The following is a 72089-nucleotide window of genomic DNA, read 5'->3' on the forward strand; positions in this document are numbered from 1 at the left end:
GGTCAGAAAGTCAGGAATTGAATTAGTTTCTCCTTTAATATATTCAATGTCAAAGTCAAAAACACTTAAAATAGCCTGCCATCGAGCAAAACTCTGTTTGGAAACAAGATTTTGAACATCTTTCTGTAAAACTTCTTTAGCACTTTTACAATCAACTCTAATTAAAAACTTTTGATTAAAAAGATCATTTTGGAATTTTGAAATACATAGTATGATAGATAAAATCTCTTTCTTAATAGTGCTGTAATTCTGCTGGGTAGCTGACCAAGAGCCAAAATGAAATCTAACAATTTGTTCTTTAGCATCATTTTTTGCTACCTGTTTTAGGATTCCACCATATCCTATGTCAGAAGCATCTGTCTCAACAATTTTAAAAGTATTAGGAGAGGGAATAACAATACAAGGAAGTTGCTTAACATATTTTTTAATCTGTCTGACTATCATAGTATGTTTGTCTATCCAAGGTGGAGGATTCTTTTCTAATCTTTTATACAAGGGTCTGCATATTTTTCTTAATCCTTGAAAATAATCTGAAACATAATTTAAACTGCCAAGAAATCTCTGTAATTGATTTTTATCTTTTATCTCATCTGGGAATTTATCTGCAAATTGAATAGCTCTGTCAACAGGGCTTAAAGTTCCCTTATAAATATTATGGCCTAAAAATCGAATTTTATCTTGAAAAAGACTTATTTTAGAGGCTGAAACAACTAAACCATTTTGTTTGATTACTCTAACAAATATATTCAAATGTTTCCAATGGTCATCTATTGTTTTAGAAAAGATTAGAACATCATCTATATAAACAATGGAAAAATCTGTGAAAGGTGTAAATATGTCATTCATTATATTTTGAAATTCACTGGGTGCATTTTTCAAACCAAAAGGCATAACATTCCATTCATAATGACCAAAAGGAACTGTAAAAGCAGTTTTATATCTATCTGTCTCATCTATCTGTACTGCCAAAATCCACTTTTCATGTCAAATTTAGAAAATATAGTTGCTTCATGAAGTCTGTCAAGAAGATCTTTGTTATTGGGAATAGGATATCTTATCCACTGTAATGCTTTATTTAAAGGTTTATAATTTATAACTAATCTTGGAACTCCTCGCTCCAATTCTGCCTATTTATTAACATAAAAAGCAGCACAACTCCAAGGAGACTTGCTCTTTCTGATTAATCCTTTAGTTAAAAGATCTTCAATTTCTTTCTTACAATGTTCTAATAATTCATTATTCATTTGTATTGGCCTAGCTTTAGTAGGTATCTGTCTTTCATTAAAATCTTTCTCATAAGGTAACTGTACTATATGTCGATGCCTGTGCCAAAAGGCAGTAGGTAGACTAGAACAAATTTCTGTCTCAATCTGTTGTCTAAATAAATTTATTTTAATATTTAGTATGGGATCAGTTAATTGATCAGTTATTCTTTTATATTTTATTTCTGTCTTTAAAGATTCCAAATGTCTATTCTTTCTGTCAATTCTTTCTCTATCAATTTCCTTTACTATGGTATTAAGTGAATAAATATCTTTTGGAATTGGTGGTAAAATAAATTTAAAAAGTATATCTTTCCCTAGCACATTAGTTTTAATACCTTCTTCTGTCGTTAAAAAGGGGTAAAGTAAAGTCATAAAGGGGTTTCCTAGAATGATTTTAGAAGAAAGGTCTTTAATTAAAACAAAAACTGTTTCAAAGCAAACTCCATCATTACATATGTGAACACTAGGTATTTTATAATTAATTATTAATTTTTCTCCATTAGCTTGAGCTAGTCTTTCAGATGATTTTTCATAATACTTTAAAGGTATTAATCCTTCTTGTATACAGTTCATGTCAGCACCTGAATCTATCAAAGCAATTTCTGTCAAAGAAAACTCTTTATTAATTACCAAAGTAATTTCTGTATGCCATTTTTGGAAAATCACTCTGTCAATTAAACTTAAGAAATTCTGTCTATTGTCATCATTATCAAATTTTCTGTATGTGGGATTAGAAAATTCTTTTAAGTTTATCAATTCTGCAATATTTTGCTCATTTATGTCTGTGGAGTTTTCTTCCTTAATTTCTTTAATTTCCTTTTTTACGATTTTCGCTTCTGTCATTAAGTCTTGTAGATTTATTTGTTTCATTTTCATTTTTATCTTTTCTTTCTTGTCTTTTTCTTCCTCTCTATAATCCGCAACATGGTGTCCATATTTTTTACATTTATGACAAATAGTATTACTAACATGTCTGTCAGTTTTCTCATTATCTGATAACTCAGTAGTATTTAAAACTGTTATATCTCTATTTCTGTCTGTCTATAAGGGTGTATTTAAAATTTTCATTTTTTTAGTTAATTCTGTCAAACTATCATTTTGGGTTTCTATTATAGATCTTTCAATTAATTTTAGTCTTTCATCTACCATTTCTTTTAAACTATTACACTTTTTGTCTTTTACTTCCACTTTTACTACACTATCATTATTCCTACCTTTGTGGACTTTGACTTTTTCTCTTTCATGTCTCATCTTTTCTTCTATTTCTATCTTCCTACGTAGAGATTCTTTACTACTATTTGTTTTTGGTTTTTGCATGTCCTTTACTTTCCCTACACCTTTACTATTTTGTCTTTCATGTAATTCTTTCAAACTATCATCATAATTTCTAGGACTATCATCTTTCTTTAGATTGTCTATTTGTTTTCCTATATCTAATCCTTTACGTAGAGTTCCATCTTTTAATTCACAATTCTGTCTTTCAAACATTTCTTTCGTTCTGTCTTGTACTATAGTATTAGTCTTTTCATCTTTTAACTTCTGACTTAGAGATTCTTTAAGGGAGTTATTTTCTTTACTGTTTTGTCTTTCTATGTTTTCTATCATTTCTTTTACTATGCCTTTCCTTATCTTACTTCTTTCTTTATCTTCATTTATTATATCTCTGACACTTTCTATAGTACTTCTATCTTTTATACGTGTTGCTTTTTCCTTAATAGGGCTAATTTCTGTATCAGCTCTTCTGTCAGTTGTTTTTAACATCTGTAAATTCTTAGTACTATTTATATACCAATTATCTGTCATGGTTTCTGTAAAAGATGATCTATGATGGGGTCCAAATTCTATATCTTTTTCAAAATGTGAATTTAAAGCTTTCATTCTTTCATAGAGGTCCAAAAAGCTATCATTTTTCTTTTCAACTTTAGCAAATCTGTCAATATTTTCCAAGGATTCCAATTTTCTATTAATTCTATCTAAAAAACTATTATTATGGTTATTAATCTGTCGGTTGATTTTATCTTCTGTTAAATTATTCCAATTATTTGTGTTACTATTATAATTATAATCATCAATTTCACTGTCAGAATCATAATCCATATCACTATTTGACCAATTATCATCTATATCTTTCATGCTATAACCTTCATCATAAACTATATCATCATAGTCCATATTTCAAATTAGTGTGTGCCTAGCCTAAGTGTGAACAAGCAAACAGATGATGAGCTGATAAATGTATTTATTCTCTTTCTAAGCAATTAATAATTACTGGCGGAACTATTACTAACCACTGGTATCCTTGCTATCGGGACCACCTCCTCGGGAAACTCCATTGCGGGACCACCCAAACAACGCCTGTCCGTCGGCTACAACAAAGGGGCTGACCAACGCGAAACTATGGTTTGCCAACGAGTCTCTAGGCTGACCAACGCTAACAAGGAGCAAGTAGTGGCTATGTAGTATTATAAGTTCCTAGTAAGTTCTTAATTGCAAAGAAATAAAACTCATACACCTACCATCCATGGCTCTGATACCATTGACTACCCAGGAGAGAGCACAGCAGTAATATAGAAGCATAAACAATGATAAAATAGTTGATAAGGAAGAAAATAGCAAAATAGATATAGTCAAAAATAGATTAAAACAGGATTGACTACCCAGGAGAGAGCACAGCAGTAATATAGAAGCATAAACAATGATAAAATAGTTGATAAGGAAGAAAATAGCAAAATAGATATAGTCAAAAATAGATTAAAACAGGGTATGGAATATGAAAACTGAAACAAATAAAATCTTACTTGAAAATACTTCTGTCTTTGATTAAAACTGAAAACTTCTGTCTTTCTTACAAGCTTTGAAAATAAACACTGTTTGAAGAGTTACAAGATTACAAAGTAAAATCTGTAAAGGGTTATAAGATTGTCTGTCTAGAAAGGTAAGGTTACAAGATTATCTGTCTGAAGGGAAGGTTACAAGATTACAAAAAGAAAGTAAAGTACAAAAGTCTTTCGGAGAGGGAAAGGGAAAGCTAAAAGTCTTTCTAAGGATTGGACCTTGGAATGGAAAATTGAACTTAAAATTTGGACCTAAATTCTGGACCTCTGTTCTGGACCTATCTTCTGTCTTCGGAGTCTGTCCTTTTATAGATGAAGTGAACAATGGTAAGTCTTCAAAAGTAACCTGAGTTAAGTAAAGTGAACTCAAGTTAATCTGTCGATAGAATCTTGAACAATAAAAGTCTATCTGGCAATCTGTCTGGGTACAGAAGACAGGTCCAGAACAGAGGTCCAGAATTTAGGTCCAAATTTTAAGTTCAAGTTTCCATTCCAAGGTCCAATCCTCAGAAAGACTTTTAGCTTTTCCTTTCCCTCTCCGAAAGACTTTTGTACTTTACTTTCTTTTTGTAATCTTGTAACCTTCCCTTCAGACAGATAATCTTGTAACCTTACCTTTCCAGACAGACAATCTTGTAACCCTTTACAGATTTTACTTTGTAATCTTGTAACTCTTCAAACAGTGTTTATTTTTAAAGCTTGTAAGAAAGACAGAAGTTTTCAGTTTTAATCAAAGATAGAAGTATTTTCAAGTAAGATTTTATTTGTTTCAGTTTTCATATTCCATACCCTGTTTTAATCTATTTTTGACTATATCTATTTTGCTATTTTCTTCCTTATCAACTAGTTTATCATTGTTTATGCTTCTATATTACTGATGTGCTCTCTCCTGGGTAAACAATAAAGAGACAAAACAACTAACCCAATTAAACGCCCTTCAAAGTTCAAACAGGCTTACCACCACGTATCTTTGGTGTGGTAGTCACTCGACGAGTATAAATGTCTATGGGGGTGTGGGGGGTAAGAGCTGGAGTTCAAATTTGTAGGAGAGAGATTCACACATATATATATATATATATATTTAAATTAGGCTAGAGTAGAAATTCTTTCTTGTTTTAAATTTTAAAAAAAATAAAAAAAATAAAAAAAGGAAAAAGAAAGGAAAGAAGAAGAAGAAAAAGGGAGTTCAAACAGGCTTTTAAAGGGCCGAAGGAGCTAGCTAGCAAGAGAAATCATTTGCTAAAGGCCATTTACAAATCGATTTAAGCCCAAATACAGATGTAGGCCCATTTTTTAATTACAAGTGATTTTTCTTAGCCACATGTATATTACGTCATAATTTATTTTGTTTACCTGTTGGACTTGGATGCTTACATTATTATAGATACTTAATTAGAGATTTTATAAAGCATTGTAATAGAATAGAAAAGATCAATAGAAGGGAAAGAAATGGAAAAATTAATTAGATATTTATCTTTCTCTTATTTGAATCTTTGAAAGGAAGTGAATAGAATAGAAAATAATTTTGTTCAAGAGTTGAATGGAAAATAATGAAAAAAAAAAAAAAACATTTTTTATAACAACATTATTGTTATTTCATTTCTAGCTTGTTATTATTTGGCTCAATATTGACTATCGAGTACCACCAAGTCCAGAAAGATCATATTTTACTGCATTAAGTTGAATAGTCAAACACAAAAATGAATTGAAATTGAGAGTGTGGAAAAAGGAAATGCATTCAATTTTTCAAGTTAATATAATTCATAGCACCGGTAAAGTAATTTGGCAATTATACAAAAATGCCAAGTACACTGATTCAATTCAATGGGAAACACATGGGATAGTTGAGGAATCATTTCAATTCAAGTGTCAACATTGGAGAAATTTATAGCAATGACAATAGTCACAATACGAATTCAGTGTACCAATTAATATGGCATCAAATACAGTAACAACTCACGCAGGCAAACTTATTAATGTTGCTCCCTCACTATACTCATCACTTTTATGACTGGATTTGATTCACGAGCTTAGACCTGCTGAGATGAATTTATTAAAGGGAAATGCTATTGACAAGTTGTTATTAAATTTGGTTAGGAGAAAAATATCTCTGGCCAATGACAAGTTGTTAACTTGTTATTTGTTACCGTTGTTATTGGTGGGTAAAAAAGTAACTTTAGTATTAGCATTTTTTTTTTTTTTAAATATTGATCTCAAATTAGAATCAATAACATTTCACTATTTAAGATTTGTCATGGAATTGTTGTAAAAATATTATGGACGTAGATTACTCAGTAAATATTCCATAACACTAGTATCTGTATGAATTCTAGGGCCTAGGCCTAATAATGGTTTCAACATGACTAAATCAGCAGTGAACCAATTAAGCAGTATAGGCATTTTGCACTAGGGCAAGAATGACGAGAGAGAGAGAGCTTCCATCTGAAAAAATGTCCCATTTATTGGCAAAGGCAACAGCTAAAAGAGCACGAATAAATGAGATACAAGAAACCAGAGCAAAAGTCTCTTCATAATCAATTACATACTCCTGTGTAAAACCTTTTGCAACAAGACAAGCCTTATAGCGCTTAATGGACCCATCAGAGCAAGTCTTAATCTTGTAAATTCACTTACAACCAACCACAGACTGTCCAAGAGGGAGAGTAACTAAATCCCAAGTATGGTTTTTGGATAATACATCAAGTTCCTCTTTCATTGCAAACTGCCATAAGGGGTCAGTGGAGGCCTCACAATAGGTTAGTGGAGGTCTCACAATAGCAGTGTAACAATGATAGTCAAGTAAATGTACAGGAATGAATCTTACCTGAGTTGAGTGACGAGGTGGAATGTCTTGTGAAAGATCTTCAAGTGGAGTAGGAGCAGGGGACCCAAGCTCAAAGTTGGGTAGTTCGTCATCGACCTATTCATCTTCCACTTATTCATTTGAGGGTGATCTAGGAAAAGCATCAAAAATATATGATGGTTGGATAGAGAAGTCCAAAGGAGTATCAAGAGAATTTGTAGAAGGAACATGTGACTATTCTGGAAAGATTTCTAACACAGAGGAGGTAGTCAGGGAAGAACGGAAGTGAGAGAGTTCAACAGATAAGTGATGTTCCCAAAAGACAACATTACGGGAAACATGAAGACGATGAGAGACAGGATCATAACACCGATACCCCTTTTAAGTTTCGCCATAGCCAAAGGAAACAAAAAAGTCTAGATCGAGGCTCAAGTTTATTGTGCTTATGAGATTGAAAAAGAACGAAACAAGCAGAATTGAAGGAGCGTAGGTGATGATAGTTAGGGGGTGACCCAAAAAGGCGCTCATATAGAGTTTGATTATGGATGACAGTGCTTGGAATGCGATTAATAGCATGAACAGCATGAAGAGCAGCTTTACTCCAAAATGGGGCAAGAACTTTGGCAGAAAGAAGAAGTACAAACAATGTCAAGAATATGACGAAATTTTTGTTCATCTCGACCATTTTGCTAAGAGGTACCTAGACAAGTTAGGTGACGTATAATGCCATAGGAATGCAACAGAGTTTGAAAAGTATATTGAGTATATTTAAGATCATTATCATATCAAAAAATTTTGATACGTTTGGAAAATTGTGTTTCAACCATTTTTGCAAAGTTATTGTAAATTGGAAATAATTCAGAGCGAGATTTCATAGGAAAAATCCAACCATAATGAGAATAATCATCAATAAAAATAACAAAATATTGAGATCCATCAATATTAGTAATAGAAGAAGGCCCCAAACATCAGAATGAATGAACTAAAAAATACTATTAGAGATAGATTCACTATCATTGAAAGACAAAGCTGGCTGTTTTGCTTATTGGCATGAAGTACAATCAAAATTGTTTTTGGACACAGAACCTAACAGGCCCCTAGAAGCTAACTATTGTACTCGAGAAGAGGGTGCATGACCAAGACGAGAATGCCAAAATGTGAGAGAAGGTAAGGAAGAAACTGTAGCGACTGCAGCAGCAACAAAAACAGGAGCAAGTAGTGGAAGATGATGGTTGTCCACAGGAAACATATGCCCAACTCTAGGACCGGTCCCAAGCTCCTGCCCTGTCCTTGAATCTTGCACAATACACCCAAAATAGTAAAAAATAAGGCAATATCCTAGTTCAACTAATTGTCCCATAGAGCATAAATTATAGGATAGGTCAGGTACATGGAAGACCCCAGCAACTGAGAGGTTGGAGGTTGAAACAAAACCTAAACTATTGCCATGCATGGTGGAACCATCGGCTATATGAATATTAAGAGGATATGGTGTCAGTTCAACTTTGGAGAATTAGGACAAGTGATGTGTCATGTGATTGCAACAGGTAGAATAAAAAAGCCAAGAGTGGGACTTACCGGGTAAAACTGAGAGAGTAGTGGAAAGAGATGTATTACCATCCATACGAATAGTCTGAGCTATGATGTCATATAGTTCAGTGGAGGAGAGGTTGATAATGGATCTAAAAAACTGGGACTTAGCTAAAACGAAAGACATTGGCGAAGTAGACTCAATATTAGCAATAGTAGCAATAGATTTGTTGCGACAGTAACAAGTCTCAATAGTGTGACCAGGACACTTGCAATAGTTGCAGAACATTTTGTTGGACTGCTTGCAACAATTGCCAGAGCTAGAGGCCTCAAACCCTGATTGCGAAGGTTGCTCTGTGGAGGGAGCAGAAGGAGCAGTAGCCAAAACATTAAGCTTATTTTGGGCTAAAAGGGTTACAAGACAAGCTTCTTCTCCAACCAACTCATTTATAGCAGTATCAAGAGAGGGAGGAGGACTGCGATTAAGAAGCTAACCTCGGATGGGCTCATAGTCATTGTTAAGTGACATCAAGAATTCATAGAGACGAAATTCATTTCGAACGGTAGCATATTGCTGAGCATCCTTCAAGCATACCCAAGTTGGATCAGAAAGGTCAATTTGGTCCCAAATGAAGCAAAGTTGATCATAGTAGTCATTGATAGATTTCCCTGGTTCTTGCTTGAGCTAATGCAACTCAACCACTAACTAATATTTCATGGATCTTTGAGAAGTGGAGTATCTTTTGGCCAACATATCCCATGCAGATTTTGCATCATCAAAGCTACTCAACAGATTGGAGATAGAGGAAATGGAGGTGTTCCGGATCCAAGTGAGAATCATGTGGTTGTGACTATCCCATTCAACCATGCAACTGATGAAGGCAGTATCTCCTTCAGCTGCCCCCTTGATAGGAATAGTGATTGTACTAGCACAATATTGCTAGAGCATGCGACGCTTAAGAAAACTGCGCATAGCTTGAGACCAAGATAAGTAATTCTCATTCCCTTCCAATATAGCATTGATGGTGCGAGGAAGAAAAATATCATTTTTATCCATTTAGAAGCAAAATATGCAAAAATAGATTGCAAAAATGAAATCTACGCGAAAAACTGGATAAGGAGCACCTAGACAGCAAAAAAGTCAACAGTCAAACTCACTGTCAAAGTCAACGGTCAATGGTGATGATGTCAACAAGATCATGTAAGTGCTAACTAATGCTGATGTGGCAAATGACATCAACTAGGGCTGACGTGGCAATGATGACGTCACAAGTGACGTCAGCTTGGACTAGAAGACGGCGCGTGAGGCACGTGGTTGAGATGTTGATTCTTTGGGCGGCGCATGAGGGCGCGTGAAGGTTCTGATGGTTGTGAGATTTCCACAGTTGAGTAGATCGGGGCAAGACAATTATAGTGATACTTGCAGAAAGTTAATCGGAGCAAGATTCACAGCGGAGACAACAACGACAGTGGTCTTTATGGTGTGTTGACAAGAGCTATTGTGACGGCGGAAGCGATGAGAGTGGAGTAACACCAAGAGAGACAAGATTGCTAAGAGAAAGGTTAGAGCAGTGGCTCTGATACCATGTTAGAAATACTGAATGAATATTATTGTATTTCTCAAGTAATAAAATATACATGAGTGTTTTTATATAGGAGGCAGAGTGTGTAGTATAAATATATGTGCTCTACAAGTAAACAAGGTGGGCCTAAAGTCCACAACCCATTACACGTTAACAAGTTGAATAGTTAATCACAAAAATGAAATGAAATTGAGAGTGTGGAAAAAGGAAATGCATGCAATTTTTCAAGTTAATATAATTCATAGCACCGGTAAAGTAATTGGGCAATTATACAAAAATGCCTAGTACACTGATTCAATTCAATGAGAAACACATGGGATAGTTGAGGAATCATTTCAATTCAAGTGTCAACATTGGAGAAATTTATAGCAATGACAATAGTCACAATACGAATTCAGTATACCAATTCATATGGCATCAAATACAGTAACAACTCACGGAGGCAAACTTATTAAGGTTGCTCCCTCACCATACTCATCACTTTTATGACTGGATTTGATTCACGAGCTTAGACTTCATCACTTTTATGACTGGATTTGATTCACGAGCTTAGCCTTGGTGAGATGAATTTATTAAAGGGAAATGCTAACGGATGCCTTAGGGCAATAGTTAACAATCTATTTAAAGAAAGATTTTATGAAAAAAAAAAAAATTTTAATGTTTTGACAGTTTTTTTTCATTTTCCATAAAAGTGGTTTCAAAACTCTTCTAAAATAGATTGTTACCCATTGCCCTAAGGACACTCATTAGCATGACCCTTTATTTTTATTTTTTATTTATTTTCATATAAAATAGAATTTCTACTCTAATTTAATGTAAGTGTATATGTGTGTGAAACTCCCTCTTGGAGACTTGAACCCCGGCCTTTGCCCCCAACACCCCACACTCTACAAATACTTATACTTGTGGAATGACCATCATACCAAGAGTACGCGGTGGTAGCATGACCCTTTATTAAATTTGGTTAGGAGAAAAATATCTTTGACCAATGATAGGTTGTTATTTGTTACTGTTGTTATTGGTGGGTAAATAAGTAACTTTAGTATTAGCATTTGTTTTAATATTGATCTCAAATTAGAATCAGTAACATTTTACTATCTAAGATTTGCCGTGAAACTCTTGTAAAAATATTATGGACGTAATATTGCCCAATAAATATTCCATTACACTATCTGTATGAATGCTAGGGCCTAGGCCTAATAATGGTTTCAAGTTTCAACATGACTTTCAGCAGTGAACCAATTAAGCAGCACAGTCATTTTGCACTAGGGCAAGAATGACGCGAGAGAAAGAGACATTTGGATCTTCCACCGTCACGGGTTAAAAATAAGAGATTCACTAAAACTTTGATTGGATCCTCAATTTATTTTCCAGCCCATGTTGGTGAAGATCTCTACCAAAAACCATAGACTATATGTCTTTTCTCTTTAGAGTCAATAATACTTAAACTTAAAGTATTGAATATTGATTTTACTTGTGCAAGTCCAACCGGCCATTTTTGTAGGTTTTGCCGACCAATAAAGAGAATGCCTCTTGATTTGAATATTCAATAATTCACACCACTCCTCTTTCTATACCATACCATCTGCGGACAAAGAAAGAATACTCTCTTGTGCATTCCCATTAAAGTTACTTTTGTAAAATTAATATACATGCTTAAAAAAATTATTTCTCCTGCCCTTTTCTTTAATAACAAAGATCATATTCAAAATCTTCTCCACACACACACACAAAAACTATTTAAACTTGGTTCATTTTCTTATTCACAAATCTATGCTAATAATTAATAACTAATTATAGTTGAAAATATTCTATTTGAGTTAATTAGATAGAATGGTTTTTGTTTATAAACTTATAAGAATTAGATACATTAACTTTGTATTGTTACAAATTAAATATAATCTTTATTACATGAAGGACTATTTATATTATCAATAAAAGTTACAATAGTATTTAATATAGAATGAACTTATTTTTAAACTTATATAATTTAATTTCACATTTATATAAGTATATTTTTATACATATAATATGATATATAAAATATCAAGTCTCGTATTTATGAATTTGTTCATGAAAACAATATTATGTTTGAGTTTCACTCGTTTAATAATCGAGTATAAATAAAAGCTTGAGCTTAACTCATTTTACTAAATAAACAAACATAAACAAGCGTTTTTTGAATTAACCCAAGTTGTTCAAAAGAGCTCAATTCATTTATAACCTTAATTAGATCGATTATATTTACTTTTTAAAGCCTTAGTAAAGGATAATTTTGTCATCGTAGACAAAACATAAAAGTATTTGAAAATAATCTTGATGTATTATATATCAAAAGGGTATGTACAATTCACATCCAGACAAATTGTGAGCATCTTCCCCCCATGCACGCTGGTAATTATTTAGTACTATGAGAACAATGATTCCTCAGCTTAGATAATAGTGGATCCCGCTTAGGTCAAGTTGAGTCGATTTCGGGTTCAAACCAAAACTTGACCATGATCTCAACCGCTTGGTCTTCCACGTGTGGCTGTTGGCTGTTGGTTCGGTTGAATCAGAATTCAATCCGTGAAAACTGACACTCAACCCGAATTCATCGGTTCTTGAAGACCTTCAATTCACGGTGAAACCACACTATTCATGTGAAGTGAGAAAATATTACTCTTGAAATATTGAATAATGTTGTGTTCCTTTCCTTTATCCAAAAAAAAAAAAAAATCTGAAAATTGGTCATGCTAAAAAACAATATTAAGATATGTAAGGCAGAACATAACAAGCTCATAGCGGACTTCTCAATAGACAGAAAATGACGTCAAAGAGTAGGAGTCAAAGTTGAACACTTTAAATTTTCATTTTGTATTTTGAATTTGCAATGGGAGTTACAGCAATTTACGCAGCAAATGATGAGAGTATGAATTGGTATTATGTACATATTGTATGAAAGAACGGGTACTTTTGTTCTGAAGAGTAAAGGGGAAAATTTTTAGAAAGAAGAATCATGGCTGTTGTTAAGGAGTAACACAAATAATAAGTTGTGTTACTCAAACAATGCATGTGGTGACTGGTCATCCTCATTGCAGGCAGACCAAGAGTTTCCAAAGCCTACGGGCTCTTCTAAAAATCTTACTGACCTTTCGGGCAATTACAGATGGAAGTGAGAATGCAGGAGGTGGAATGGGTGGAGGACAGTTTTCTTTTGGCAGAGCAATTTCTGAAGTGCAAGGAGATGCTCCATTACTACTATGACCATTGCAACACTTTCGAAGATAGAAGCTTCTGCTACCAACATCCCCAATTAATTCGGATTTATCCAAACCTATTCAATAAAAACAAAGATAAACCGTTCAGCATAAGCGCAATTGGAAGCAAACAGAGTGTCCCTCTTTAATCTATTCAGTTATTTCTTATTTTCAAACTCACTGGTATCTTTGTACAATTAAAGTGTGACCACTGACTAGGCTGCAAGACTAAATATCACAATCAGATATTAATTGGAAAACAACCTGCTAAGAACGTTTATTGGTCACTTTACGGCCACCAACTTCTTAGAATGGGCCATTCAGAAGGGAGTCAGGAAGTAGTGGTACTCTCTCCAAAGCCAAATCATAATTTTTAAAAGTTTCCATATGTATCATATGGATGTTTAGAACCCCATCTTATGGTAAAATTTTCATCAGAATAGGCTTCAGATTACACTATTAAATTATTCAATTTCAATGGTTGAATAATAGTCCTCTGTATTTCGAATGTGACGGCTTAAATGCAATTAGCCCCCAATACGCAATCAACATTTTTCAAAGTTTAAAGCCAAACAAGACAATATAAAAATCTGGCAACTATCTCGTTAATGAACAAAGTGATGCTTTGGACATACTCTACTTAGAGGGGAAAACTTCAGAATATTTAAAAACATTTTCTTTCTACAAGAAAACAGATCAGCAAATTGGTCAAATTTATAACAGAAACACACTCATTTAGTTAAACTTAGCTTTCTTTGGCGGTGGGGAAAAAAAGAATCTTACATGAAATCATAAGATTTGAAACCTAACATTGTGCAAATGCAACTAAACTGAGCAAGTAGACTTAAAATCATAAATTTTACTTACTTTTAAGACTGAAATAGCAGTTATGCAATTCAAATGAGGATGGTGCACCCTGATCAAGCTTAGGAGTTCGCCCTTCTTTGCTATATTTGTCTACGACAACCTTTATGGTCTCCTCCACAGAGGCCCCTAACTTAACCATGGTCCGAACTGGTCCTGGACTACCTTCAACTGTCACATTAACCACCACCTTTGCATCTTTCTTGTATCCCTGCATTGCCCAAGTTTACACTATTTAGAAAAGCACAATGTTACTTTGGAGTCCTATAGTTTATGACCAGTAAGGCAGTGACAAATTAACAATTATAAACCACCAATGATGAAATTCAGAAAGTCTATGATTATTCCAGATTGAAATGGTAGAATTTATTAGTGGTTTAAACAGTTCAATGGACAAGCCAAAAGGGGGGACGTATTAATGATTAATACAACAACTCAATGAATTATGGACTCACCAAAGGGGGAGGTGTGTTAATGGTTAATACTTAATACAATTCAATGTAATGGGTTCTAGTTAGCTCAGGTAAAGTCTTTAATGGTTTTACAAGAAATCTGGGGTTCAGAGCTATTATCAGATGCAGACGCCATAATTTGAAACTCTCTAAAAAAAAAAAAAATACAATTCAATGTATAAACCAAATGTGGTGAATGTTGATTTATTAATGGCTTAAACAACTCAATGAACAAGAAAAGCTCCTCAAATTATTTATTTTTCATTTAGATTTAGTATTCTTTTTATTTTTTTATATAAGATTTGCTCAATTAAAAGGTTGTCCTTTTAATTTTCTTCCCCCTTTTGGCGGACTCAAGAGGCACAAATGAAATTCAAACATAGGATCATAATCAATGCAAACAACAATAAATTATATATTTTTTTATTAAAAAAAAAAAAAAAAAACCAGGTAATAAAAATTTTCCCATAAAAAAACCTTATAACTCACACGCTAATCTTTGAAACCAATCAAAACCCATTAACATCTACAACTCTAAAACTAACAAAACCAAGTTTTGTCACAAATTTCTTTGTTTTTGGTGGCCGGGTCCAATAAGAAAGATCAAATTTGAGTCTTTGTTTACCTCGTGACTCCGAGGAGAGAAACCCGGCAAGGAAGACGACGAGGCAAAAACGTCGTAACATGTCTGAGGACGGAAAAGAACACCATCCTCAGACCTCAAACTCCGATCATCGTCGCTGTAGCTGCTAACAGAAGCACTACTCCAAAGCATCGGGTCCGAAAAGCAACGTTTCAAGATCCCAATAGGCTTCGAAGGTGCCTGCTGCCTCGCCGATCTCCGAGGCGGTGGGGTCCTCCGACGCGGCGACGGAGAAGGGTTCGGCGGCATGCTCTTCCGGCCTCGAGTCGCCGCAGACCGCCGCCGTATACTTCTTTCAGGCATATATAAAAAACGAAAGAAAGAAGTAGTAGTGGGTTTGTGGATTTGGTTTTGGAGGGACTTTGAAGGACTGTGAAGAAGAAGGAAAGAGGGAGAAGGGTAGTTGGTAGTTTTTACTTTTGCGTGGGAATAAGGGTTTAATAATAAAGTGCGCTCTGTTTTTCTCTTTTTTTGAAGTTAACGGCTCAAGCTTTTTATATTCTTTCTTCGTCACACTCACACTATTTTTTTTTTTTTTTGATGAGTCACACTCACACCATTGTACAAACTTGGAGACATTTTTTTTTTTTTTTAGCAAGTTTATATGCCACTTGACTTTCTAGGAACATGTGCTTTTATAATTTTGAAGTCTTGTAAATATCATTTTGTTTCCAAATAAAAATATTCTCTAATCTATAAACATCTATGATCCAAAAAAAAAAAAAAAAGTTTTATTTTTTAAATTTTAATAATAACACAAGAGTCTATTATTAGTTTAACTAATCTCAAACTCATGAGATGCCTGCGAAAATGTAAAATTATTATTTTTATTAAAATATTATATAAAATTTGTAGGTTAAACAATGTATGTGTTATTTAAAAGTATTTTATATTTTTATAAGTTTTATGTAATAGAGTATATAATTTTGCATTCAACAACAATACATGCAGAGTGATATAAACATATATATATATATATATATGAAAAAATTAATTTAATAAAATGATTTATATTACATAATTAGAATATTGTTTTAAATGGAAAAGATGTTATTAAAAATACTTTTTTTAATATACTATAATTGGTTGATTAATTTGAATATATTCAAGAATATTAAAAAAAAAAAAAAAAAGTATACTCCCATTTAATGGAACACATGTAACATATTACATTAAATTTAAATTATTATATGTTTCTAAAATATTTTTTTAAATAGTTTAAATTATGGGTCATGTTAATGGATACCTTTTAGGGCAATTATTAATAAACCATTTTAAGAAAGTTTTTATAACACTTTTATGAAAAATTGAAAAAGTTGTCAAAACATTATTTGTTTTTTTTTCTTTTTCTATAAATTTTTTCCTAAAATGCATATATTTCTAAATTATTAGGGCATTCGTTAATTTTTTCTTTAGGACATTCGTTATTAGGGTATTCATTAATTTTTTCCTTAAATTATTATATAAGTTTAAAATTGTAGCATTTTTTTTTCCAAATATAAGTATAATGTATATATTATTGAAATTTTAAGGTAAACTTGTGAATATTTATTATTTTTACTACTTTTTTAGGGCCTATATTTCTATTTTGCTTGTATTTTTTAGCCTAAAACTAAAGAGCCTAAAAAGTAAATAAAATAAAATTTCATATTTTTCAACCCAAAATTAAGTAAAAAAAATTAATTTTTGAGCCAAAAACTGAAAATGCAATCTAAAAAAAAATCAATTTAATTCCCAATTGGTCCAAAATAGACCGAAATTTGACCAAAATTGACTGAATTAGACTAAAGTGGACCAAATAAACTGAAATAGACTAAAATAGACCGAATGGACTGATGTAGACCGAAATGCTATGTTGTTGTGGTTGAAATGGAGAACCATAGTTTGAATCATCTCTCTCCCACTAGTAACAATTTAAAAAAAAAAAAAAAAAAACAAAAATTAAAGAGAATGAAGAATGCTATATTTTATATTCCATTTGTTTGTGACAATGTTTTCTAAATAGTGATTCATTCCTAGACATCATCTAAAAAGTGATTCATTCCTAGAAAATTGGCTTATTTTTTCCATCATATCAAACATAAAATAAATAAATAAACTAGCCTTATCAATTATATAAGCCAAATAAGCCTTTAGTGGACATTTTTATCAAGAAGTTCTTCTTCTTCCATCCTTTTTTTTTTTTTTTAATTTTATAAATGATTGTTATTTGGAACTAGATTTTTGTTAAAATTGGGCCACTTATTAGGAACTTAAAAAAATTGTAGTAGTATCCCTTAAAAAAAGAAAAAAAGAAAAAAAGACTACAAATAGAATATGCAAATTTTATAAATTTAGGTCACTCAAAATCATTATTTTTATGAAAATTAAATAATACGCGAAAATTCTTTAGCGGTTCTAAACTTCTAATATACAATTTTATTTTAAGCATGTGGATAAAAAAAAATTTTATCAAATCCAAAATAAACTTCCTATTTAGTTTGAGTAATAAAATATTGTCTAAGGACTTTTAGACTTTGTCAACCCTGTTTCAGCAATGCACTTTTCAGATTATGTGTTTCATATGCTTTATTTTCGTAATTTTTCTAACTACTCTCCTTCGGTTTATTGTTCCTTTTTTTCATTCTTATTTTCTAGTATTTAATTTGTCAATCTTTGCAATAACAAAAAATGCAAAGTGACATGAGATGTTAATTGAATTTTTTTTTTTTTTTGAGTTTTTTGAGATATTTTTGGAATGATAATTTCATAAAATGGTTCTTAGCTGGTGTATTGTTTACAGCTTTGTTATTTGTGAGCAAATTAATTGTTATATATCTAAAAAAAAAGGTTGAATTAAGTTCTTCGTCTGTAAAGTTAATTTAGTTTTCTCTAACAAAACATTGAGATTTTTGCTCACCTTTTTAAGTAAAATAGAAAACTGATGTAGAACACAATTTAATATTTCCTTTTTGTAATTATTTAACTTTAGTATTTTTATGTAAGTTTTGTTATTTTAGGTTTAGGTGATTTATTTCCCTGTTTTAGGTGTTTTAAATTTTTTTTAGTCAAATTAGGGTTTAATATGCTTTCGTAACTGCCTTAGGGTTTGCTAACCGCCTTAGGGTTTCTAGCCATCCTAAATTTTCTTTTTACTATTTAAATGCATTGTAGTCTTCAAAAGCAATTCAGTTTTTAGATTAATAAAAATTCAGACTTTGTCTATTGTTCTTCTTTGGTGGATTCCAATTTATCACCTTATGAATTTAAGGAACCCCTCGTTGATTCGAGGTTTACTACCAGAAGCTAATAGTTTAGTTTCTGTTCCATCAAGAGAGCATCGTGGGTGCTTTCTTCAAGCTTTTGCGACTTCAGTTGGTATCAGAGCCTTGACATTCTCTAGTCTGATGGCTAATCGGCAAGATGGTAACCACCACAATAATGACGGTGGTAACGACATCAACAACCCAGTCCTCACTAGGGTTGAGTTCCTTGAGTTTCATAAAGAGGCTTGTGATGAGAATCAACAATTTTATGAAAAGAGTCAGCAAATTACAAGCAAAATCAAGCAAATGATTGCTACTCTTCTTGCTAGGAAATCATCTCACAACAATAATGATCAATATATTCAACGACGCACTCCTAACTACAAGAAAATTCCATTCTTTGATGGAGATATGTGTAAGTTGGATTTTATTGACTGGCTTCTTGATTTGGAAGAGTATTTTAATTTTTGGAAGATTTGTGATGGAGAAAAGGTGTGGCTTGCATCTAATAAATTGAACGATGAAGCAAAGGAATGGTGGGAAGATATTCAAATCGATAGTAAGCATCCAATCTGCTCTTAGCAAAGAATGAAAAGGTTATTAATTATTTTATGGTTTCCTAATGACTATTATGATATATTAGATTATGCAAGTGCTGATTATAAATTTGTATAGTCATATGAAAAGCAATATGTTCAAAACATGGAAAGTCAACCACAAAACCAAAATTATCACAGTCAAGCCCATGTGTCAAGTAAAGTAAAGGGTTTGAGGGTTGAGAAGAAGCAGCCTATTTCTAAAGAAAAGTTTGAAGTGGTTAAAAAAGATCAAGACTTGCAACAAGTTATTGAATTGAAGATTGAAGATACCACTTGCCAAAAACTTGATGAAGAGGTCAAAGAAAAGAAGGTTGAGCTGATTGTCGATAATGACAGAAATTAAGAAATGGTAATTGTTGAGAATATTGTAGAAGATCCAATTGAGGTTAAATATGAGGATAAGTCCACAACTCACAATCCTTAGGTTTCGGTTGATTTGTTGAAGATGACTACACAGTATGTTGATTTTGTTGAAGTAGAAAATTTTAATTTTATTATCAATCCTTTGTTGATTGATGTTGCAAATAAATTGAAGGTAGATGAGAATAAATTTTATGCTGCACTTTATGAAGAATTCAAGTTTCAAAACCGGATCAAGTCATTAAAGCATTTAAAGTATTTGTTTATTTGGAGCGGAAGATTTTAGATTTCGACCATCAACTCAAGGACGAGTTTGTTTCAAGTGGAGGGGTTTGATGTAGAACACGGTTTAATATTTAATTTTTGTAATTATTTAGCTTTGGTATTTTTATTTAATTTTTGTTATTTTGGGTTTAGGTGATTTATTTCCTTATTTTAGGTGTTTTAAATGTTTTTTTTTTAGTCAAATTAGGGTCTTATATGCTTTCGTAGCCACTTCAGGATGTTTGCTAACCGCCTTAAATTTTCTTTTTACTATTTAAACACATTGTAGCCTCCAAAAGCAATTTAGTTTTCAGATTAATAAAAATTCAGACTTTGTCTATTGTTCTTATCTGGTGGATTCCAGTTTATCACCTTGTAGATTCAAGGAACCCTTCGTGGATTCGAGATTTACTCCCAAAAGCTAATAGTTTAGTTTCTGTTCCATCAGGATAATATCGTGTGTGCTTTCTTCAGGCTTTCGCAACATAAAAAACACATATATAATTACATGTTTGTGTGATTTGAGTTTTATATAATTTTATTTTTGTCGTAGAGATCTGCACCTCAATAATTTCTGACTTTGTCCTGGATAACAGATGAATTCATGTAATAAACACTTTATGTATTGCGAATAAAATGGATTATGCGTGTGATACGTGACATGATGATTATGTAATTGTTTTGTGAGCAATAATTTGGTAACAATTTTTTTAAAAACATTTTATAAGTTTTACCAAACCTTTGGGGCAACAGAGAAGGGAAGGTAAGGAAGAAAATGGAACCGCACTTTATGCTGCTGCTTACCCAATTCGAATTAGAGATGTGCATATTCAACCACTAAGATTGTATCATCATGTCTTTAATGATTTGCTTTTTATTTTCTTTTTTACTTATGAACAAAGTTTTTTAAATTACAACATTTGATGGTTACATTTGAAACGTTTTTGATGACCATCACTAATTAAATTGCATTATCTTTGTTTTTTACCCCGTAGGGATTGACCCCCCCAACCGGCCAATTCATTGTGGCCACTAAAGACTTGGAGGAGCTATTATAAATTTCTGGGTAAAGTTTTTATCTACATCTTGATAAAGGAATGAAAGTGACTTCATTTTCATTTTTCAACATAAATGGCGTAATAAGTAATAACTATTGAAATATTGTGCTTGACTTAGTGTAATCTATATATATATATATATAATAGGTGAAACGGAGAAAAACTCAAATTAAAATTTCAAATTAGAGTTCTAATTTTGCATCATGTGTCTTAAATTAATATTCTTAGAGGGTTTCATTTCTTAATTTTAGAATCAAATGTGGAACCACATTATAAATATTCATCCAAATGAGTTATTAAGTACAAAAACCAAAGAGTTTAGAACAAATAAATCATAAAAAAAAAAAAAGTGCTTCATAATAATAAATAAATAAATAAACATGCACAATTTACATTTTATACCTAATAATATCTTTACAAAATTTTTTAAAGAGTTAACAAAATATAAAAATGACTATCACTAGTATTTAAATTATATATATATGAATTATATTATGTATTTTATTGTATACTTTTAAAGATATTCATGCATATGCATGAAATTACAAACTAGTAAGTAATAACTAATAAGTAATATAGTGTAACAAGTAATAACTAATGAAAAATGAAAGCGACTTCATTTTCATTTTTCATGTTAAATATGCATATACCGTTGGGTAAAGGTCAATACACAAAATTTGAGTCTGAGATTGACGTCTTGTGACTTTAGGATGAAGCAATTAAGCAATCTATTTAATTCAACAGGCTTTGCCTTCTGCATTTTTTAATGGTGAATAACAAATACATTTGTTTATATTATGATGAATTGATGATAATTTAAAATGCACAATATTTCAATACATTTGTTTTTTACCCCGTAGGGATTGACCCCCCCCAACCGGCCAATTCATTGTGGCCACTAAAGACTTGGAGGAGCTATTATAAATTTCTGGGTAAAGTTTTTATCTACATCTTGCCAATTCATTGTGGCCACTAAAGACTTGGCGGAGCTATTATAAATTTCTGGGTAAAGTTTTTATCTACATCTTGATAAAAGAATGAAAGTGACTTCATTTTCATTTTTCAACATAAATGGCGTAATAAGTGATAACTATTGAAATATTGTGCTTGACTTAGTGTAATCTATATATATATATATATATATATATAATAGGTAAAATGGAGAGAACCTCAAATTAGAATTTCAAATTAGAGTTCTAATTTTGCATCATGTGTCTTAAATTAATATTTTTAGAGAGTTTTATTTCTTAATTTTAGAATCAAATGTGGAACCACATTATAAATATTCATCCAAATGAGTTATTAAGTACAAAAACCAAAGAGTTTAGAACAAATAAATCATAAAAAAAAAGTGCTTAATAATAATAAATAAATAAATAAACATAGACAATTTACATTTTATATCTAATAATATCTTTACAAAAATTTTTAAAGAGTTAATAAAATATAAAAATGACTATCAATAGTATTTAAATTATATATATAGGAATTGTAGGGCCTCGTTTTGGGGCCCAGGCCCAACAGGTAGGTGGTTCTGGCCCAAGGAGCCCTAAACAATGAATTTGTAGAGAACGGGTTGCAGAACTAGGCCCTAACGAAGTAAGTGTTAATTAACTTTGGGCCACACAACAATTGAACATAAGAATATCTCCTTCATGTCCACTGGATATTCGGTCCAAGGAGACGTATGGGTGCACCTCTGTTCCTGATCAAAGGCTATGGTCTTTCTCTCTTTCTTCTGCACTTCCTTCCTCTTTTTTCCGATCCCCTTCTTCATGGGAATTCCCTTCTCTTATATAGCCCCCTTGAAGTCATCAGAACCTTACACTTGTTGATCATCTGGACCTTCACTTGAGTGCCCGTCCCATCGGACATCTCTCCTATCTTTCTGTGAGTTATAGTGGCCAAGGTAACACTGTTCGCCTGTCCTCTCCACATTAATGCGACCAGAAAAGTAGCTGCTCTGCATTTAATGTGGCAGCTGCAGTCTCTCCCTTGACATCCTATACTCTCTTCCCTCTCTCGGGCTTGTGGGACTCATCCCTGCTACTAATACTCGTTGGAGTGATTCTTTATTGCTAGTAGGATGCTTGTTTGAGCCATACTAGGCACGTTCGAGAAGACATTCCTCCTCGGATCGCCTTTTAAATAAGTTTGGGCCCATAAGAATTAGGCCGAGAGCCCTTTTGGCGCCCACACTTTCTCCTTGGGCGTGGTTGAATTCTATATGGGGCTCAAGGCCCATTGTTTGATCTGGGGATTTTACCCCTACATGAATTATATTATATATTTTATTGTATATTTTTAAAGGTATTCATGCATATGCATGAAATTACAAGCTAGTAAGTAATAACTAATAAGTAATATAGCATAACAAGTAATATGGCGTAACAAGTAATAACTAATAAGTAATATAGCATAACAAGTAATATGGCGTAACAAGTAATAACTAATGAAAAATGAAAAGCGACTTCATTTTCATTTTTCATGTTAAATATGCATATACCGTTGGGTAAAGGTCAATACACAAAATTTGAGTATGAGATTGACGTTTTGTGACTTTAGGATGAAGCAATTAAGCAATCTATTTAATTCAACAGGCTTTGCCTTCTGCATTTTTTAATGGTGAATAACAAATACATTTGTTTATATTATGATGAATTGATGATAATTTAAAAGGTACAATCATACAACATACTTAAAGATTCCCATTATCTAAGTATTTATTCTCACCTAATGTCAGCATTGCAAAGGAAGAGCTTGTGGAAAAAGCAAAGAGAGAGTTAATCAATCTTCATATCTACTAAGTGGTAAAAATGTTTGGGTTCAATCTTCATATCTTAAGGATTTAGCAAAAAATTATAACGCATAGAGAGAAAATTCGAAAGGTTTTCAAGAGAGAGAGAGAGATCCTAAGTCCTAACAGCAGCCGCTCTTTTTTAGTTTTGCACTAATCTTTTGTTATTACATTTTCGAGCAGGCATTGATATAAACATTAAACTAGCATTTATCACGTCTGATTAATAGATGTAGTAAGCTCTAATAATCACCCTTTATATATTAGAATCCGATATCTTTCTTGGCCCTAGAAACATGAGATCTTACCTTTCTTAGCTTTGATACATCTACGGTTAGATAGATTTGTTGGGAGAGTTGAGTCCGGAACCCTTGCCAATAGGTAACTCGTTGACCGCTACCATTTTATTTCCTTAGGTAATGAAATGACAAAAAAAATGGTGTGAAAATTAGAAAAGAATAAATATTTGTAAGTTGAATATAACACAAATAGTATTTGTAATTTAATGAGAGTTTAAATAAATAATGCACAAGACTTATCTTGTAGATTTTGGGATGCTTGATATTAAAATAAGTGGTGTGACTTTTTGGTGGAAATGATATTACAAGCATGAGATACTCGGCGGTGGTGTTACGTATGTAATGGTGACATGCCAAGATATTTAGCATTGTTGGAAGGCATTTAACAACGGCAACTTGAGGTAGTTAACAAAGAATAGCATGGGGCATTTGGTGGTGACACAAAGAAGAAGTCAGCAGCATGGTATGAGTCATTCAGCAGCACAACATGGGATATTCAACAACGTATAGGCTCTTGAGAACTTATTCTACAGACAAGTGCTTAAGCTGTTAAATTCAGAAAAGTTTAGTCAATGAGAGCACATTCAAGTCATCGTATGTGAATTGGCTTCATTGAGCTTATTGAGCTTCTGCCAAAGCTCCTGCAGACCAAGCTTCTGGTTCAGTTGACTTGGATATTTTACTGCAGAACCCACAGTATTTTAGACTTCAAACAATCTAAATAGAGAGAGAGGTTCGGCCCATGAGATCTGATGGGACTCCACTCTTCAACCTGCAAAAATATACAAGTAATCCCCCATGGCAGTGTCATCTTCTAAAAATTCAAAATTTCACAGACAAGTCCAAATTTCCATTGATTGAAAAGATCAATTTATCTTCCTAAATTCGGCCAGTTGAAAATAAGTACAAACGTATTCAACAACTAGTTATAATTCAACCAAGAAAAAACAACAATTAGTTGTAACACTCTGATTCCTTTCTTAAAATATTAAAATATGCAAATTTGTGGAATCATTCTCAGACACAAATATAAATTAAAGGGCATAGCTCCAAATCAACTAGACTAAAAATATTATTAATAATATTTATAAGAACTTATATTTTTTATTATTTTCCCAAAAGTTGTCCCTATGGGTGCATAAACATGACATAGTTTTTCAATTAGCTGGACACCTCCATTCATTTAATTAAATGTTTTGGTAAATTGCTTCTAGCCCCTAGCTAGATTTTTCTTTTTCTTTTCCTTTTTCCTTTATAGATGAATAAAGAATTGAATTGAAAAGGTATCACATCCTTTACATAGACTAGTCTTTTACACACCAGCAGAAAAAGATTCGGAAAATTAACTTGCATAATAATAGATTTGATAATCCATGAAAGTTGAATTCAGAAGGTATAGTGCAGTATCTACAGACATGTTTGTAATGAAGCACCTCTATTATTGAACTTGACAAGGATTGAGGTAAGAAATACATATGAATCTTATATACACCTACAGATGTTACCATCAAAAACATCTGCAAGTGCTAAATAAACAGTAATATATTTCTTAGACAAACAAGGGGAGTTGCTAACATCAGAACTTGTATGTCTGCACCTTGCTTGGCCATAGAATTAAAGAATGAACAGAATTATTTTTAGGATTCTTGTTACTTGCAGACCCTCCATACCTCAAACGATTCCAACAAGTGATGAATTGTGTTTTCGAGTTGAACATGGTCCATGGAGAAGCATTCCTTTCGAACGTATTGAAGAGGATTTTCCAACACTAGGATCATCAAGGTGAAAAGGGAAAATATATCCTTCCTTAGCGTTAGCCTTGGTCCTTTTAATCTAACCTACCCAGATAGAATAGAACCTAGGGACATTTTCAACGTAAACCCAATTCATGCAAGACTCCAACAACTTCGTAAGTTGCCAACAAAAACTAGAATTATAGTACAATTTGGGGTCTCTAAGCATGCAGTATATGCCTGATCTTCCAATTATGAAGAGTCAAATAGATTCCATCCAACTACAGCCAGGTATCTTAGTTCCCTTCTCCCCCACAACCTTTCTCAATCTCTTGGCATCATCCCACCTCTTAACCGAAGCATAAATGTTGGCGAGAAGAGAACAATAACCAGTTGTATCAGGCTCCAGCTCAAAGCAATGCTGAGCAGCTATCTCACCGAGCTCAACATTGTTATGTAACCTGCAAGCAAGAAGCAAAGCTCCCCAAACCCCAGCATGAGGCTGCATGGGCATGGTCCTTATTAGTTCATATGCTTCTTCTAATTGTCCTGCCCTGCCTAAAAGATCAACCATGATTCCATAATGATCAGCTGAAGGCACAAGTCCATGGTCCTTCATGGAGTTAAAGCATTGGTAGCCTTCTTCAACCAAACCAACGTGGTTATAGGCAGTTAGCAGTCCAGTGTAGGTGACTAAGTTAGGGCAAATACGGGAATTTATCATCTCTTCAAATAACTTGATTGCATCAAATGCCTTACCATTTATCCCACATCCCAAGATCATTGCAGAGTAAGCAATTAAATCCCTTTTCCTCAAGCCACGAAACAGCTCATATGCCTTACCAATGCTTCCACACTTCGCATACAGGTCAACTAAAGCAGTAGCCAAATGATCATCGAGTTCAATACCGAACTTATTCATATATGACTCAACCGAAGGCCCAAATTTGAAATCTCCTAGTTGTGAACAAGCAGATGTAACACTAGCCAAAGTTAATCCATCTGGCCGAACATTTACATTTGGTTCAAGCATCTGGTTGAACAGCTCAATGGCCTCCTTAGGTTGGCTATTTTGAGCATAGCAAGATATCATTGCATTAAACGAGAGCAGATCTTTCTCATCCATCTGATCAAAGAGTTTCTGAGCAGACTCAACATCCCCACATTTCGAGTACCCAGCAATCATTGTGATCCAAGAAACATTATTTCTTTGAGGCATTGCCTCAAAAATGCTTCTTGCCGATTCTATGTCCCCACAATCAACATAACCACTAATCATTGAATTCCAAGAAGCTGTGTTTTTCTCTGGTATCTGCTGAAAAAAAGAGCATGCCTGGTCCAAATTTCCTACTCTCGCATACCCCAAAACCATTGAATTCCAAGATATAACATCTTTCCTTGGAATTTCATCGAACACCCTCTGAGCTTCAGCTAAATTACCAGATTTCAAATACCCAGATAAGATAGAATTCCAAGAAACCACATTCTTCACCAACATCTCATCAAACACCTTTTGTGCGGTTACCATATCACCCAGTTTAGAATATAAATCCACAAGTGCTGTTTGCACGTAAACACAGCTACAATATCCATATTTATGAACTTGACCATGTACTAAAACTCCACCTATCCTACACTCAATCCTAGCACAAGCTCTTAGAGCAGAAGAAACAGCAAAAGTGGTTGGACACAGACCTAGTCTGTGCATTTGAACATAAAGCGAAAAAGCTTCTTTGAATTGGCCGTGCTGGGAAAAGAACCGAATTGTGCAACCCCAAGAAAAAGCATCCGGGTTTTGCAATTGGTAAAGAATTAGTTTTAGATATTGAGCTTGAGCAACAATTCTAGAGTGAGTGGAAGTTGAGAGGGTGATTTGGCGGACTAAGAGAGGTTCCAAGTGGTTATTGAGACCGTTTATGAGGATTTGTGCATGGATTTGCTTTGCCTGATTGACGGTTAGGCTGTTATTCAACAACGTTGTTAGTCTTGGCACCACCATTCAGATTACGAGCTATTTTGCTCCAGTATGATCAAATCAAATGCCTGTGTCTGTGACATGTTGAGTTGTGAATAAAAATTTGAAAAAAAAAAATTCCGGAAAACCCTCACCAATTGCGCCGAAAATGGTTAATTACATCCGTACAAGGCTTGAAGCTCACCTAGTATCTCAAAAATATCAAATTATCCCAAAAAAACCAAAAAAAAAAAAAGTCAATTACAATTTTACACTGCTTTTTTACTGTCATACCATTTGTGACGAGGGATAATCATTCTTACATGGATCTATTTCTCTACGTTAAAATTGTGATATAAAAATTGGAGAAAATTATATTATTGCTTATTCGGTTTTCCATTATTATACTTACATTCTTTTTAGTTCGGAGTAAGATATAACCATATTTTCTAAAATGCAAACTATTTAAACTAGTATCCATAAATGACTAAACAAGAATTTTAAAAATGTTAAATGTGGGGTTAAGGGTCCAAATCACATACTAAGTCTCGGGTCCTGTCTAAGGAGGTAAGTAATCTGAAGACAAGCAAGCAGTACAAAATGGTTTGAGTCAGACTTTACGAACAGAACATGAACAAGAAGGTTGTCTGAGGAGGAGTGTCTCCTTGAACCGGCTAAGAATAGGTCAAACATAGGACCTAATGATTAAGGCGACCTCCCAGGATGCACCAATGACAAGGACGTACCACAGAAACGTTCAAGAGAGAAGGAAACTCCAAAAAATATCTAAGGGAAAGCTGCTATCACCGCATTGAATGCATTACACCTACTTTTCTGGCCGCATTTATGTGGAGAAGACCCCTGAACAATACTGCCTTGGCAACTGCAACTCACAGAAAATCAAAGTGGGTGTCTGATATGACAGATACTCAAGTAAGAGCTCAAATGATTAACAAGTGTAAGATGATGACCCAAAGAGGGCTATATAATGGGAAAGACCCTCCTTCTAAGGGAGAGAGAGAGAGAAAAAAAAAAAAAAAAAAAAAGAGAGAGAGAGAGAAGAAAAAGTGAAGAAACACTATAGCAATCTAGAACCAAACTTGTAGCAAAACTTTGAGAATAGTATTTAAGAATCAGTATCCTCGGACTTGGCCAATGACATTTTTTTTTTTTTTAGTGAACAGCTATTATCTTTCTTTTTTTGTCATTTAAATCTATAGGCCGGTTACTTAATTCACTTAAGCCCAGTTTTCTAATCCATTTTCTACAAATTTATTGCTTTGGGTTTTTTGGACTTAAGTTTGTACATTTGTTGGGCTAAAAGTTCAAATCAGGTCCTTATATTAAATTTCTTGTTTTATTCTCCACTTAAACTGAAATCCCACCCCTCTTAGTCTTATCTGAAACTTGAGATTTTTTATAGCCCTTTTATATTTTTGTGGGATTTTAAAAACATTTTTCAATGTAAATAGTATATATCTTGGAGGAGGTGATTGTCTTGTTCTAAATTATAGAGTAGGTGAGTATAATTACTAATTTGGGACGGAATCATATGTTGATTGCCCCCCTCCCCCCGACCCTGCGCGGAATTTTTTAAAAATTAATTAAGTATTCATTTATTTATTTAAAAGTTTAGATACAAAAATTTATATCCCCAAGTTGAAAATTAGTGATTTCAAATTGTAAACCAACCCAAAGAATTTAAAATATTAAATAATCACTTGACTTATATGTGTTTAGTATTACAATTTGCTTGTTTGATGTTTAGGACCCAAAGCTATTAGTTTGAGACTTTAGATTTTAAGTGATATCATGCTACATTAATTATTTGATTTTATACATTGAAAGAAAAATTGTTATGACATATGTGGGGCTAGTGGATTCGCGGCCTAGTCCCACTCTACATGAGGGCCCAGGCCCTACGGCCCAAGCCGAGGAGAGCCATTGCCGAGGACGACCTCTTGCTCGGCACCTCATGAAATGCCTGAAGAAAGGGAGAAACTGAGTTCAGGGGCAGGGTAAGGGAAAAAGCCACTAACATCATAATACCAAGCACTGTATCTGACAAGTCCATGCTCTAAACCATACCCTTTAACTTTCCCAGCGACCCCAAACCATACTGGAAGATGGGTTGACAGGACAGGTCTGCACCCCGAAAAAAGGGTGAGACTTACACGTGAACTTAAAGGGAGAGAGAAAACACGGATATAAAAGGAAAAACTCCCCAGCAGAAAGAGGAGGACACTCTCCCCCCGGTAAAAGGGGAGAAAGGGAATAATACAAGGATCTTTGGACAGCGTCCGAGGACAAAAGTCCTACAACCCGTTCCAATGGAGGGCTTAGCTGGTCAAGTCAGGCCCGCCCGTACAAGAATTTCCATGGACGCCACGATCAAACCGTCCACCTGTGCCCAAGGTCTTGCCATTCGAGCCCACTCTCTACAAATCATATTGTTGGGGCTCATTGTATACGAGCCCAACGTTACTCTTGGGCCGTTAAACAAATCGTGTCCCTACAACATATAACCCAAAATTAATCATAATGATTGTTGTGATTTAAAAAAAGGTTGAATTACATTTTGATATATCACAGATGATTGAGTAGAATATATATATATATATATATATATATATATATATATATTTAATAAGAGTAGAAATGTATTAAAAAATAATCATTTCAAATACTTTTTTTGTGCACATTTTTTTAAATATTGAATATGTGCTAGTTCAAATTTTTATATATTATTTAGTTTTGAATTTTTTCTATATTCTTATTTTTAAATGGTTAAAAAAAATTTCATGCCTTTTATTTTAAAGGTCAAATCTTAATGCAATGATAAGTGTCTTGTATTCAAAGTAATAGATGGTAGGTTTTTGCTTAAGAATTAGTCTCTGAAAAAAAAAAAAAAATTTAGAGGCGAGGCTACAAACCATCACCTCTTCTAAACCCAAACAATTATAAAAAATAAAAATAAAAAATTGCATTGAATATAATTCCACCACCCCCACCCAAAAAAAGAAAAAGTGCCTGAGGAATTTTCCCACAAACTTTCTCATTACACAATATTCCAGGACTATGATAAACTAGTACTCACTTTTATTGTATAACTGGGTTCTATACTCATGGTGAGAAAGCCGTATTATTGTACTTTTGGAGTGTATTTTTTTTTCCGTAAAAGGAACAAAGTTACACAATATACACTTCCTCAAGAATTAGAACGGGGAATTCGCATTGCTAGGCCCAGAAATCTTGCTTTGCTTACTAAATCTAAATTAACGTGGAGAAAGCTTATTAATGGACCCGAGTGTTGAAAATGAATTATTGAACAGCACATTGCCTTATCTTGTCAACAACTGACAGATGTGAGATGACCATAATAATAATAATAATAATAATAATTGGTCATCCACAGCCCAAATTAGGCCTACCATTTATAATAGTTGGTCTTTTGGGCCTATTCGAAATCTAATCCACAGCCCACTCCATCAAAGTGAAGAAAACAAAGTCAGTCAAGCTATCGACATGAAACAGACAGTGAAATCAAAGAAATGGAGATTGTCCATGATTTCATGGTTAAGATTTTAATTTTTAAATTAAAAAGAGTACAAAACTACAAATGTCAAATCATTTTTAAAAATCTTAAATGACTTGACATTAGAGACCTTTACTCAGAAACTGGGCTGGGCTGGGCTGGGCTGCCATCCAGTGTTGTTGCAAAATGCTGGGACTTACGGGATGGGTTGGTTTAGGGATCAGGAGCCTAGTTGTTAAGATAGATGCAATTAATTAGTGTTATTCCTTATCCTCGGTAACAATTAGGAGTGTCAAATTAGTGGGTTTGGGATGGGCATAATTGGATTGGATATATAAAATTCATTTACCCAATTAAAACCCATTTAACTAATTGTTTCTAACCTAAACCCAACCCAACCCAACTCAATTATTTTGGGTAAACCCCAACCCACCCAGCTACCTAAAATACCCTAAAGTGAAAAACTCAAATTTCTACGTTCAATCTTTTGCACCTAATTTTCTTGGCAAACAAACAACAAAAAGAGATTGTGAATCTCATACCTGAATGTATTGTCCAATCTAATCTTTCTCCACAACCTCACCAACCTCAGCTTCCGATTTTGAAACCACACCGAAATCCATAGCTAAAGTAAAGAATGAAGAGGAAAAAAGGGGGGGAGAGAGAGAGAGAGAGATTGCTTTAAAGAGGAAAAAAAAGAGCAAAAGAAAACAAATCGCAAACCCTATCAAAGAAGTTGTTTGATTTTGATGTTGATTGGAGAACGAAGAAATTGTTGTTCCGAGAAGGCTTCACAGGCAATGGAGCTGAATCGAATGCCGATCGAAACCGGAATCGGCATCCGATGATTAAACGCTACGTTGTGGAGTTGGATTCTATGGTAGGGCGTAGAAGAAGAGGAATTTCTGAGGTTGGAAAAGCTATACGAGATCGATTCGGAGAGGAGAGTGAGGTAGAGGAGTGAGATGAGTGAGAGTGAGAATGAGAGTTGGGAGGTGGAACCACGCGCAAGTGAGTTTTGTTGGGTTGGTTTGCTTAGGTGGGTTTAAGAATCTAGGTTTTTTATTTTTATTTTGGATGGGGAGGGTTGGGTTGAATTTGGGTTAATTGTTTTTGGGTTAAATGGGGCTCAATGGGTTTTTAATTAAAACCCAATAATTACTGGGTCTAATTGGGTTGATGTCCATTTAACCCAAATAATAATTGGATGGGTTTGGGTTCAATTAGAGTGGGTGGATTTGGGTGGGCAAATGCGTTTGGGCTTATTTTGCCACCCCTAGTAACAATCATAGGCCTAACACCCTAATCCATAATATTGAAGTTAAACTTAACTACTAGTAAGGTAATTGTGGGGATGCCTTAGCAAGAAGAGATTTCAATAAAAGTGTCCAAGTGATACCTCTCCCATGCACTAAGTGCATGGGTCCAGGGGTTGGGTCGAGATGTAGGTACTACATTTTTACAAGTCGTTAATATGGCTAACTTCTTATTGGATTTCATCTAGGCCCACCATTAACATCATTTTTTTTTTTCATTTATCAATAACCACTTACCACATCAGCCATTTGTAAAACTTCTTGTAAAAAAATTTATATCTCTAGCATTACTCTTGTATAGTTTAGTAATTTCTAGCCATAATAAATACAGTAATAAAAAGCTATTACTAGGAGTAAATGATACAGGTTGAAACTCTCTAAATATAAATAAATAAATATATATATATATATATAATACAGTAACTTTAATGCTATTTCATGGTAGCTCTAGGAATTTTTTAGAGAGAGAGAGAGAGAGAGTATTTGCTATAAACTGAAAGCCAAGTAGCTAGGGAGAGCAAAATTGTTACAACTACAAAACTAAAGAGAGCATTCATATGGTATTTCTCTTGGTACCATTTGTTAAAGAAAAATAACGATATGGATTATTTTTATTAAATGAGTGCACAAGATATAAATTTGAATGATTAGATATTTTTATCTTCTTGTTTTTGAATATGCCATTTGTTGAATAATTTGTTCACTCGTCATTGTTGTTTGGTTTAGTCTTGTTTTTGTTTGGGTTATTTTTGTTGTTATTTGGGCTAATTTATATTTATGTTATTTAAGCTTCTTTTTTTTTTGGTTAAGGATTATGTTTGGGGAGCCAAAATTATTTTTTGAGTAAGTCTACGTCCACACTCCACAACATTTTTACAATAAATCTTATACAAAAGCTATTATTGGTGGAGTAAAAAGTTTTGTCAATATTAGGTCCAAATTAGAACCAGTAACAGCTTACCATATGAGATTTGTTGTAAAATTATTGTAAAAATGTTATGTACGTAGTATTACTCTTATTTTTGTTGAACCCAAATTTATATGATTTTCAAATTATGGTGTTTAATATTTTTATTAGGGTAGTCATAATAGGTTAGTTTAGCATATAATTTTATTTTTTGCAAGTATACATACATACATACATATATGTATATATATACACACACTTTTTTTTTGCAAGTGAGGGTGGTCTTGCGACCACCTCACTTACACGTAGAACTGCCCCTTATGCTTACAATCCAGTTGTAATCACTTAACATTGTTGGATATTTTTACAAAAATATCATATTTTATTTTAATACTCATTTATGTGATTTGAGGAAATCGATTATTCCTTAATGACAGATATTTTGATTGTTAAATTTTGAAATTCAAATATAATTCAAAATTTGAATAGCTATTGTCAATGGTTTTTAATTAGGAAATTTCTGAACGTTAACGAGATATTAATACCATCATTGCTAGCATATTTGCTTTTATTACAATATATATATATATATACACACTTTCCTTTATAAATGTTTTGCATTCAAATGTTCTTATTTGAATATAATATGGTAACGTCATATATGGAAGGTTTTTCAACACTTAAATGTACAACTATTATTAAATTATTTTATGTTATAAAAAGTAACCATATATACACAAGTGTTTACTATTTGGTTTAATGGAAAGTCAAAATAGATGGCAATATTTATGTATATTCTGAAATTGTCTTAAATGGATTGGTATTCAAATTTCAGCCACTTTATGGGCTATTAATTTCAATAGCATTATGACACCAAAAGACAATTTGATTTGGCTATTAATTTGTTTTCAACGTATTTAGACTTGGAAAAAGACAATTTGATGTCCAGCTTTTATATTATATACATAGAAAGAAAGCTATTGATTGTCTATTGATTTCAATAGCTTTATGGCCATTTAATTGATATCAAAAGTTTTGATTCTTTAGCTAGGGACAAGTCCGGCTATTTTATATATATATATATATAGAGAGAGAGAGAGAGAGAGAGAGAGAGAGAGAGAGATAAAATTTGATATATCACCTCATTTTTGGATTACAAAGTTACAAACTTTCAAAAAATATTTTATTATTGTTCAAAACACTCACCATCTGTGGGTTCCAGTTAACTCAACTACTAAAGTCTTTGATGGTTGAATAAGAAATCTGGGGTTCAATCCCTGCCTACACCAAAATCTGATTGGTGTCTTCGATATGATGTTAAAGAGCTATCATTAAGAGCGAATGTCATAGGTTGACACTTTCTCAAAAAAAAAAAAAACACTCGTCATAGGTTGAATTTATTCAACTATGTGTTGGCTTTATTCCGTGCCAAATTTTCTTGTTATTCAGCATTTAGAAACCCTGTATTTTAGTGGGAATAATGTAAGGGTTGTGTGTGAGAGAGTGTGAAAATTTGATCAAAAGTGTGCAACAAGAAGTGACTTGCGACTAACTCACAAGTGGTGACTTGCCAAAATGAAGCACACGTGTGAAACATGCCGAAAGTTGAAGGGTCAGAATAGCTGGATCACTACAGGACAAAAAGTACAGTTTAGCCAGTTTGACAATGACAACTGGAACTCGCGACTCATCCTAGTTGCGAAGTGAGTTGCCAGTGCACCTTTTTTTGCTAAAAACTGACTTTTCACATTCCATCTCATACCTTACGATAAATACCCTTATACCCACAAAATGTAGAGAGCTTCCAGAGAGAATTTTGAGAAAAAAACCCTAGATAACAACAAGATTGATTAATCCACAATCTTATACATTTGATTCTCCAAATTCTTCTACTCTCACCCTCTCCATTGTCATACCCATTAGAGGATTATAAACCAAATCCTTAGCTCCCCCAATTTAGAGCAGTGAGAAGGTTTTTGGTGTTTGGAAAGTAGTTCAAGAGAGAACTAATTCATATTGGTTGATGTAATGAGCTAATTGCGGGATCCAGTAAGGTAGAGAAGACATAGTTAGGCGTAACCTTGTTGGAGCAAGAAACTTGGAGGCTTAGGTGCATCGAGTAGATTAGACTTGGAGTGTCTTTTGCTATTCATGTATCTCAACTGATTTTATAGTAAATCATTTTACCGCTTGGAAGGCGGCAAAGAGGTTTTTCATCGAGTTTTTCGGTTTCCTCTCCAATAACACGTGCCGATGTTATCTTGTGTTTGCTTCTCTCTATCCCTTACTCTCTACTTTTAATTACTATTGAGTTGTGATTAAATTATGGCTTAGAGTAGTTTGCATATTTGGATATTTCTTATATTTCATATTCTGCATATACATTGTTTGAATATAAATTTGTATTGGATAATTTGTATTTAGGGGTCTAAACATTCACAAGTATTTTACACACCAAGTGAGTTTTCAATTGGTATCAGAGCTTATATCCTACAAGCAGTGTAAGCTCGCAAGGATAATCAGCAAAGGTGGCTCGGTTATTGTATCCTGGTGACAATGTGCAAAAATTATTTGTCTAACTACATCGAATAAACCATAGATGGCACAATTTATCTCAAGGTAATGACTTGGTCCACGCCTCATCTCTGCCACCTCTTTTGGTAATATCTTTTTCGTGTAAATTTCAAGGAAAAGTCAAGTAATATCTCTCATTTATTTCACTTAACATATTAATGCATCTTTATTTACTTAAAAATGGATGGAAAGAAAAAGGAATATAAGTATAGAAGAATATTAGTCTACTACATTACATATAGATAGAGAATCCCTCACTTACAAGTAGAGCCACCCCTTATGTTTACAATCCGATTTTAATAACTTTACATATTAATGCATCTTTATTTACTTAAAAAGGGGTGGAAAGAGAAAGGAACAAAAGTATACAAAACTATTAGTCTATTAAGCTACATGTAAATTGAGAATCTCTCACTTGCACATAGAGCTGCCTCTTATGTAGGGGTGTCAATTCGGGTTAGCGTGTCGGGTTCGTGTCGTGTCGAGGTAGGGGTATTCGACTAAATGATTCAACCCTAACCCGACCCATTTAATAATCGTGTCATGATCCTTCAACCTTAACCCGATTTGTTAATAAGGCGGGTTGACATGACCCAACCCATTTGACACACTTAATAAACGAGTCGTGTTGGGTTGACACGAATGTAACACAACTCATTTCAACCTGCATAATATTAAATATAACATCTATCTAGAAATAATTTTTTTACATCCTAAAAAGCAATGCATACACTTCAAGTCTTCAACCCACATTCAAAATAATATAGTTCAACAAAAATATAACATTCATCTAGAAATAAGTTCTTTACACTTCAAAAGAAGTGCATACACTTCAATCCAAATTCAAAATAACAAAGTTTAACAAAAATAAAATAACATAGTTTAACAAAAATATAATATCCTTGAAACTCATCAAATGCTAAGTTTCAATTTCCAATTATATTCCTTGTAAATTTTTATAATTACTCACTTTTCTTTCTAAATTTAAAATATATGTTGGATATAAAAGGTATTTGACAAATCTAAAATGAAATAAATATTTATTTGTTATACGAGTTAAACGGGTTGTGTTAAGTGGGTCATTTCGGGTTGACACAAATAAATTGGCGTGTTAAACGTGTCTATTGCGGGTTACGCGGGTTGACCCGCTTATGACACGTTTCTTATCGTGTCGCTTTCGGGTCGACCCGTTTATGACCCAAACCCATTAAGACCCAACCCTAACCCGAAAAACCCGTGTTAGGTTCGTGTCGTGTTCGCAGGTTGGGTCGAATATTGACACTCCTACTCTTATGTTTACAATCCGGTTGAAATAGATTTACATACTAATGCATCTTTATTTACTTCAAAAGGGATGGAAAGAAGAATAAATAGAAGTGTAGAACACTATTAATCTATTACACTACAAGTAGATAGAGAATCTATAGGGTTAAGACGTTTTTTTTTATAATCTTTTTTGAAGCTTGATAAGTCGGAAATTTATGATTGTCATTAAACTAAGATTGTCATTAACTAAGAGAAGACATCACACATTTATTAGGCTCATTGATGACAAAGCGTAATGGATGTATCAATGGTCACAGAATGAGCTATGAACTTCAGACAAAAATTTTGTAACGCACTAGCAGTTGAACATAAATATAGTAATTCATTGCCCATTAATTAGGCATGCAACTATAAAAGAGAAGGCAACAGAAGTTAAAGGTACACACAAATATACTCTACGAAAATCACTCTCCAGTCAATTCTCTCTAAAATCTTTCTCCCTTACTAAGTTAAGCAACAGAGGCGGTTTGGCTAACACCACAATGACATCTTACTCTTCCACCCAGTTCATTTTTGTAGGATTTCCTTCAATAGAAATTACCCCAATCACAGTTTCATCCATCCACTACAACGAGTAGCTCAACTGCTGATTTTTTGCATCATTAGTTTGGCGCCATCTGTGGGGAGCGCTAATCATTCAAGCCATCTTTCCCAGTGATAAAATAGTTCCTCGAAGTACGAGATGGAATAAAAAATCGCACAACAGCTAGAAGCTATGCAACAGCGACAAATCTAGGCTCTCCTGACTAATGTGGAAGAACTGACTCGCCAAAATGAAGAGTTGTGAAAGACAATGGAATCCCAAAATGCAGAACGTCAGCAAACAAGTGAAAATCAAAATGAAGAAGATTCAAACTCCCAAGCCAACAGGCGAGACAAGACCTCAGGAAAAGATTCCTCCAGGATGGAGACTGAGCTTCGAAACATGAGGAAGGAGATAGATGAGTTAAAAAGTGCCATGAAGGACACAGGCAGGGAGAATTTGGATGGGATGATTTGAAAGACGGATTCACCATTCACCACTAAAGTACTGAACCGTCCCCTTCCACTGAAATTTTGTCTCCCACAGTTGGAATCATATGACGGTTCCAAGGATCCCTTAGATCATATTGAATCATTCAAGACATTGATGCTGTTACAGATGACCCCAGACGAGGTGATGTGCAGGGCATTCACAACGATGCTGAAAGGAGCAGCCAGAGTATGGTACAACAAGATACCCTCAGGAACTATTGCAAATTTTGAACAACTCAACAAGGGTTTTGTTCGTCATTTCATTAGGGGACAAAGACACAGGAAGCCAACCAGTCATCTTCTCAACGTTCAACAAGTAGAAGGAGAATCACTAAGACAATACGTGACCCGATTCAATAAGGAGCTACTATAGCTAGACGAAGATGAAAATCAAGTCATCCTAACAACTTTCCAAGCAAGGTTGCTACCCGAGGATTTTTTTCTTCTCAATCACCGAAAGCCCACCAAAAACGGTCGCGAAATTGCTCCGAAAAGCTCAGAAGTACATAAATGTAGAAGACGCGATGCTTGCAAAAAAAATGAAAGGAAAAAGTAAGAAAGATGAAGGAACAAGTAGTAATCACGATAAGAAGAAAGAGACACGAAGTGTTGGGCAGACCATAGGGACAGGGCTGGCCCTACCCTTAGGCGAATTAGGCAATTGCCTAAGGACCCCAAGTGGAAGGGAGGCCCCAAAATTTTAGAAAAAAAGGGGTAGTAGGGGCTAAAAAAAAATAGTTTCAAATGATTTAGAAATATCTGGTCCATCCTTTTAACCAAAGAACAAAAATTTTGGTAAATCCGGTTAAACATTGATTCTAAACAAAATCATTGTCCAAAAATAACATTATTATCCTCTAGACAAACCAAAAATCAACAAGATAAACTACAAATCCGATCTAAGATATTAACCACAAAACAATCACAAATCAAAACAAATAAAACAACTCAAATCCTTAAAATTTTTAGTTTTACCATTCCTCTACTTCTTTAATTCTTTCTCTTTGCTCTCTGCCTCTCTCATCTCAAGGCTCAAGCAAGCTTTCTCCGCCTCTCTCATTCCTTTTCCGATTCTTTATTCTCCGCCTCTCTCAATTGCTCTGCCGCCTCTGCTCTAGGTTTTGAGATTGAGAGTTTTATGCGTTAAGGTATAATTTATTTCATTATTTGGGTTTGGGCGCTTGGCTTTCAGGTTTCAGCCTTTCTATTCATTGTATTTGTTAAGATAAAAAGCTTGGGCCTGCCTCTGCCTATTTCACGTTTGTTCAGTTTGGGCCTTCAGCTTCAATTTTTTTTTTTTTTTTTTTTAAAGCCTGCATTTTGTTTTTTTGGGTTATAGATATTAGATACTATTTGTTTTGTGTTTTTTTGTGGGTGGGTCTTATTAATAAGCCTTGTGTTATGGCTATCCTTAAATTTCTACTCTAGGTTTTGAGATTGAGAGTTTTCTATGTTAAGGTATAATTTATTTCATTATTTATTTCATTATTTGGGTTTGGGCGCTTGGCTTTCAGGTTTCAACCTTTCTATTTATTGTATTTGTTAAGATAAAAAGCTTAGGCCTGCCTCCTGCCTGTTTCACATTTGTTCAGTTTGGGCCTTCAACTTCAATTTTTTTTTTTTAAAGCCTGCTTTTTATTTTTTTTGGGTTATAGATATTAAATACTATTTGTTTTGTGTTTTTTTGTGGGTGGGTCATATTAACAAGCCTTGTCTTATGGCTGTGCTTAAATTTTTGTTACGCTTGCTTAATTTTTTTTTTTTTTTTTTTAATTTTAACCTTGTGTTTATATATATATATATACATATATATTAGTTAGTGGTAATATATTGAATAAGTCTTTACTCTTTATTTATGTAGGTTGAGATTGCTAAAAACTTGTTATTGTTCGGTGAAACTACAACAATATTTTTTATATAAATCAAGTTCTATTTCTCATTTGCTCTACACTTGAAAGTTATTTTTTTTATTTTTGTCTTTATAAATATATTATTTGATTAAAAATGTCTACTAGAAAATATGCATCTGGATATGAAAATTTAAAAAAAAAAAGAAAAAAAGAAGAAAAATTAATTGAGTCTCAAAAAGGATCAATGGATAAATTTGTTATTAGTAATAAACAAAATATACACAAAATTTAGATGAAAATATCACAAATGAGCAAGAAATCCACCAAAAAGAGTTAGAAGATAATGAAATGATACAATTGCAAGATAACAATGATGTTCAATTTTGCAATACAACAAATCTTGATAATGAACTTCAAAATAATTTAGAAGAAAATGAAAATAATGATGAAAATGTCACAAATGAACAAGTTCACCATAATGATGTTCAACTAGAAGAAAATGAAAATAATAATGACATGTTGAATTATATTACTTCAAATATTTATGATCCAGGTAATTGGAAAAATGTTGACACAAAATTAAGAGATTTATTAGTAGAAAGAGGTCCAATTGGAGACAATGATATAATTTTTCCTAGAGGTGATGACACTAAACATTTTTCTACTATTTATTGCACTCGAATATTATCAAATGGGGAGAGGTATGATAAAAAATGGCTAGTGTATTCAAAAGATATGAACCAAGCATTTTGTTTTTGTTGCAAGTTGTTTGAGTCTAAATGTACTGGCCAACTATGTAATGAAGGAACTTGAGATTGGAAAAATATTAGTTCTAAAATTAGAAAGCATGAAACAACTAGAGAGCATATTACTAACCTGAACACTTGGCTAGATTTTGAAATGAGATTGTCAAAAAATAAAACAATAGATAAAAATATCCAAGAACAAATTAACAAAGAGAAAGATCATTGGAAAAAGTTTTTATTAAGAATTATTGTTGTAGTAAAGAATCTTGGTAAAAATAATTTGGCATTTCGAGGAAAAAATGAAAAGATTTATGAAGAAAATAATGGAAATTTTTTAAGTCTAATTGAAATGATTGCAGAATTTGATCCAGTTATGCAAGAACATATTAGACGTATTCAAAATGGTGGAATCCATAAACATTATCTTAGACATAAATACAAAATGAATTGATACAACTATTAGCAAATGAGATTAAATGTAAAATTATCAAAAAGATCAAAGAAGCAAAATATTTTTTAATTATACTTGATTGTACACCAGATGCAAGTCATCAAGAACAAATGTCTCTCATATTACGATGTGTTGATATTTCAACAAGTCCAATAAAAATAGTAGAACATTTTGTTGAATTTGTAAAAGTTGATGACAATACCGGAAAAGGTCTTTTTGATGAAATTATAACTGTAATAAATATTCTTGAGCTTGATATTAATGATATATGTGGATAAGGATATGATAATGGGTCTAATATAAAAGGAAAACATCAAGGGGTACAAAAAAGACTTCTTGATATAAATCCTAGAGCACTTTACACACCATGTGGTTGTCATAGTCTTAACCTTGTACTATGTGATATGGCCAATTTTTGTCCAAAAGCTATATCATTTTTTGGAGTTATACAATGCATATATACATTGTTTTCTTCTTCTACAAAAAGATGGAAAATTTTACAAGATAATGTGTCAGGTTTAACTCTTAAGTCATTATAACAAACACGCTGCGAAAGTTGAATTGAAAGTGTAAAAGCAATAAAATTCCAAGCTTCACAAATAAGAGATGCTTTGTTACAATTAGCACAAACAAGCGAAGATCCTAAAATAAAAAGTGAAGTTGATTGTTTAGCAACATATGAAATTGAAAGTTTTAAGTTCTTATTGGGTATGACTATTTGGTATGACATATTATTTGCTATCAACTCTGTTAGTAAAAACTTACAATCAAAAGACATGCACATTGATGTTGCTATAGATCAATTAAAATGTCTCATTTCTTATTTTAAAGAATATATAGAAAATGGATTTACATCTACAACGAATTCATCTAAAAAAATTGCATTGGAAATGGAAATAGAACCTGTATTTCGTGAGAAACGTATCATTCATAGAAAGAAACAATTTGATGAAAATGTTCATAATGAGACAACACGTTCTGCTAAATAATTTTTTAGAATTGATTATTTCTTATATATAGTAGATAAAACAATTAGTTCAATTGAGAATAGATTTGATCAATTTCAAATATATGAAGATATTTTTGGTTTTCTATTTAACTTCACAAAATTGAAGTCACTAGATGATGATAGTTTACAAAAATATTGTCTTAAACTTGAAGATTTTCTCAAACATGATGTTTATTATGATATTAATGGTTTTGATTTATTTTCAGAGTTAAACTTTGTTAAGGACATATTTTGTGTAATTGGCTTATCCTTTAACAAAACGCACTTTACTTGTATTTGGGTAGATCTAGGATGTGTTTAATACTTTAAGATATAAGCAATACCTTTCTATTTTTTGATTCTTCCTCCACTCACCTCCACGGGCGAATGAAGTCTACTACACTAGCCAAGAAAGAGTGTAGTAGACTCCATTATAGGTATAGGTCATTCGGAAGGGCTCCGTATCCTCAACTTAACATATTGTTCACAGGGAACAAACTTGATCTTTTCAGCTTTTCCATCAGACCGATGTGATGACAGTACTGTGCCCGAACCACCCCCCCCCCCCCTGACCGCTATCAAAGAGAAGCTTTTTCCTATACTATAGTTGCAAGTCTATTGTTGTGTTTTGGAAGTTCAAGTGTTAAAGTCATGCAAGTTTGTCCAAGAATTAAGTGAGAAAGTGCTGATTTTTAAAGCTCGATAGCTTCTCGACACCTCCTCGACACCTGGCTATATGTCGAGCTCTTCAGCTGATTCTTATCGCAATCTCGATAGCTTCCCGACTGCTGGTCGATCGATCGAGAAAGCTTCTATCCCCTTGACACCTGCTCGATAGCTGTATCTGTTGAAGTTTAAACCTCGACACCTGCTCGACACCTGCTCGATAGCTGCTATCTGTCGAGGTTACGGGAATTCAGATTTTTGATTTTCAGCCCATGCTTATGTATTTGTTTAGGGTTTCTTTTCTCACAACCCTAGACCTATATAAGGCGTATTTTAGAGGCTGTCACATAAAAGAATACAAGGAAAACATATGCAAAAGGTGATCGATGCCTTATTCTCTCTGAAAGAAGCTACTGCATCTTTGCGCCTTAGGGTTTTGTAACCAAGTGCTTCTTGATCTTCATTGTTGATGAAGTGAAGAACTTTGCAGCCAACAATCTTCTTCTAGTTGGTGATTAAGTCGCGTACTGGGATCCACGCAATTGGTTAGTCACGTACTGGGATTCGTGCATCAAAGGGTGGCATTCATATATTGAAGAGTTCAGAGGTTCTGAAGCGGTAGAAGGTTTCTGCTGTGAGTTCATCTACGGGGATTGTAGAGTCTAGGGACAAAGGTTTTGTACTAGATCTAAAACTTCTCTTTTTCTATAGTGGATTGTTTTTCGAGAAGGTTTCCCCCCAAGTTTTTTTACTGTGAAACTAATTGTTTTCATTGGTTTTCCTGGGTTATCATATCTTATCTTATTTATTTTTCCGCTGCATGATTTTAACATGATATTAATGTTTGTGTGTTTTAACAAGTTTTATTAATAATAAATCCAATTAACAACTTGGATTTAAAACTTGTTAATTCTATCAACCGGGGTCTAAATTTCCCAACAAACTTTTTAAAAGAAATTTTACAAATAAAAGATTATACTCCAATTGACATACTAAATTATATAAAAAGATTAGACTCATTTCTAAATACATGCATTACTTATTGAAAAAAAATACAAAAATAGTGTGTGTTTAGAAAAATCAGAAAAATACAAAAATAGTGTGTGTTTTGTGTACATTGGTACTTGTGTACCTTAGATGGCTATTGAAACAAAGTTTTCTAAATTTTGTATCTTTTGTAATTTAGATGAGCATCTCTATGCACAACTAAATAAGTGAGCTTTGTGGCTCTTGTTTGTGATGAGTAAGATTAAGATTATCTCTTATACTTAACACTCGTATCACTCTTTTTGACAAGAATGACTAAAAAAATCCTGAGAGAAATGCATTAATAATCATCTCACCACTGTTACCCACCAATCATAATATGACACATGTATGCTTCAGCATAGCAAAAGTGCAGTGTCAATGACATTTGTACTTAACACTCGTATTACTCTTTTTGACAAGAATGACTAAAAAAATCCTGAGAGAAAGGCATTAATAACCATCTCACCACTGTTACCCACCAATCATAATATGACACATGTATGCTTCAGCATAGCAAAAGTGCAGTGTCAATGACATTTGTGTGTTTAGGCATAGCAAAATTGGAATGTCAAATATAATTGGGTATATCTTTTCTCTCCAATATGCCCATGCATGATATGATTAAAAGAAAAATATGCAAAGAAAAATCAAAAGCAAAAAGATAAAAAAAAATGCTTTAAAAATAATTGCAAGCATGTATTCTAGGAGATGTGGGAGTTATGGGATGTACCTCGAAGGTGATAGTCTCCATCAAGCAGTTATGATTGTGTGTGAGTTAAAGTGATTTTCTCATATCTCAAATCGTCATAACATGTATACACATATGCAATCTTGCGATGTTTTTCACACACAACACGCAATATTCTTTGCTACTCTTGGTACATGTCTAGGTACAATGTGATTTGGCCATCACAAGGTTTTACATGTGTTAATATATGCTCACTAAATTGTCTTAACTTGTTTTTGAAATATAAAATAGGTTAGACTTGTTTAGTGTGTGTGTGTGCATTTTGCATCTTTCTATTATCTTGTCATCCATAGCATCTTGTTTCATTACATTCATGCATTTATATGGAATTCTTTGTACCCCCTTGATCATCTTTATGTCTCTCGGGTGAAGCTTTCTAGCTTCTTGTACCCTTTGTCAATCATGACAAAAAGGGGGAGAAATTGTGGAGACTTTGTGGTTTCTTTTTTAAGATTCTACATGTTAAAAGGAGAAATACATGCCTCTGTAAGGGAGAGATGTGTTTCATCTTGTTAGGGGGAGTGCTTACTTCCTTCTTCTTGTACACTGGTCTTGTGACCATGTTTACATACGTTGTGCTTATCATATATATATATATATATATATATATATATATGCTGATGTATGTCTTCTTCACCTATCTCTACATGTGTTGTTTCTTTTCTCTCTTTATACACATGTTTCTTGTTTTTGTATGCAATCTATTATTTCTGTTTCACACAAAGATGTCTTGATGAGTTTTGTTTAAAGTGTTTTAGAAATACAGGTTATCAAAGTCTACTTGCCATCAACTCTTTTCTTGCAAAGTTTTTCAAGAGTTTGTGTTAAGATAGATTTTATTGTATTCAACAAGTGAATATGAGTTGAGTGATTTATGACTTCTCTCATATGTTCATCTGTTTGTTGTGGTTTTGTCACGGATTGCCAAAGGGGGAGATTGTTAAGGACAAATTTTGTGTAATTGGCTTATCTTTTGACAAAACACATTTTACTTGTATTTGGGTAGATCTAGGATGTATTTAATACTTTAAGAAACCTTGTTTCAAGTTTAAGTATTAAAGTCATGCAAATCTGTCCAAGAATCAAGTGAGAAAGTGCTGATTTTTAAAGCTCGATAGCTTCTCGACACCTCCTCGACACCTGGCTATCTGGCGAGCTCTTTAGCTGATTCTTATCGCAATCTTGATAGCTTCTCGACAGTTGGTCAATCGATCGAGAAAGCTTCTATCCCCTCGACACCTGCTCAACACCTGCTCGATAGCTGTATCTGTTGAAGTTTAAACCTCGACACCTGCTCGATAACTGCTATCTGCGAGGTTACGGGAATTCAGATTTTTTATTTTCAGCCCATGCTTATGTATTTGTTTAGGATTTCTTTTCTCACAACTCTAGACCTATATAATGTTTATTTTAGAAGTCGTCACATAAGAGAATACAAGGAGAACATATGCTAAAGGTGATCGATGCCTTATTCTCTTTGAAAGAAGCTACTTCGTCTTTGCGCCTTAGGGTTTTGTAACCAAGTGCTTCTTGATCTTCATTGTTGATGAAGTGAAGAACTTTGCAGCCAACATTCTTCTTCTAGTTGGTGATTGAGTCGCGTACTGGGATCCGCGCAATTGGTTAGTCACGTACTAGGATTCGTGCATCAAAGGGTGGCGTTCATATATTGAAAAGTTCAGAGGTTCTGAAGCGGTAGAAGGTTTTTGCTGTGAGTTCATCTACGGGGATTGTAGAGTCTAGGGACAAAGGTTTTGTACTAGATCTGAAACTTCTCTTTTCTATAATGGATTGCTTTTCGGGAAGATTTCCCCCCAGGTTTTTTACTGTGAAACTAGTTTGTTTCATTGGTTTTCCTAGGTTATCATATCTTGTCTTATTTATTTTTCCGCTGTATGATTTTGACATGATATTGATGTTTGTGTGTTTTAACAAGTTTTATTAATAATAAATCTAATTAACAACTTGGATTTAAAACTTGTTAATTCTATCAACCGGAGTCTAAATTTCCCAACAAACTTTTTAAAAGAAATTTTACTAATAAAAGATTATACTCCAATTGACATACTAAATTATATAAAAAGATTAGACTCATTTCCAAATACATGCATTGCTTATAGGATTTTACTAACAATACCTGTTACAGTAGCTTCTGCAAAAAGAAGTTTTTCAAAATTAAAATTAATAAAATCATATCCAAGATCGACAATGTCCCAAGAAAGATTAAGTGGATTAGCTATATTATCGATTAAAAAAGAGATGTTAGAAGTACTTGAATACAAAAATTTATTTAGTCAATTTGCATCTCAAAAGGCAAGAAAAATAGATTTTAAATGAAATATATTATAATATAAAAATATTAAATAAACATTAATTTAATTAATATATAAGTATAAAAAAAATGCCCCATTTTTAGTTTTCACCTAAGGCCCCAAAATGTCTAGAGCCGGCCCTGCATAGGGAAAAAGAAGGAACTTCCAAATAGAAAGCCAAAGTTCACTAACTTACTCCTCTAATAATGCCAATTGAGCAAGTCTTGATGCAGATAAGGGATGATCCCTCCTTTCAATGGCCGAAACCAATCAGTACTCTAGCAGAAAGAAGAGACAAGAACAAGTACTGTAGGTTCCATCAGGACCATGGGCATCGCACCGACGAGTGTAGACATTTGAAAGATCAGGTGGAGACTTTAATCCGGCAAGGAAAGTTACAAAAGTATGTCAGGAAAACGAAGCCGTACATATACCAATGGAAGGACGATAAAGACAGAAATCAAGAAGCAGGAGATAGCAAACCTCCTACAAGAGAGATAAAGACGATCTCGAAAAGATTAACGGCAGACAGAAAGCTGAAATCCTTGAAAAAAGCCCATGAAAGAGAAATAAATAGTGTCCATTCACGGCTCCCTCCAATGAAGATGCCAAGGAATGACGAACCTGATATCGTTTTCTCAGAGAGAGACGGTCGCGGCATTAGGCAACCCCATGACGATCCACTGGTAATCATGCTCAAAGTAAAAGAATTCAACATCCACCAAGTGCTCATTGACAACGGAAGCTCAACAGATATCATCTACTTACCTACGTTTCAGCAGATGAAACTAGATAAGAAAAGGATCAGGCTCTAGGGCCGGCCTTGCATAGGGAAAAAGAAGGAACTTCCAGATAAAAAGCCAAAGTTCACTAACTTTACTCCTCTAATAATGCCAATTGAGCAAGTCCTGGTGCAGATAAGGGATGATCCCTCCTTGCAATGGCCGAAACCAATTAGTACTCCAGCAGAAAGAAGAGACAAGAACAAGTACTGTAGGTTCCATCAGGACCATGGGCATCGCACCGACGAGTGTAGACATTTGAAAGATCAGGTGGAGACTTTAATCCGGCAAGGAAAGTTATAGAAGTATGTCAGGAAAACGAAGCCCTACATATACCAATGGAAGGACGATAAAGACAGAAATCAAGAAGCAGGAGATAGCAAACCTCTTACAGGAGAGATAAAGACGATCTCGGGAGGATTAACGGCAGACAAAACGCTGAAATCCTTGAAAAAAGCCCATGAAAGAGAAATAAATAGTGTCCATTCACAGCTCCCTCCAGTGAAGATGCCAAGGAATGACGAACCTGATATTATTTTCTTAGAGAAAGACAGTCACGGCATTAGGCAACCCCATGACGATCCACTGGTAATCATGCTCAGAGTAGAAGAATTCAACATCCACCGAGTGCTCATTAACAACGGAAGCTCAGCAGATATCATCTACTTACCTACGTTTCAGCAGATGAAACTAGATAAGAAAAGGATCAGGCTTTTCACCTCTCCTCTGGTGAGCTTCATTGACGATAGAATCATCCCTAGGGGCATCATCACTCTAACCGTAATTGCAAGCACAGGTCACCAAGGAAATTGATTTCCTCATAGTTGACTGCCCTTCAACATATAACATCATCTTGGGAAGATCTGTACTCAACAGGCTAAGAGCAGCTACGTCAACATATTTCTTGAAGGTGAAATTTCCAACAGTCCATGGAATAGGAGAAATCAAAGGAGATCAAGTTCTAGCAAGAGAGTGCTACCAAGCTACCTTAGCATCTGGGGAGAACCACAAATGGGTGATCAATGAACCAAAGCCCATCCCCCAACCGTCAGAAACACCACAGCAAGTTGAGATCGTCCCAAGAGATTCGACAAAAGTATTGAAAATAGGATCAACACTCACCACTCTGGATACAGAGAAGATGGTTTCCTTTTTAAGGATAAACCAAGATGTTTTCACCTGGAAACACGAGGATATGCCTGGAATTGATAGGAAGATCATACAACATCGTCTTAATGTCAACCTAGAATGCAAACTTGTACAGCAGAAGCAGAGAATATTTGCACTAGAGCGCAACAGAGTAGTAACTAAAGAAGTAGATCTTACTCCTCACAAAAATATTTTATCTTTTACTCTATTTTATGGGAAAAGATAGTGCTATAGAGAGCTTATATCCTACGAGTAGTGTAAGCTCGCAAGAATAATCAGCAAAGGTGGCTGGGCTGTTGTATCTTAGGGACAACGTGCAAAAATTATTTGTCTAACTACATTGGATAAACCGTAGACGGCACAATTTATCTCAAGGTAATGACTTGGTCCACGCCTCATCTCTGCCACCTCTTTTGGTAATATCTTTGTTGTGTAAATTTCAAGAAAAAGTCAAATAATATCTCTCATTTATTTCACTTAACATATTAATGCATCTTTATTTACTTAAAAATGGATGGAAAGAAAAAGGAATATAAGTATAGAGCACTATTAGTCTACTCCATTACATATAGATAGAGAATCCCTCACTTACACGTAGAGCTGCCCCTTATGTTTACAATCCAGTTTTAATAACTTTACATATTAATGCATCTTTATTTACTTAAAAAAGGGTGAAAGAGAAAGGAATAGAAGTATACAATACTATTAGTCTATTAAGCTACATGTAGATAGAGAATCTCTCACTTACACAAAGAGCTGCCTCTTATGTTTACAATCTGGTTGTAATAGATTTACATATTAATGCATCTTTATTTACTTCAAAAGGGATGGAAAGAAAAATAAATAGAAGTATAGAACACTATTAATCTATTAAACTGCATGTACATAGAGAATCTATTGGATTAAGACCTTCTTTTTTGAAGCTTATAGTTATAGGGGTTAGGACCTAGGACTTTTTTTTTTTTTTTTTTTGATGAACGGTTAGGACCTAGGACTTGGGACAAAACTTGATGGTAGATCATATGAACCATGCGATTCCAAACTAGGGCGGCATAGACTTTGGATTAAGGCCCAGCCTGGTTGAAAATTAGATATGCCTAGAAAACCATCTAGACTCAACTTTTTCGTCCCCTTGTTTTTTGACTGAAAAGACTTAACCTTGAACAAATAGAAGCTGCGAGCGAGCGATACACTTAAATTTTATTTTAGGAAATTAAAATGGATACACTTAAATTAAAAAGTTGCTGAAAATAAGCTATCATAGGGCCGTCTGGTAGCCTATTTTGAGCAACTTTTTAAGCATTTCAAATACACTTACATATATTTTTACACATTTTTTCATCACACGTATATCAAAAACACTCAAACAACATTACTCAAACACCTCTACTAAACACTCCCCTTTGACTAACCTTAATATAACTGAATTTAAAACTGGGTACCCAACTGGCCAATTAATTTTGAGAAAGATTCAACTTTGAATGAAGATTCAATAATTTGTTTTAAAAAAGAACTAAAATAAATTCTTTGAAATTTTGAATAAAAGAATTAAGAAGAAATTTGTTACTTTTCACATTTTGAGATAACTAATTAATTTAGTTGTAGGAGATAATATTCAAAAAAAAAAAAAAATAGCTGTAGGATAAGGTATTTTATTTTCTCATCATCAAATTTGGCTAAAGTTTAAAAGTCAAGGACGAAAATTTGGACAAAAATTAAGAGCATTTGTCATCTTTTTCTTTGCATTTCACTATTATTTACTAAACCTTTTACTACCCTGTGAAGAAGTTTCTAACCTTGGTAAATGAATTGTGGAATGATTTCATTATTCAACTTTCATGTATATCTCGTTTATTTAAGAGAAGTGTTATGTTCATAACATTATTATCATAAATTATATTTTTTGATAAAAAAAAACCCCACAAAAAAGTTTAGCTCCAATACAGGCGACACATCTGCCTAAAACTAGAAACAACTTTCATCGTCAAAATCGACCTCAAAGATTTTCCTAGTGAATAATGATTAAAACCTCTCAAGAAAAAAGTAGAAAGTTGTACCTGCAAAATAATAGAATTGACCAACTTTAAAACCCAATAGTTTCAAAGACCATATATTGTTTCCCATCGTTTAAAGCCCCTTTAAGGGAAGCATGAAGATTAACAGTCACCATATAAGCCATCGATCACTCTAGTCTTGAATGCATTTCATCAACTCGCATGCTAATCAGTTTGCACATTTCGATCATCATCATCATATCTTTATAGCCATAAATACGACAAAGATATAAGCAAAAACACACAACTTTTTGGTGTCACATGCATTCCACGCCCCAAATCACATCATCGTCCCCACACAAAGAGACTGATCAAAATGGTGGGGGCCAATCATCGGCTCAAAGTAAATATAGCTCTAGCAGCCCCCACCACTTGATTAGTTTTTGATACGACTCTTTTGATCACTGAAGTGATAAAGATATACCATTCTCTCGTCGACCTAATCTTTTACCACAGTTTTGTAACTTTGCTTTTTGTTTTTTGTTTTTGTTTTGTTTTGTTTTGTTTTGTTTTGGTTTTATTTTTTTATTTTGTTTTATTATTATTTTTTTTTATAGAGTTTTTCGATAAAGTTTACTAGTAGATCTGTTGAATCTTTCAAAAACCGTAATACTCATTTAACAATGCCCTACGTGCTTTACAAATGATAAGAACTAGGAATTAATTACTATCTACTATCTAGGAGCTAGAGCTAGTAGTGGCTCAATAATTATTTTCTTGGTATGAGGCATGTCTTGAGTTTGAACTTTAGGGGATAGAGGACTAAGAGGAGGATCTCGGTTCAATTTTAAGATTATTGCTTTCTATTGATTATAAGTAGGACCGAACTCAAGTTATGATTCAACTCGCTTGATAGAACGTTTTCAACCTCATACCCTTTCAGCGTTTTTGAGATTAGTTTCTTAGCAGATAGGTGCGCTATTATGGTTATGTTCATTCAGGATTATCACGATTAGTTGCCTTCCACTTTTTTTACATAGAAAAATGCCAATCCAACTTATCATAATTGTCACTAAAAAAAGGGAAATACTGTGCACTAAAAGCAAACAATGGTCCCTTGAAAATTAAACAAAAATTAGGCTAATACAATCTCCCTTCAAAACTACACATAATTAATTCCAACAATTCTTAAATTCAAAAATAACATGAGTTGTTGATAAGCATATGCATCTTTACTTTTTAACACTCTGGAAAACTTTTTTTTGGAAAAATAAATTGTTTTTCTATATTTGTAGTAAACTTGAAAATGATTTTGAAAACATTTTATGTCATTTGACTTTATTATTTTTTTAAAATATTTCATGTAGGTATGGTGTTGTTGGCAGTGTGTGCCTAGTGATGGCAAGGATAGATTTTTCGATACCCCAAAAGATATAGGTATTGTCTATTGTCATGCTTTATGGATTTTTCTTAACAATTTACATTTTAAATTAGGGAGAAATTATTGTCAGATAATGCATCATCAAAGTTGATGATGCCAAAAATTGTCAGTATGTTATTCGTCCAACGGAGCCAACATCTTCCTTGAAGACTTGGAAGACAAAAGAGAGATTTTGGTAAAGAAAACACCAGTAGGGTGTTTTCTTAAAACCCTCCAATAGTGAAGTTAGTATTGTGACTTTAGCTAGTGATAATTAACTAATCAAAACTTCTTTAGGATTTCAATGGTGTATTTGTGTGTACCTTTCCTTCATTTGTCTGATTCCTTTTATAGGAGTTGGACCTTGACACCTGCCTTTATTACGCCATAAATCAGGCTTTATTACCTTTGTAACATATCAGGCAATTAAGTCGACCATCTTCAATGATCAGCAGTTACAGAACCTGTTGAAGGTTTTGTCAATTACTGATGTACATATATTAGCATTAATGTCCATTTATTGTCATTTGGATGAAAAATTTTCGAATTCATCATAAATAATATGATTAATTATTATACATTTTTTTTAATTAAAAAAAAGGTACAACTCCTTAAACTATCATAGATACTATAGTTTCTTCTAATAATTCTATGATTATATTTAAAAGAGTAATTCTTAAGTACTCTCAGAATATAGAGAATGGTGCTCTCTCCTCTCATTAAATTCATGGTAGGGTCCACCATGAATGTGAGAGGAGGGAGCACCATTTCTCCGTACTTCGGGAGTACCTAAGAATTTTCCTATTTAAAAAATGATTTAGACCACACCAACTTTCATGGATGCCATCCGATCATAATTTCTCTGAGTTTTATTAAGAAATAAATGATCCTTTTATGGCACTTGTAACTCTTTTTTTTAGAATAATGATAGAGACACAAACTATTTTACAAAAATTTTTACAAATTGCTAATGCAGTGAGTGATTATTGGTAAATGAAAATGTAATATAAATTGTAGGTTTAGATGAAAACCAATAAGAGTTTGATCACATCAATATTTTGTAAAAATATTATAAAATAGTTTGTGTCTATAGTATTAATATTTTTTTTTTAACATATGATACTCTTGTAATCCTATCTATCTATTTTCATTATTAAAAAAAAAAAAAATCATATTGATCTATCCATTTGATAATCTGTTTATCTTCACAAATATATGTGAATTGTTAATTAAGATTATAAAAATTAAAATGAATTATCAGAGTAATGAGGATGTCAGTATCACACCAAAAGAGGGGAAAAAATGAAACTATGAAAGTAACATAGAATTAAAATTTTAAAAAAAAAAAAAAAAATCTAAAAGGTGCTCATTATATAGTATCAGAAAAGTATTCAATTTTTTTTCTTCCTAGAAACAAAAAAAAAAAAAAAAAAGGAGGGGCTCGAAATTATATATAAAAAGGTACTGATGGACTAACAATAACATAGTAATACATGCACCTTTTATTGATCTAACTAGGCAGTGTAATACGCTCGAATATGTGAAAGGAAGTAATTGAATACTGGGAAAAGTGAAAACAATAATGGTGTAATTGGTGCAATGCAAGAAGGGTAGCAGCGTGAAAGAACAAATGATGAAAAAGAGGCTCAAATTTATCATGTGATTCAGACTTCTTGTTTTTATCCTCTTTCCATCTCAATGTCAAACAGATAGTCAAATATGCTTTTCGTAAAAAGAAGGATCAGAATGAAATTAACGAGCATGACACAATATGATAGTTTAGTGGAATGTTGCTGCCGAGAATGACACAATGTGATAGTTTGATGGAATGTTGTTGCCTAATTTTGTTGACCTTCTATATTTTGTTTTAAATTTTAGAACTATAAATTTTTTGACGAATTTTTAAAATAAATAAAATTTTAAAATTATAAATTTTTTTTACAAATTATTGATATGATGAGTAGTTATTAGTAAGTAAAAAAGTGATATAAGTGATGAGCCCATATGTGAATCAGTAAGAATTTGTACATCAGTATTTTGTAAAAATAATGTATATAAGTCTGTCGCTATAACATTATTCTAAAAAGAATTAATGATATTGCTAAGGAGGGAAAAATGTAATTTTGTTTGTTGCTAAAATTAGTATATATATATATATATATATATATATATATATATATATATATATATATTATATACATACTAGACTTATCAATTGTGCTTTGCACGCGCAATAATACTCTTTTTATTTATTTGTTTTTTGATTTAGTACTATAATGTTTAAAAGTGATATATAAATAATTGTGTGTATTTTTTTTAAAAAAAGATGTAAGGTAATGTGGAATAATGTTTAAAAATGAGATAGAGATAATATCTTAAGTTTTAGGCCGAATAGATAAAATAAAGGAAAAAGGAAAAACTTAGGAATAATAAATTACTCTTTTAACCAATTTTTTTATTTAAAATTATTTAACTAAAAGACAAGGTTATTTTAGAGAATTTATGAATTTGTGTGAAGGTATTTTTGTGTGCAAAATGTTGAAATCCAAATGTGGGACCCGAAATCTGAGGTCCTAGCCCACTTTGTGTTAAAGGCCCAAAGCCCTGTCCGATAAAGCCCAACCACTGAGGACGCGCAATGAAGCTCCTTGAAGGCCCAAGGATATGGCCGAGGACGATCTCACGCTCAACACCTCCCAAAACGCTTGAAGAAAAGGACAAATTCAGTACAAGAGCAGAACAAACGAGAAAGCTGCCAATACCATAATGTGGAGCCCAGCGTCTGACAAGCCCATACTCCATACCATGCTATCCAGCTTTTCCCAACCACTCTGACGTATGGATTGATAAGACGAGTAATTACCCCAAACAAGGAAAACCGAACACGTAGATGAAGAACGGGAAGTAAATACTAGTATAAAAGGGAAAGGGAGCTAAAAGGGAGGGGGCCCCCGAAGAAAGGAGAGGAAGAATGGGGAGAAGGTGATGCTCCTCGGATTAATTCCGAGGAGCCAAACCTTTCAAACCATATCGATGTAAGGCTCAGCTACAAAGTCCAAACCTACCTTTGTATGAGCTCTCATGAAACCAAGACCAGACCGCCGCCCAGCGCCCAAAGGCAGGCCTTTCCAAACCCACTCTCTACAAATCATATTGTTCGGGCCCCTTACATACGAGCCCAACGTCACCCTTGGGTCGTTAAAAATCGTGTCCCTACAATTGGCGCCGTCTGTGGGAAGGCTTGCGCGTTGGCACAGATGGCGGTGGAGTCAAGTCTCTATTAGGCAGGAGTTCGCGAAGTTTCATCTGTCTCCAGCGACATGCAGTGGTCGCTCTGACATAAACTTCAGCTCGGGGCTACGCCACGCAGTGACAATGGCACGGGCAGCCCTAGGGGCTTCCGGCCTCAAGCTAACTCTCCCCGCCCTGGTCTAGGGGCTAACCTTCGAAAAAGTAAATACAGAGAAAAAACTACAAACTACCAAGAAGAGGCAACATGGGGTTTGGGCACGACCTGGACGTTACATGGACCTTAGAATCTATCCGAGGAGAATTCTCCATTGATAGTTGGGCTAATCCCTAAACTACATGGATTCCCCGATCTGTCCTCGGATCCTCAATACCCAGAGGATTGATGCAATATAGGGCAATATGTTGCCAAAAACACACAGTCGAGGTCCCTCACTGCTCGGCTACCCTCTCGGATGAATTATTTAGAATTTATCGTTCTCGGACGGTCGCCTTGCATGCATTACGAAGCACTCAGCCATTATCCCGATTAGTTTTATGAGTTTTAATTTACTGAGAATTATCATTATTATGCTTGGTAATGTCGGTAAACTAGAATTAGTAGGTTTTTGTTTCAAAGTTTTGCTGCTCTAAGTGTCATCAAAGGAAAGCACACATGTAACACACCCATGCACAAAATAATTGTTGCAGAAAGGAAAAATATTTATAAAAAATATATAAATAAATAAATTCATCTTTTATTTAGATAAAAAAACAGTACAGCGTACATTGAAAGAGCTCAAATAAGCTCATACTGAAACTAACTACACAAAACAAAAAGAAAAAATACAAGGGAATTAAGAAAAAGCCGAAGAATAGGTGCAGATGAGAGACGTGCTACCGCTTCAAAATTTCGTTTAGGGGAGCCATTCCTCAATACTTTTACATGCCTATAACTCAGGCAGCAAAAGAACCCGACTTTGGGTCGGCACCGTTGAAGAAAAGGTGTCGGGAGTCCAACTTGAGGCCAGCACCGCTGAAGAAAAGGTGCAGGGAACCGGTAGTTGATGAGCCTCCACGGAACCAAGCCTGCGAAAGAGCAGACGGTGCTGATGGCGGAAAACCTTTCTTCTGACACACCAAAAATTTGATGTGACCAGAACCTGCTTCGGATTTTGACTGAAAGAGGTGGGGGTACCGTCCCCACCTTATCCAAGCGGGAGGTTACCTTAAATCTGTGCCTCCCCTGCCCAGACCACACCACCTTAAGTCTTGGAAGGGTCCGGTGCCTCTATGGCGGGTGAAGTTCCTCCACCTCCACCCAAGCCTCAAACATACTGTATTAAGGGAAAACGGCACTGGATGTGGGAACTGGTTATGGATAAAGGGTTTTGATTCTGAAGGAAGCAGAAGAGTTTATATGCACAAGGAATAATCCCTTACCCTATTTAAATAGGGAGCAGACCGGTGGCATTCAATCCACTCAAGTTTCCAATAAGTGCTACAAACACGATAGTCCTGGCATAATTTTCGACACCATATGCAACTACAAGATTTGAATAACCTCGTGAAGGAGGCGCATTAATGGCGGGCCTTGAACACTGAAACGTCCAAGACACCGCCTGGGAAAATCTAGAGGGATGTCTCACGCCTTGGCGCGCTCCCCAGGCCAATACAGCAACCTCGATGTTGATGAAATGCGGAGCTGGGCAAGTCATGATTTGGGCCTGACGTTACCAAAACCCTGCTCCCCAACAAAAAAGTCAGGCAGCAGGATTTTGAGGGGCTGTTGTGGGGCCCGAAATCTGAGGTCCCAGCTCACTTTGTGTTAAAGGCCCAAAGCCCTGTCCGATAAAGCCCAACCGCCGAGGACGCGCAATGAAGCTCCTTGAAGGCCCAAGGATATGGCCGAGGACGATCTCACGCTCAACACCTCCCAAAACCGCCTGAAGAAAAGGACAAATTCAGTACAAGAGCAGAACAAACGAGAAAGCTGCCAACACCATAATGTGGAGCCCAGCGCCTGACAAGCCCATACTCCATACCATGCTATCCAGCTTTTCCCAACCACTTTGACGTATGGATTGATAAGACGAGTAATTACCCCAAACAAGGAAAACCGGACACGTAGATGAAGAACGGAAAGTAAATACTAGTATAAAAGGGAAAGGGAGCTAAGAGGGAGGGGGCCCCCGAAGAAAGGAGAGGAAGAATGGGGAGAAGGTGATGTTCCTCGGATTAATTCCGAGGAGCCAAACCTTTCAAACCATATCGATGTAAGGCTCAGCTACAAAGTCCAAACCTACCTTTGTATGAGCTCTCACGAAACCAAGACCAAACCGCCGCCCAGCGCCCAAAGGCAGGCCTTTCCAAACCCACTCTCTACAAATCATATTGTTCGGGCCCCTTACATACGAGCCCACCGTCACCCTTGGGTCGTTAAAAATCGTGTCCCTACTCCAAACATAGAATCATGTTATTAATAATATATATATTTATTTATATACTGATAATATTTATAAAAAACAAAAAACAAAAAGCAAAAAACAAATTGGGGGGCCATCAATGTATGCCTTCATCATAGGATCGAGATATAGCTTTCAATTAAATTTTGATTTTGATTTTTTTTTTTTTTTTTTTTTTTGAGAATCAAATTTTGAAATATTGAATGTTAACAAATGGAGATGAGATCTATATAGACACATAGACCCAAATATACATACAGCCCGATCGAAATAATTAATAGAAAATAAAGAATTGAATTCTATATATTGAACCAAATGAAAAAAAAAAAAAAAAAAAAAAAAAAAAAAAAAAAAAGTCAAAACATAAATCATGTATCTCAATAACAAGATCAAAATAAGAAAAAGGAGTCTCATGAAAACACTATAAAAATAGGTTTGAACACTATAGAATTAGGTTTCATCTTTTTTTTTTTTTTTTTTTCTCGTGCAATAAGTAAGAGAAGGAAGATTTAAACCCATGTTTTCTTAATTAAAAGAATAGGGTAATATCATTGAATTATAAAATTCTTGACATTTTAATATTTATTTTTTTTAATGGAATTTCTTAAATATTCTATTATAAAAAAAGAAAGTTAGAAAGAATTTAGATTTTTAATTTCTACCTGCCCATGAAAGAAAACAAAAAATGAAACTTTTATTAAATTTCTTTTTCTTTTCTGAATGACAAGCTTTTTTAGTTTTTTTTTTTTTTTTTTTTTGAAATGCTAATCATAGAGTGTCTGAGTGTGCGGTGTGCCTGACAGTCCAATGCTTCCATGTGTCTAACCATTGAATTGCAGGAGGAAGTCACGTGCTTTCTAATTGACGTGGCGCAACAGGGATGCGGCTTTCTATCTTATGTCTAATCAGATAAGATGCCCACTCAATTGTAGGTTTTTCTTTCATTTTTTTTAACAAGATATAAATTATATTTTAGTCCATGTGGGGCCCGAGCCCCCGCATCAAAATCTTTTTTAGTTATAATATTTTTTATTTTTGTAATTGGGCCTTCTTTTCAAGACTTTAGCTGCTCTTCTCAATAAGTTTAACTAATCTCCTTCAAATAATAACTATTCATCCCAAAAACTTAACAAAAATAATAAAAAATATTCACAATAGTGATTATATTTAAAAAAAAAAAACTATTTTCCCAACAAAGAACAAAAAAAAAAATGTGTTATTGGAGAAATTAAAACTAAATTTTTTGTAACTACATTAAACTAGTATAAATACCAGTTGACTATAACAAGTTGTTAAAAGTAAAATATAATATTTTATTTAAATTATATCTCTTCTTTCAATTAAAAAACTCAAATTCTCTTGCTTCGTTTATTATTTTAATAAGTTGTTTATATTATTTTAAATGAAGTGATAAAAAAAATAGAACATTTATTATTGGGTGTATTGTAAAGTGGGATGATAGAATAGATAAAGTAACTTTTTGAAGTGTTGAAAGCTAAATCTTTAGCACTACCAATGTGAATGACCTAATTAAAAAAGAAAAAAGAAAAACCCTAGCCAGCCTAGTATTAAAAAAAATTATTTTGTTTTATTTGTCTTTATTGGTAAATAATTACATCTTAATGTATTTAGAAACAACGATTTTGAATATTTATAATTTTTTAATACTATATAGATGCTTATTTGGAGTTTTTTCTTTTTTTACTCCAGCCTCCACTAGCTTAAAATCCTAGATCTGTTCCTGCTTGTACTTATGGAGTAATCATTATGCCAATGGTGCACAATGGTATTCAATTGTGGTATTGGTGAGCATAAAACATGATCCATACGTGCTTATGTACATTTATGTTTACTATGTTTATAAGATTTCTTCTTAAAGAAGGGAAGTTCATGAGTCAGAATTTAAGACAAACTAATTTTGGGATAAAAGGAAATATACATTCATTATGCAGTCTGCCCCTCCAGCAAAAAAAATCCTCAAGAACATCAAATCATTATACTAAATTTGATTAATGAAATATTTTTCATAGCATTTGTAGGGACACGATTATTGGACGGCCCAAGAATAACGTTGGCCCGCAAATGAAAGATCCCTCACAATATGATTTGTAGAGAGTGGGCTTAAAAGGCTTGCCTTTGATCACGGGGCGATGGTCTGGTCCTGATTTTAGGGGGGCTTATGTAGAAGGGAGTTCGGCCTGAACATCCAAGCCCTACGACGATGTAGCCTGAAGGGTTGGACTCCTCGGAATTGGTCCGAAGAGTATTAAGTTCTTCCCCGTTCTTCTCCTTTTTTCTCCGCCTCCCCCTTTTCTCTTTGGCTTTAGTCCCCTTTTATACTCGTATTTCTCCTCCTCTTTAGGGTCCACGTGTAGATTTAGAGTTATGGTGCTGATACTTGTCCCATCAGCCCTTCCCTAAAGTCGTTGAGAGTGGTCGTAAAGGCTGAAAAAGGGTTCAGTCAGTTGCAGAATACTTAATGTATTGGCAGCAGCTTTTTCTTAGATATTTTTGTGCTTCTTTTTGTCCTTTTCTTTCTTAATCCTTATCCTCTTTCGTGGAGTGCGTCACTTTCTGATGGCTAACTGTCCCCTTTTCTCCTCGGCCTGGCCTGTCCGAGGAGGAGTTTTTCCTTGGGCTGGGCCTTGGGCCTTGATGTATAATGGGCTTGGACCCTGAACTCTCAGGCCCCACAGCATTGATTTAGAAAGTATTTTTAGAAATTTTATGAAAAAATAATTGATTTTTTTTACAATTTTCTATGTAGGGACACGATTATTGGACGGCCCAAGAATAACGTTGGCCCGCACATGAAAGATCCCTCACAATATGATTTGTAGAGAGTGGGCTTAAAAGGCTTGCCTTTGATCACGGGGCGATAGTCTGGTCCTGATTTTAGGGGGGCTTATGTAGAAGGGAGTTCGGCCTGAACATCCAAGCCCTACGACGATGTAGCCTGAAGGGTTGGACTCCTCGGAATTGGTCCGAAGAGCATTAGGTTCTTCCCCGTTCTTTTCCTTTTTTCTCCGCCTCCCCCTTTTCTCTTTGGCTTTAGTCCCCTTTTATACTCGTATTTCTCCTCCTCTTTAGGGTCCACGTGTAGATTTAGAGTTATGGTGCTGATACTTGTCCCATCAGCCCTTCCCTAAAGTCGTTGAGAGTGGTTGTAAAGGCTGAAAAAGGGTTCAGTCAGTTGCAGAATACTTAATGTATTGGCAGCAGCTTTTTCTTAGATATTTTTGTGCTTCTTTTTGTCCTTTTCTTTCTTAATCCTTATCCTCTTTCGTGGAGTGCGTCACTTTCTGATGGCTAACTGTCCCCTTTTCTCCTCGGCCTGGCCTGTCCGAGGAGGAGTTTTTCCTTGGGCTGGGCCTTGGGCCTTGATGTATAATGGGCTTGGACCCTGAACTCTCAGGCCCCACAATAGCCCCTCAAAATCCTGCTGCCCGATCATATAGTTGGGGAGTAGGGTTTTGGTGACATTGGGCCCACCTCGTGACTTGTTCAAGTTCCGCGCCTTATTGCCGCTTATGCCCTTTCATTTGCTCGGGAGATGTGCCGAATTAGGGGGCCTTACTTTATTCTTCATCCGCGCAGCGCCCTTTGTCATTTCAGTATTCGAGGCGCGCCTTCACGAGGACCTTTAAATCTTGTGGTGGAGGATGGCGTTGGAAGTTGTGCCAGAGCTGCCTTGTCTGCAGCGTTTCTTGGGAATCTGCTCAAATTAAATTGAAGGACACCTCCTTACCCGTTATATAAGTAGGACGGGTGGTTGTCTTCCTGGCATGTAAGCTCTTCTGCTCCCTTCAGAATCATAACCCTTTCCCCATAACTAGTTCCCATCTCCAGTGTTGTCTGCCCTTAGTGCAACATGTTTGAGGCTTGGGTGGAGGTGGAGGGACTTCACCCGACGCAAAGGCACCGGACCCTTCCAAGACTTAAGGTGATGTGGTCTGGGCAGGGGAGGCACAGATTTAAGATGTCCTCTCGCTTGGATATGGTGGGGGCGGTATCTCCCCTCTCTTTTAGTCAAAATCTGAAGCAGGTTCTGGTCACACCAGATTTTTGGTATGTCAGAAGAAAGGTTTTCCGCCATCAGCGCCGTCTGCGGTACCGCAGGCGTGGTTCCGTGGAGGCTCATCAACTTCCGGTTCCCTGCACCTTTTCTTCAACGGTGCCGGCCCGAAGTCGGGCTCTTTTGCTGCCTGAGTTATAGGCATGTAAAAGTATGGAGGAATGGCTTTCCCTGAACAACGTCTTGAAGCAGCAGCCAACTTCTCCTCTGTGCTACTTCCTCGGCTTTATCTTTACTCTTTTGTATTTTTCTTTTCGCTTATACAGTTAGCTTTAATATAAGCTTATTCCAGCTTTTCATTGTACGCTGTACTATTTCTTTGTCTTAATAAAAGAGGAATTCATTTACTTGTTTTGTGTATTTTTCTCTTTTTTTTTTTTTTTTACAACAATTACTTTGTGAATGTGTGTGCTCCGTGTGTGTTTCTCTTCAGTAATACTCAGAGCAGAAAACCTGGAAACATAATCCGACTAACCCTAACTTACCGACATTACCAGGCATAATAACGATAATTCATAGAAAATTAAACTTAGGAAACTAACCGAGATAACAGCTGAATATTCCGTAATACGTGCAAGGAGACCGTCCGAAAACAATAAACTCTGAATAATTCATCTGAGTGGGTAACCGAATCAGTAAGGGACTCCGATTGTGTTTTTGGTAACATATCGCTCCATATTGCATCGATCCCTTTGGTGCCGAGGATCCGAGAGCAGACTTGGGAATCCCTGCAGTCTAGGGATTAACCCAATTGTTAATGGAGAGTTCTCTTCAGATGGATTCTGAGGTCTATGCATCGTAGTTTTTCCTTTGAGTACTTGGTTTCCCCATAGGCATGAGTCCGAGGACCATGCAAGGCCTTGGTTCCGTCCAAAACTTTATAGTTTTTCTTTTGAGTACTTGGTTTCCCCATAGGCTTGAGTCCGAGGACCATGCAAGGCCTTGGTTCTGTCCAAAACTTGTGATTTTCTTTTGTGTACTTGGTTTCCCCATAGGCTTGAGTCCGAGGACCATGCAAGGCCTTGGTTCTGTCCAAAACTTCATAGTTTTTCTTTTGTGTACTTGGTTTCCCCATAGGCTTGAGTCCGAGGACCATGCAAGGCCTTGGTTCTGTCCAAAACTTGTGATTTTCTTTTGTGTACTTGGTTTCCCCATAGGCTTGAGTCCGAGGACCATGCAAGGCCTTGGTTCTGTCCAAAACTTGTGATTTTCTTTTGTGTACTTGGTTTCCCCATAGGCTTGAGTCCGAGGACCATGCAAGGCCTTGGTTCTGTCCAAAACTTGTGATTTTCTTTTGTGTACTTGGTTTCCCCATAGGCTTGAGTCCGAGGACCATACAAGGCCTTGGTTCTGTCCAAAACTTTTGTTTTTCTTTTTGTTTATCTGTTTTTCGAAGGTCAGCCCCTAGACCATGGCGGGGAGAGTTGGCTTGAGGCCGGAAGCCCCTAGAGCTGCCCGCGTCGTTGGTACTGCAGGGCGTAGCCCCTAGCAGAAGTTTACGTCGGAGCAACGACTGCATGTCGCCGGAGAAGGAGGAAACCCCGCGAATCTCTGCTTGCTAGAGAGTTGACTTAAACGCCACCTGCGCCAACGCGCAAGCCTTCCCACAGACGGCGCCAATTGTAGGGACACAATTATTGGACGGCCCAAGAATAACGTTGGCCCGCACATGAAAGATCCCTCACAATATGATTTGTAGAGAGTGGGCTTAAAAGGCTTGCCTTTGATCACGGGGCGATGGTCTGGTCCTGATTTTAGGGGGGCTTATGTAGAAGGGAGTTCGGCCTGAACATCCAAGCCCTACGACGATGTAGCCTGAAGGGTTGGACTCCTCGGAATTGGTCCGAAGAGCATTAAGTTCTTCCCCGTTCTTCTCCTTTTTTCTCCGCCTCCCCCTTTTCTCTTTGGCTTTAGTCCCCTTTTATACTCGTATTTCTCCTCCTCTTTAGGGTCCACGTGTAGATTTAGAGTTATGGTGCTGATACTTGTCCCATCAGCCCTTCCCTAAAGTCGTTGAGAGTGGTTGTAAAGGCTGAAAAAGGGTTCAGTCAGTTGCAGAATACTTAATGTATTGGCAGCAGTTTTTTCTTAGATATTTTTGTGCTTCTTTTTGTCCTTTTCTTTCTTAATCCTTATCCTCTTTCGTGGAGTGCGTCACTTTCTGATGGCTAACTGTCCCCTTTTCTCCTCGGCCTGGCCTGTCCGAGGAGGAGTTTTTCCTTGGGCTGGGCCTTGGGCCTTGATGTATAATGGGCTTGGACCCTGAACTCTCAGGCCCCACATTCTACATTTCTCATAAATGTGGTATAAAAACTTTCCTAAAATAGCCTATTAATAAATGTTCTAAGGGCACATATTAAGAGGACCATTTGATTAAGGGAAAAAGAAAAAAAAAAAAATTTTTTTTATTTTTTTTTGAATTTTTTTATTTTTCATAAAATTGATGTCAAACTTTTTCTAAAATGATTTATTAACAATTGCAAGACCTTATGATTAATTGTTTGGAATCGTGTAATACACTGATACTTTCCCAACTCTCTTTTAATTGGCTCATAAGTCATAATCGTTTTTTTAATAAAGAAAGTACCTTTTTTTTTTTCAAGGAAACATGTGGTTCTCATGTAATTATTTAGGAAAACACTATTTTATTAGATTAGAAATCCCACGAACAAATTTTTTTTTTTTTGAGAGTTTCACAACCTATGGCATCTGCTTCTAATAATAGCTTTTTATCATCAGATCAATATACAAATTAGTTTTTGATGTAGGCGGGGATTGAATCTCAAATCTCTTATTCAACTATCAGAGACTTTATCAATTAAGCTAACTAAAACCCACCCATGAACGTAATTATATGATGATAAAGAAGAACAGCCCAAGAAAACTACTCACCAATGAATTACTACAATTATTACAAAAAGGAAAGACTAGTGCATCAATTGACACCGTTTATTACTCCACTAGATAATATTTTTACATATATTTAAGAAATAAAGTCAAATTATGTATAAAATTTTTGCATGCTAACTAATAAATAATTGAATTTTTTTTTAAAATATACATTAAAAAAAATAGTCCAAAAACTATCCACATCAATCAATCTATAAATGTGTATATTTATATTTTTGCTACAACAACCGTGTATTACACAGTTACTCTAACTTTATAAATGTATATTTTAATAGTATTTTACTTCACCCGTGAGGAAAAGAGAGATATGATTTTAAATAATAAAAAAAAAAATTGGTAAGGAAATAGTGTTTTAATGAAATGTAGTGTAAAATAGATAGTTTAATGTGGTATATTTTTAAAATTAAGTATGTTAAATAAAAAAAAGTATATTCTTATTCTAAAATAGACAAAAAAAAAAAAAAATTGCATGAGCTTATGCAAATACTCTAAAAGCACTCACATCAATGGGTGCAAAATTGTGCAAAATAGAAAAAAGATGCAAAATTTACACAATATTTCCTAAATCTGCTCCACATTAGTCCGACTATTGTTGTGTAAATATACACATTTGCTACAGTAACCGTGCCTATTTGCACGGTTACTGTAGATGTGTATATTACTATTTTATTAATTTTTTCTCTCACCTCTGCTCTCATTAGTCTCTCTTCCCCCACATACTCTCAACACCGCCTAACCACCACTCAATCACCACCACCACAACCCATGATATTTCAATCACAAAATCAACCAAAAACATAGAAAAATCAAACCAAAAATCAATCCAAACCCAAAATCAAACCTTCAATGGAAAACTCAACAACTTAGAACCCAAAATCAAACTTTCAACAAAAAACCCATCAACCCAAACCCAAACTAAAATCGAAGCCACCGTCACCACTGGCATGAAGAGCTTGCTGCTTTCTTTGCTCGTGGAAAGCTTGCTGTTGCCATTAGAGAAGAGAGAAACAAGTGCTTGAGAGCTACGACAAAGGAAAAGATCAAAAAAAAAAAAAAATGAAGAGAAAAGACCATGGAAGTAGAGAGAAAGATGTGATTTTGTGAGATAGAAAAGGAAAAAATAAAAAAAAGGGTCAGAAGTTTTAGTGGTGGGAGTTAAAGTTGAGGGGAAAGGAAGCTTCCTTGAAGCTTCCTTACTTGTAAATATCTCTACAATATAATTTAATTATAAAAGAATTATAATTGTGTTTTTTTTTCAAACAAACATGATTTTATTTGAAATTTTGTTAAAGTCTGTATTATAATTTTTAATTCCAATCAATACATTTTTTAAAAACTAAAATCATACTGATAGTAAATAATATATATATAAATATATATATATATATATAAATATATATATATATATATATTTGTGCGCACCTCAAATGAGCTTAATAGACTAGTCTTGCTCTTAGGCTCACAATATACTTATAATGTGGGCTTTGGATTTCCTACTTTGGGTGATTCTAACCTAGAGACCCAGCAATATTTTTACAACCTCTGTATTGCTTTCCTCTCACTCTTTGTAGCTATTAATCTTGATTCGAGACTCTCATTTCAGACTTTCAACCCTCCCCCCCCTCCCTTTCCTTAGCCTCATATATTTATAGTCCAAAATTAGTGGGAAAATCATGATTACACTTAAGGCTAGTGGGAATGGAGGTCCAATATTATTATCGCTAAGTGGATGTTTAGTTGGGAGTGAGGCATGGTGTGAGTGGCATTGGAATTGGTTCCTACTTCAAGGGAAGGATGATGTTCGGGGGCGGAATTTGTTAATGAGTCACCGAGCATCCAGGATATGGCCTTCCCGAGCACTCACACACATAGGAGATGGGATGTGCCGGGCAACTTCCCGGACACGAATTGATAAGTACATATTTCAACGATCGACCCAACAAGTTTTGGGCCAAACACAATACTGCAGGATTTGCGCCCATGGCCCTAGTGGGCCTTAAGCCCAGTTTCTGACATGGGTGCCAGGAATTGCGGGACATACCGTATAGCTTGGGTCTAAGGCCCAAATTGCTCTGGAGGCCTAGTGCCGTACAATATTGATGATGAAAAAATTGCCAGTGAGTCGAACGGTCCTCACGTGCTCTTGATGGAACCTGCGAAACAAAAACACAAAGAAGACCTTACGAAGAGTACTGGTATGGTACCGGACAAATACCCTCCGAAGGTTCAGTTAGAAAGAGAATTTTTACAACTCTAGAGTGCCAAAGTTGGGGAATCATGCGTACCTTGATTTATGAGGGTTTTGGGGATTTTATAGTAGTGTAGAGCTGACCTCCATTTCTTTGTGGAGAAGGTATTTCCTTGTAGAGAAGATTCTCATTAATACTCGTATTTTATGGGATCCTTTCCTAGTAGGGATTCCTTTGATTATGGTTGGGCGTAGAATGCATGATATTTCCATATTAGGATTCTTAGAGACCACTCGTGCCACATAGTTTCCACGTGGCTTTAACAAACCGTCTCCCTTGGATCCGTCTACTTTAAGGAGTCCATTCGTCGCCCTGCCTCTCTGTCCAGGTTATAAGTCCATCTGCTAGTTCTTTGGTTGGTAGAACAACTAGGCCGTCTCTTTTGGCGACTCCGTCACTTATGACTGTCTCTATTAATTGGATCCGTCTACTTTGGGATTTATCCCTATCAGCTGCCCCCTCCCCCCACGAGTCCGTCGCCTGGTATTCTAGCTGGACACATAGGGTGACGGCTTCACCTAGTTCTAGGGAGTTGTGTTTTGATTGAAAGGGTAGTTGAGAGTCATAAATGTTGAGGGGACACATGGCACCATTTTAGTGGTTAGTTACTCGGATCGAAGCGTCACTTCGTTTTTCGTGCAATTTCTTCTATTTATATATATATATATATATATTTATATATGTTGTCTTCTTCCCCCATTTCTACCTTTGTTGCTAATTCCCAGAGTTAGAGCTCGACCATCACTTATGAGAATCTGTCGATCCGTCATCTCAGCGCATCCTTTCACCATACCACCATGTCTTCTATTCGCACCGTACACCTGTAAATGCTCCTATCCTATATATTTTTCCTTTTTCTTTCTTTTATTCAAGACTTATGTGACCATCGTGTATATAGACTTGTAGAGTCTTAGGAATTTATCCGTCACTTGTAGGTGTAATAGATGCCTAGTGAAGCATTGAGTGAACAATCGTATGTCTGCAAAGGAGCGGGCTGCGATGAAGTGTACCCGTCAGGTCAATACGACCCCGGTGCCTCATACCCTGAAAGGGATCTGTCTGCCAACTCACCTTCCGAGGAGGAAGATGAGGATTTGGACGAGGACGAGTTTGAGAATGATATGGATGAAGTTTCAGGCAACGAGGAGAGCAACGAGTCCCCACTTAGAACCGTTGTCGGCCTCGATGGCCTTAGGAACTTCGTCCTCCCCCTAATATGGACGATCGATGATTTTAGTTCGACCATACAAAGAAAACACTTCAACACCTTATGGGATAGGTATCAAATTCCCGTTGATGTCCCTATCTGTTTGCCATACAAATTTGAGAAGTGCTACTACCTTGATGCCCCTGATGTTGGGATGTATGAGCAAATGTTCAAGGTTGGGTTTAGGCCACCTTTGAGTGCACTCCACCATCACCTAGCCCAATATCTAGGGCTAGCCATCACCCAGATTTCTTCGAAAGCTTGGAGAATCTTTCTTGGTGCCGAGGTATTGTATGGGGTATTAAGTAAGGGGAGCCTTCGCTTAACCTTGGAGGAGTTCTTCGATTGTTATCATTCGTCAGAGATAGTTAAGTCCCAGGGCATCTATAGTTTCCTGGCAAGGAAACCATCACTAATGATAGTGTATGAGACCCCTGACTCCAACCGAAATTGGAAGAACCGGTATTTTTTCGTCCAAGGAGACAATTGGGTGTGTCACCCTGGTGAACGGCAGGATATGCCTATTCTTGATAGAACTTGGGGTATAGTGCCTCTGTCTGGTAGGTGTCCATTTACTTAGTTTGTACATTACTTACACATATTTATTGTTGTCTAACTTAAGGTTCATTTTTGTTGTAGCCTAGGATCGTCCAGAGGTTACCCTCGAGTAGTGGAATTTTTTGGAGAAAATCTTTTGTATCCCCTTGGAAAGGAGGACCTAGAAACAGCTCGTCAACTTATACACTTTCCACTGGTATTGTGAAGGCCCTATGCCTATAGACATAGCCCGTCGCTACAACTAGACCTCTCACAAACGTGAGTCCGTTGTTTATTTTTTATTATTATTTATTCTTTATTCTTTTTGAATCTTGTCTAACTCTCTCCTCTCGTTCCCTTTGGTGCCGAAATGGACGATGGTAAGATGAGAGCCTTCATTTGTAAACAAGTTGCTAAACGTGCAAAGAAGCAGTTGGAGGGGGTCGTGCCCCCTACTAAAGGGACGGCGCAAGCTAAACCGTTTATAAAGTGGAAGTTGATGGATAAGGGTGACCGTCCACCAAAGAAACTCAAAGAAGTAGCTGCGATCACCATCAGAGAGACGCCTGTAGCTACCCAGGTGCCTCATCCTGTCCATCATGGCGTCGGCAAGGGCTTGATGACGGCCAAAGGTCTCGTCCTTGAGCAGTGCCCCCCTCTTCTTCGTAAGGATCCGCGATATGTTATGGGGCTTCTATCTTCCATCATTAAGGACGACGACTATAAAGGCTTTGGTAACCATGCCACTGAGGCCATGGGGGAGTTAAGTCTCTTTGGCTTGGCTTAAGTGCGCAATTGTCCTCCTTCCCTTCCGTTCTTCAACTATTGTTCTTATTTCTAACCTTATTTTAACTTCTTATAGAGGGGTGATAATGATGAAAGGTCTGATGGACCGTTGTCTGGCTTGAGAGAAATAGGTTGACTGTTTGAAGGAAAAGGCTGAGATTGCTGAGACGGAGTTGAATGAGCTTAGGGCTTGGAAAGAATCACAAGTCAAAAAGCTTTCCATGACCAAGAAAGCTCTGGAAGAGTCAGAGATTCTTGCTGACAAATTGAGGAAAGTGCTCTAAGACAATGAGTGAGAGATTTCCAAGTTAAGGGAGCAAGTCTGTTGGGATAAGGAAGACGGGATGACAGAGTTTCGTAATTCTGACGGCTTTCTTACCAATCTCAGCGACTGCTACGACAACGACTTTTAGGAGTGCCTTCATCAGGTTAAATCTCTTTACCCTGATTTGGACATGTCGCAGGTGTCTTTGGACAATATGGCCCAAACTCCGGCTAGAACCATCGACCATGAAGGTACTGATGAGATCCTCGAGGCCGACCCCATGCCTAACGTTTAAGGTGACGGAGAGATGGCTCCTGAAGATAAGCAGGTCAAGTCCGTTATGGACAAGAACCATCTTATTAGGGGGGAGGATGGGCCAGCCGAGCATGAAAAAGTCATGAATGAAGACACCCCTATCAACCAGCCTTAGTGTTTTTTGTAAAATTTACTATTGGGTCTTGTTTTTTATTTTTATTTTATTGTAGAAATCATTTTGAGAACAATGGTTATGTAATCTTTAACATTGCCCACAATTTTTTGGGTTTTTATTTATAAGTTTATGAACTTCTGTTCTACCTAAAAAATCTTGGAACTTATACCTGTTGGCTTTGTAGATTTTAGGGAACTTGTTAGATGTTTCAACCCAAGAATATTCTAGGGTGATCATGGTCCGTCCACTTGATAAGCTGGACTTAGTAAATTTTCAAGATGACCAAGGTCCGTCCACCTCATTGGTTGGACTTAGTAGATTTTCAAGATGACCATGGTCTATCCACATCACGGGTTGGACTTAACAGATTTTCGAGATGACCATGGTTCGTCCGCCTTTGGATTTTAATAAATAACCCTAGCTTATCATTCGTCCATCTTATATATGGGGCTTTAATAAACCTTCTAAAGTTGCAATGATCTGTTCATTTCATAAATTCAACTTAACAGGTTTCTCAAGGTACTCATGGGTATCCCTGAATTCGTCCACTTAAGAAATTATGTATTTCTCAAGCTCACCCTTTGGGGTTTCAATAAGGACTTATAAATCTTAGGTTACCCCTTGGGGTGTCTTTGAATCCGTCCACTTAAGGACTTGTATAAATTTCAAGTTATCCCTTGTGATCTTTGTTGAGTTCGTTAAGGACATATAAATTTCAAGTTATCCCCTGGAATTTTTGAATTTGTCCACTTAAGGGCTTATATAAATTTCAAGTTAACCCTTGGGATTTCCTTGTATCTGTCCACTCAAGGACTTGTATAAACTTTAGGTTATCCCTTGGGATTTCCTTGTATTCGTCCATTTAAGGACTTTTATAAATTTCAAGGTATCCCTTGGGATTTTTGAATCCGACCACTTTAGGACTTAGTTGTAGATGTGATTTTGTAGAAATATATATATACACATGATATATCTAAATAACTCCTCTTATTATGGTAAACAAGTGCATAAGCCAAAAATTATTATGGCTAAAAGTGCTGTAGACAATAAAAATGACTAGGAAGAAATAAACTGGAAATAAGGAGTGGTGGTATGTATGCTATCGTCTACTGGTAATATTTTTTTAGGTGCTCGGTGTTCCATGGGTGATGCAATTTTTGACCGTCAAGTGTTTCCAAGTGATAGATATCTTTCCTCTACCACGAAGTGATTCTGTAAGGTCCTTCCCAATTGGGCCCTCGCTTTCCTTGGGAGGGATCTCTTGTGGCGCTCATCACCTTCCTCAGGACAAGATCTCCAACTTGAAAGTCCCTGTGCCTGACTCTAGAATTGTAATGCTTGGCCATGAGGTCTTAGTATCGTGTTAACCTTAGCTCGGCTGTTGCTCTTACCTCATCCACTAAGTCCAGTTGTAGGCGTATGGCCTCATCATTCCTACTCTTATCATGATTCTCCACTCTGAAGCTTGTGAGTCCGATCTCAATAGAGATAGCTTTGCTTCCGTATGCTAGTCAGAAGGGTGTTTCCCCTGTAGGTGTCCTTGCTGTCGACTTGTATGTCATAGTACACTTGGCAGCTCGTCTGGCCATATACCCTTTGCCCCTTTGA

General features: G+C 35.0%; 2 protein-coding genes across 5 annotated transcripts; both read right to left on the reverse strand.

The window, feature by feature from the left end:
* Positions 1–12310: 12310 nt before the first annotated feature.
* LOC126709761 (uncharacterized protein At4g22758) lies at positions 12311–15670 on the reverse strand. 4 transcript variants are annotated; one of them, XM_050410100.1, is made up of 4 exons: positions 15196–15669; positions 14122–14329; positions 13147–13331; positions 12311–12626 (listed from the first exon to the last, which is right to left on the reverse strand). In XM_050410100.1, exons 1-4 carry the CDS (start codon positions 15514–15516, stop codon positions 12609–12611), a joined length of 732 nt encoding a protein of 243 aa, XP_050266057.1. In that variant the 5' UTR covers positions 15517–15669; the 3' UTR covers positions 12311–12608. The 4 variants fall into 4 exon arrangements, with proteins under 4 accessions (XP_050266057.1, XP_050266056.1, XP_050266055.1 ...); XM_050410099.1 differs by having other exon boundaries at positions 12311–12649; XM_050410098.1 differs by lacking the exon at positions 12311–12626 and adding an exon at positions 12639–12710 and having other exon boundaries at positions 15196–15670.
* A 9496-nt stretch (positions 15671–25166) lies between these two features.
* On the reverse strand, positions 25167–27713 carry LOC126709881 (pentatricopeptide repeat-containing protein At4g22760). Its single transcript, XM_050410245.1, has one exon. It carries the CDS (start codon positions 27565–27567, stop codon positions 25831–25833), a length of 1737 nt encoding a protein of 578 aa, XP_050266202.1. The 5' UTR covers positions 27568–27713; the 3' UTR covers positions 25167–25830.
* Between the last annotated feature and the right edge of the window lie 44376 nt (positions 27714–72089).

This window comes from Quercus robur, chromosome 12 (genome assembly GCF_932294415.1).
Source record: "Quercus robur chromosome 12, dhQueRobu3.1, whole genome shotgun sequence".
Classification (NCBI taxonomy): Eukaryota; Viridiplantae; Streptophyta; class Magnoliopsida; order Fagales; family Fagaceae; genus Quercus; species Quercus robur.

Excerpts from the sequence above, each read along its gene's own strand:
- LOC126709761 (XM_050410097.1), bottom strand. The coding sequence starts at position 15,516 with ATGCCTGAAAGAAGTATACGGCGGCGGTCTGCGGCGACTCGAGGCCGG. Across the intron at positions 14,330-15,195 it reads TCTCTCCTCGGAGTCACGAG|GGATACAAGAAAGATGCAAA; the intron begins GTAAACAAAGAC and ends TGGGCAATGCAG. Across the intron at positions 13,332-14,121 it reads CTGCTATTTCAGTCTTAAAA|GTTTGGATAAATCCGAATTA; the intron begins GTAAGTAAAATT and ends TTTATTGAATAG.
- LOC126709881 (XM_050410245.1), bottom strand. The coding sequence starts at position 27,567 with ATGGTGGTGCCAAGACTAACAACGTTGTTGAATAACAGCCTAACCGTC.